This window comes from Besnoitia besnoiti, chromosome VIII, assembly GCF_002563875.1.
Source record: "Besnoitia besnoiti strain Bb-Ger1 chromosome VIII, whole genome shotgun sequence".
Classification (NCBI taxonomy): domain Eukaryota; phylum Apicomplexa; class Conoidasida; order Eucoccidiorida; family Sarcocystidae; genus Besnoitia; species Besnoitia besnoiti.
Genome location: NC_042363.1, coordinates 2,363,738 through 2,416,675, shown reverse-complemented (window position 1 = coordinate 2,416,675; position 52,938 = coordinate 2,363,738). Strand labels below are relative to the sequence as shown.

The 52,938-nt window shown below is 57.6% G+C and overlaps 8 protein-coding genes across 8 annotated transcripts in view; 3 read left to right on the top strand and 5 right to left on the bottom strand.

The window, feature by feature from the left end:
- Positions 1-781: 781 nt before the first annotated feature.
- Positions 782-7,048, bottom strand: BESB_084640 (putative eukaryotic initiation factor-2A; the record flags this gene model as incomplete). The annotated part of the gene is made up of 11 exons (XM_029366814.1): positions 782-931; positions 1,308-1,709; positions 2,157-2,252; positions 2,532-2,714; positions 3,039-3,155; positions 3,598-3,987; positions 4,428-4,633; positions 5,114-5,198; positions 5,803-6,163; positions 6,512-6,621; positions 7,004-7,048. 11 exons carry the CDS (start codon positions 7,046-7,048, stop codon positions 782-784), a joined length of 2,145 nt encoding a protein of 714 aa, XP_029217274.1.
- A 2,015-nt stretch (positions 7,049-9,063) lies between these two features.
- Positions 9,064-10,572, top strand: BESB_084630 (uncharacterized protein; the record flags this gene model as incomplete). Its single annotated transcript, XM_029366813.1, has 3 exons — positions 9,064-9,070; positions 9,568-9,813; positions 10,313-10,572. 3 exons carry the CDS (start codon positions 9,064-9,066, stop codon positions 10,570-10,572), a joined length of 513 nt encoding a protein of 170 aa, XP_029217273.1.
- Positions 10,573-13,231: 2,659 nt separating this feature from the next.
- Positions 13,232-14,839, bottom strand: BESB_084620 (uncharacterized protein; the record flags this gene model as incomplete). Its single annotated transcript, XM_029366812.1, has 1 exon — positions 13,232-14,839. One exon carries the CDS (start codon positions 14,837-14,839, stop codon positions 13,232-13,234), a length of 1,608 nt encoding a protein of 535 aa, XP_029217272.1.
- Positions 14,840-17,565: 2,726 nt separating this feature from the next.
- On the top strand, positions 17,566-18,450 carry BESB_084610 (putative Ubiquitin family protein; the record flags this gene model as incomplete). Its single annotated transcript, XM_029366811.1, has 2 exons — positions 17,566-17,671; positions 18,335-18,450. 2 exons carry the CDS (start codon positions 17,566-17,568, stop codon positions 18,448-18,450), a joined length of 222 nt encoding a protein of 73 aa, XP_029217271.1.
- Positions 18,451-20,215: 1,765 nt separating this feature from the next.
- On the bottom strand, positions 20,216-29,213 carry BESB_084600 (uncharacterized protein; the record flags this gene model as incomplete). Its single annotated transcript, XM_029366810.1, has 11 exons — positions 20,216-20,286; positions 20,772-20,890; positions 21,248-21,312; positions 21,620-21,735; positions 22,212-22,367; positions 22,656-24,323; positions 24,836-25,085; positions 25,253-25,344; positions 25,741-25,839; positions 26,033-26,112; positions 26,371-29,213. 11 exons carry the CDS (start codon positions 29,211-29,213, stop codon positions 20,216-20,218), a joined length of 5,559 nt encoding a protein of 1,852 aa, XP_029217270.1.
- A 5,939-nt stretch (positions 29,214-35,152) lies between these two features.
- Positions 35,153-41,486, bottom strand: BESB_084590 (transporter, major facilitator family protein; the record flags this gene model as incomplete). The annotated part of the gene is made up of 12 exons (XM_029366809.1): positions 35,153-35,233; positions 35,533-35,602; positions 36,036-36,152; positions 36,487-36,664; positions 36,764-36,855; positions 37,155-37,433; positions 37,812-37,915; positions 38,183-38,286; positions 38,567-38,666; positions 39,193-39,332; positions 39,609-40,148; positions 40,694-41,486. The coding sequence occupies 12 exons, from the start codon at positions 41,484-41,486 to the stop codon at positions 35,153-35,155; spliced, it is 2,598 nt and encodes an 865-aa protein (XP_029217269.1).
- Positions 41,487-44,487: 3,001 nt separating this feature from the next.
- On the bottom strand, positions 44,488-49,446 carry BESB_084580 (5-aminolevulinic acid synthase domain-containing protein; the record flags this gene model as incomplete). The annotated part of the gene is made up of 8 exons (XM_029366808.1): positions 44,488-45,012; positions 45,544-45,663; positions 46,045-46,207; positions 46,529-46,610; positions 46,898-46,981; positions 47,225-47,611; positions 48,058-48,199; positions 48,655-49,446. The coding sequence occupies 8 exons, from the start codon at positions 49,444-49,446 to the stop codon at positions 44,488-44,490; spliced, it is 2,295 nt and encodes a 764-aa protein (XP_029217268.1).
- A 2,382-nt stretch (positions 49,447-51,828) lies between these two features.
- BESB_084570 (TATA-box binding protein TBP2) overlaps positions 51,829-52,938 on the top strand; it is a gene marked incomplete at both ends in the record, with an annotated part of 2,816 nt that continues 1,706 nt past the window's right edge. Inside the window, one exon of the mRNA XM_029366807.1 lies at positions 51,829-52,924. Within this exon, the coding sequence (XP_029217267.1) occupies positions 51,829-52,924 (1,096 nt within the window). The remainder of the gene's footprint in view (positions 52,925-52,938) is intronic.

Sequence of the window (52,938 nt, the reverse complement as noted above, 5' to 3'; positions counted from 1 at the left end):
CTGTAGACAGGCTGGGCGGATGCTGCCCACAGCTCGCGGAGGCTGGGACTGCTTGCCGCGCTGCGTGACGCGTGAGTTCGCATGTGTTGAAATATCTGAGATAATAGCGTAGGTTTTGTCTCATAGCCGCCCTCGCGCGGCCAGGCTCAACGCCGCTGCACTTGTCATCTTTGCTGCATTCGCATGCACCACCTTCTCTGCATGCGCATGCGATCAAAATCTTCATTGGAGCGCGCAGAAGCCTGGCGCCGGGCTCGACCGCGACGCGAGAGGACGGTCAGAAAAAGGGCAAGCTGTGCTTCTCTAGGCGAGTCAGCGGTGAACAGCCATCTTCTCCCGCCTGGCTGGTTCATCTGATTCATCTTCGAAAACAAAAAAGTTATTTGTCTGGCATTAGTAGCTGGAACAAGCGAGAGGAGTTTGCTCTCGAAAGAGGGAAACGTATCTTGGTGCAACAAAACCCGCAGCGCCCTCTCCCTCGACAGGCACCCGCACAAATGACTCGAGAATGTCTGTCTCAGCTTCTAAGCTCCCCTAGTCGACTCTGAAGCGTCGCCTTTCCTCTCGACTCGTGCCCGCTTCGGCCCCACCCCCTCCCCTCCGCCTGTCTACGCTCTCCCCAGTCTTCAGACCTCTTTTTCTTCCTCGTCGCAGCCTGCTTCGCCCGCATCTGCCTTTCCTTCTCGTGGTTCCTCTCCTTCTCCCTGCTTCTTCCTGTTGTTCATCCTCGCATTCATCCCGCGGTCAATTCGCCTTCCCTTTGCGAGTTCCTTCGCTGCTTCTACTTCCGCTTCGATTTGGCTCCGCCGGCCTTCGCCGCCGCGCCAGGGGGCGAGTAGCCCGGGGGGAATTTCTGAGCCAAGCCGGGGATCGACGTTTGCGGCGCGGCAGAGGCTCGCGAGACTGAAGAAGCTGCGTTCGTCGAGTTCACCTGGAGAAACAGAAAAAAGCAGATAAAATACGCTAGAAAAGAACTTTGAAATACAAAATCCAGAGCATTCTACGCATTTCTGGCGGTCCGCGCGTCTCGGGGCTCGTCTCTCGCATGCGCGTTCGCCGCTGTTGCGTCAGCTCGTTCTTTTCTGCCCGGCTTTCTCCTTTTCTCATCACGTGTTTCCTTCGCTCGTCTTCGTGCCCTCCCTTCCCCTTGAGTCCTCCTTTTGTGGCTGGCGTCCCGCCACTTATCCCCCCTTTTTCATCGATACGTAAACCAAGAAGAAAGACGCCATATACATGCAAATTCAGGCTCATGCACACACACAGTTCTGGTGTCCTGCCTAGCCCTTTGCGGTTCGACTCCCCCCTACCGTTGCCTGCCGCTCGGCCCTGAGTCGCGCCGCGAGGGCTCCAGTCGACCCCGGGGGCCGGTAGACCCCGCGGGGCGCCCCGTCTCTCTGGCTCGCTGCGCCTGCGGCCCCGAGTGGGGACGCTCGGGCTTTGGGTGCGCCCGTGGAGCCCAACGCGGGTCGCGCGCCGTCGTCGGCGAAGCCGCGCCCGGCCGGCGAGCCCGCAGAAGAAGAGGCTGTGAGAGACAGCGAAGAGAAGTAGCGAGACAGGAAAAGCGTTGGGTCAGCGAGGAAGCTCTGAAGAAGCCGAGATTGCTTCTGCCCGAGAGTCGCCGCGACGGAAGGGGCGAGGGGGCGAATGAGCACGCGGTACAAAGCTGCGAAGTCCAGGCGGCAGAGTGCGTGTCCCGTGACGCTGTAGATCTGCAAAGGAGACCGGCAGGACGACGCGAGAGCGACGTGAGAGGCGCAGAGACAGCCGCGAGGCACCGCGCGAACACCCGAGGCGCTTCATAAACCAGTCGCAGTGCCTGGAGCTCAACCTCTTTTCCACACGATGAAATTTGATGTCGCGGCAGCCGCAGCACCACACAACGCTGGTGGCGCAGGCCGACAAGCTCCCCGTCAGACGCTAGACGACCAAGAGAAGAGGAGGAAGGAGATACGCAGCATCCAAAGTGCGGTCGTCGCGTAGCTTCCCACGCAGGCCCCAGATCGACGGCGAAGCGAACCGGCTGCGTGTGTGCGTCACAGCTGGCAGAAAAACCAAACAGCTGGTCGCTAGCATCCCTCGACTCGACGGAGAAGGAGATCCGAGCCCCCTCGCCGAAGGCAGATCGAGACGAGCAGACGAGAGAGACAGAAACTCACCGTGATCCGGTTGTCGACGCGGAGACGCGGCGACGTGGTCGCGGCCACAAAGTGCAGCCCGTCCGGCGTAAAGTCGCAAGTCACCGTGAAAGGCGCCTGCCGCAGAGAGCGACACAGGTCGCAAACGACGTTCAAAAAGACCGAAATCCAGGCCCTCCGCAGAGGGGCGACGACAGACGCCAAGCGAGGTGCCAGAGCCCCAGAAGCTCCGCCGCCTCGCGTCGAGAGTGCGTCTCTCGTGCTGTCGCCACTCCCTCGTCCCCCCCTGCTTCCCCCTCCCCCCCCTCCCCCCTCCTTCCCCCTCCCCCCTTTGTGGCGAGCTGCATTTTGTTCGCGTCTTTTCCGGGTGGAGGACGCAGCGGTCGCGGCGCTCACCTGCGCCTTCGCGATGACCTTCTTCTGCTGCTTATGCCAGATGTCCACGTCGCCAGCCAAGTTGCCGAATCCGCCGGCGACCAGCAGGCGCGCGAACGGATCCCAGCGGAGAGTGTTTCGCATCATGCGGCCGAACGAGAGCTTCGGCGCCGACGGCTTCTTGCTGCCGTCGTAGAGTAGCACCTAAACCGACCGACACACGCACATGCATGCGAATCGAAGTCCAGAGGGCGAGCGAGAGGCGCCGAGGCCCGCGGGCGCTGGAGCTGGCAAGGCTCCTCCCTCTCAGCCAGCACTGCTGAGCGACTGGCGACTCAAGACTGAAGAGACAGACAGAGAGTGAACACCTCGAAAGAGTAGAACAACAATTACAGAAAACAAACGAAAGCGGCAGAAACAAAAGAAACGCGGGACAGTTGAGTTCCCGGAATGAACACGCGCGCAAACACCGCCCCTAGTCCTTCTCGCTCCCCGTCGCGACTCAAGTTCCTGCCAGCTCTCTCTCACCTCAGGCGGCATCGGTCCTTTGCAGAGAACGAACTCGAGCGTCGAGGGACTCCACTGGACGTCGTGGATAGGCCCCTCCTCAGCCGCCATCAGCTGGCAGTCGTAGGTGCCGTCCGCCTGAAGAGAAAGAAGAACGCGCGAGACCAATCCGCGTCCACCCCTTTCACATTCCCTTCACACGTGTTTGCGGCTCTCTCTCCCTCCGCAGTCTTGCTTCGAGAGCGGAAACGCGCAATCTCCGTCGCCGCGCCGTTTTTCCACGCGCACAACATCGGCACTGAGACGCCTCCTCAGCTTCTAGAGTTCTTAGCACTCTCCGCCTCGCCGTCGCGTCCCGCACCTGGCCATTTTTATGCTGTCTTCCTCTCCCTATCTTCGTCTCTCGGCTCTCTCTCGCCCCTAGGCAGGCCCCTGCGCCTTGCAGAAATTGGCTCGTTCCCATTTCTCACCCTGACGCATGTATATATCTCTATGCGAATCTATCTGTATGTTTCTATATACCTCTCCACCTATCTATCTATCTGTGCAGGCCTCTGCAGAATGCATGCCAGTTTCTCACCCTGAGGAAGTAGAGTGCGTCGGAGCCGTAGTAGCTCTTTTCGCTTGCATCGGTGTGAACGAGCGCGAGGACTGCGCGGCCGTCGTAGCACCATTTGAACGCGGCTTCGTTGCCCTGGAAGAAGCTCTTTGTCGCGATGCATCTGTTGCCATCGTTCAAATCGAAGAGCTTCACCGAGGAAGGCGCGCCCTTCTTGCCGCCCACAAAGAGCGCGCAGGTCATCGGCGCCTCGTCTTTCTTCGCGCCGCTCGCCGCGTCCTCCTGCGCCGCGGCCGTTTTCTTCTTCTCGTTGCAGGGTGAGACGCATATGACGCCTTCGCAGCGAATCCGGTCGTGCGGGTGATTCAAATTGAATGCGTTGTCTTTGAAGATGTGAACTTCGTTCGTCACCTGGAAACGACGCGAGGCACGACGCAGGCAAAACATGGAAAGCTGTTTTTCAAGCACGCGAAGCAAAGTCACGGCCCGCAGCAGCCAGCGAGCGAGCGGCGCGGCACAGCGTGTCAATGCAGGCGCGCCGCCTACACAGTCAGGCTCGTTTCGCAGAATTCTGCTGCTACTCATATAAATACGTATATAAAAGTGCATACATACATATATATATATATATATATATATGCAAGTACATGAAGAGGGGGAGACCCTTGCATCGCAGACGCAGCGGCCAAGATAGGAACGGAAATGAAGATACGCTGTCGGCACGAGTATTTGAGGCGCCTGAGAAAGGCAGGAGAGTGTGTTGTGTGTTTGCGAAGATGCAGCCCCCTGTTGCGACGGAGAGAGCGGAAGGCGCAGAAAATGAGGAAAGAGTTCTGAGGGTTTCCGCCTACCGTGCGGCAACAGAAAGACTCCTGAGAAGTCCAACGAAGAGGCGGCCACGTGTTGGCATTGATTTGCTTCAGAGTGAAGCTGAGAACTTTCTCTCCATCGGACATGCGGTACAGACAAAAGTTCTCGTGCTGCGCGGCCTCGTGGCGGAAGCAAATGTATAAAAAGGTGCCTCGAGGTGACAAGTCGAACTTGACCACCGTGCTCGCTGAGACGCAGACAGCGCGCAACGAGAAAATCCAGGCACAAAGGGCTTAGTGAAACGCCGCAGATGCCGTCAGTGCCCTCCCGCCAGCCCCTACTCGAACTGACTGCGAAAAAAGGGAAGTCCTAAATCGCACCTCCTCCTTCTGGCGAGTTTATCCTACAGAGGGGGATACGAGTTGTCTCCGTGGGCGCGGCAAGCGCCTGCGCAGTCGAGCGAACCGCGAGAGAAAAGGAGATGTGGGAGGGGATAGGGCTCGCCAGCTCACTCGTCACGGATGCGCACGCCTGCAAAAGAGCGGCCTTGTTCATTAACATCGGCGCACACGCTCGTACTCGTACGTGCGCATGCATCTACCCATCCACATATATATATATATATATATATGGATGTGTAGCTGCGTCGCCTACAAGCGAAGAGAAGCCACGAAGATGTCGCTAGAGCGGAGGCAAAGAAACGAACGCAAAAAAATGGGCATCCTACCCCCTTCACAGGAGAACAAAGTCTTGTCTTCGTCAAGAGAAACGACGTCGACTCGGTTGGGCGCGTCCTTCCGAACCAGGACGACCTGAAGAAAGCGAAAGCCACGCGCAGCAGCAGGGTGCAGGGGGGTGGAGTCAGCCCTGGACTGGCGCCAAAAAAAGGATATTTCGCGACTTCTCCACGCACGGGAACACGACAACCCTCACTTCGGCCTCTCAAGCTTGGCGCGAGGCAAAGCAGTCGCGGACTCACTGTAGATGATAATGCATGCAACCAGAAACCAAGACAGCCAGACGGAGACAAAGGGGAGGAGAGAGCGATACACAGAGGCAGATCTGCCACAAGTGAGAGAGAGAGCGGCTGAAGAAGAAGTATTAGATTCGCTGCGCGGGCGCACACGAACGAACGCGTGCAGCCGCGCGCTATCAATAGAAAGGGAGCACGAAGAAAGCCCACAGAGTCCCCCCATATACTTTTTATATTTTTTATATAAAATACGTTTTATATGTATGTATGGGTGAAGACTGGACGGCAAACAGAGCAAGACACAGAAACAGCAGGAGATGGATAGAGCGAATCCTAAGCGAGATTCCGCGTGTAGAGGAGTTCTGTTCCAGGGAAAAGCGCAAGAGAGCGGAGGCGTAGCAGAAAAACGCTGCGGCTCTGGTCACGGTCTCGTTATCTCTTACATTTTTTCCGTCTTCAGTCCAAATGGCCTGTTCAACGCCTTCGATCGTTTTGAGCGGCCTCTTGATTTCTTCGAGAGACATGCCATCCTCGTAGCGATAGAGCTCCGCGCCGTCTTTGGTGAGCGCGAGGAACTCAATCGGGAGGAGCTTCTCTTTCTCCATCTTCGATGTGTCTTCAGCGCCCGTCGCCTCTGCAGGCCCGAAACCGTCGTCGCCACCCATTTGGCTGTCTAAAACTCTCTTTCTTGCTTTTCGCGACTCTGAGGCTGCCGCGAGGCCTGCTCTTGACCCGTCGCCGCGGAGAAGGAAAAGGAGAGAAGGATGGAGGCAGAAAGCGACGTGAGACGCAGAGGGGCGACGGCTGCCGGAGAAGGGCAGGGAGCGCGCAGCGCGTACCACGCGAAGGCGTGTGCCGCAGAGAGGAACCCCGAAAAGGAAAAAGATGAAATCAGCGAAGACACGGCTGGAGCGAGGCTCTGCGAGGGCCGCAGAGGGGCACAGAGAGGCGGAGGCGGAGTTCGCAGGAGCCGGCTTAGAGAACAGAGAGTTCGCGACCAAAGAGCATGCACAAAGTCCTAGGATAGAACAGAAGAGTGGGAGCGTAGCCAGAGACTCGTCTCCCGATTATCTGCGGCACGCCAGCCCCCCCACACAGACTAGAAGGTGACGGGAAGTCGTGCACTCTTCTGTTTGTCTGCCCTGAACGTACCCTCTGAAGTCGACCGTCCGCCGAGGGAAAAGAGAAGAAAGGCCGAACCGAAGTGAAGGCGCGTACCGCCCTTCTCCGCAAAGCGCGAAGACAGCGAGAAACGCGGGCAGCTACGCACGCGAAAAGCAAAGGCCAGCGACTCTGATGACGAGGGCGTCACAGGTCACTCAATCTCCACGATACCCTGTTCCAAGGCGGACAGTTTTCGGGGCAGAGGGAAGAGAATGCGAGGCCGAGGGAAACGGCGCAAAGGCACGGGGGCTAAGCTTCGCAGACTACTGGGTCATACAGAGTAAGAAGAGGCATGCATGCGTATCGCCACGGAAGAGAAGAAGTGAGGGAGGCGATTCCCTGCGCGCAACCCACGTCAAACGAATCGAGAGACTGTCCAGTTTTTTAACTGTGTTGAACGCGAACGCTTTCGCATAGTGAAAGGGGGGAGGGGGGGCTGGCAGCCTAGGATCTGTTAAAAAGTCACACTGCGGCGCTTACCTCCGCCTTGCCGCTCGGCTCGCGGTCGAGGGCCGCCGGCGCCATGGGCGTGTCGAGAAAGAGTCACAGGAAAATCCACAGATGTGTGCCAGACGCGCGCAGATGGACTTTGCGATTCCAGAGCTACATGTGATGGCTGGTAAACAGAGTCGCGTTACTCTCTCCTGCGAGAGGTTGAACCCCCTCTGGGTTCAGGCCTGTAAGGAACAGCTGCCCGGTAAAAGTGTAACGCGAGAGAGTTTTTTGAGCTTATTGGGGAAGCGAGAAGCTGATCAACAGCTGCATCCACCATTTGCTGAAGCGGCCTCTTCATTTAGTCCCTCGATTCGCCCCCGTGGCAATATCTCGGGACATTGGGGAAGGCAGTTACGCTTCCATTTCGTCTGTGCGAGGGCGTGTGCAAGGCGACCCTCAAACCGAAGCGTTTGTCGTTTCCGGTGGTTGTTATGCTCTCAACTCTGTATCTCAGACGAGGTCTTCGTGTCTCCTCCCGCTACGGAGAGGCTTCCTTTCCCCGTAAACGTTGGTCTCGACGACCCCTCTAAGCCCCCCCTTCTCCCCCACCCCCATGTACCGGGCGTTCTCCGGGAGGTGTCTCCCGCGTTTTAGCACCACGGACCTGGCTTGAGATCCAGTTTACTGTTCCTGAGTGAACATCAGGAGAAGGGGTGAGACTGGAAAGCTACGAAAGCCCATATCTGCCAGTATGCAGCCGATCTCCGGGGCCGGTGACATACTATGTTATGTGAAACGCCGGAAGGGAGGCGCGTCGCATACACCGATCCCTCGACAACAGAGTAGGCTGGCGGCGAGATAAAAGTTCGGCGGGAATCTGGCGCTCAGGCAAACAAGTTGCTTCCCTCTCTGAGATTCACACATACGCTTCATCTTCTTCCGTGCAAATTCACACCATGGGGGACGCAAACGGCCAGCCACAAATGTCTTTGAGCTGCAGAAGATGGGCCTTTCTGTAGACAGGTCCACCCCAGTGCAGATTTGCACTATGCCCTTAACGCAGCGCACAAGCTTTCTGGCGGCGTGACTTCCGGTATCTGTCATTAGTGCTGACAGAACGGTTATCTGCCAACTGAGCAAGCATGGGGCTTGTTCAGCTGCTGGCCATCCACGGTGTAGTCAGACTCTAACGCTGTCGAAGCAGTTACGCGCAGAGCACGGTAAACTTTCAAGCCGGATACGTCCAGCGTGTGCACTACATAGCGACCCCTGAGGGAGCGGAGCCGGCAGAAATGCGTTTGACGGTAGCCAGCACGTCGCTGATCGCCATCTACGCAGAAGAGCGCCGGAGATGCAAGACGAGGAACCGTCATTTGCGTGTGTCAGATGCCACTAGGAGCCCCCGATTTTGATGTCAGCAGCACCCACGGCACCCAAATATTTTGCGCCAGAAGCGACACTGGAACCCATCGGCGCTCTCCTCACATATGTATATCAGAGGAGAAACCGCTCTAAACGGACACGGCGAGAACAAGTCTGAAAGAGACTTGAGCTTCGCGAGGGTAACTGCGTTCCCCTGTTTCTGCGGATGCAGGGTGAAACTACGGCTGCCCGACAATCCATACTAGTACACATGTCGACGCAAGTGAGCTTGGACATTGGATGTCACCGTGTTTATGGTTGCAGTGCAAGTGTGGAAGGTGGTGCCGACTTCGGGATGTTCGTAGATCAGCATGCCGACGGCATTTGCTGCCACCAGAACAGGTAGGCGGCCGAGGGAGGAGTTGCGCAGACACAGTCGCTGACAGGATCTCCTTGTCAATTTTACGTTCTGTAAGTATGTAACCAGCTCTGGCACTCTACCGGAATTCCGTGTGCCAAATGGCAGGCGTTCCAGGAGGGTTCTCTTCATGGGCTGGTCTACAGAGGCCGTCAGCCGCGCAGTGCGACGTTCCCGCCGCGTCCTCCCGCAGGCGTTTTGCTGGTGTAAGATCCAGAGAAGATTTAGTGGTTTGCCGGGGGTACCGGTGGTTAGTTCACACAGATTGGTGTGCTTTACTCAATTATCTTCGCAGCTGCGTAGAGGGGCCCTCTGCCGGGCTTTTATGGGGGGTGAGGCGGGTGACCGATCTCATCAGCTGGAATGCATGTGGCTGGACAGCGAGACACCCGAAGTCGAGTGCATTCGTCGCACATGCTCGTCCGCAAGTCCCGCACCAGTTCACCACAGATTCGTTCTCGCATGATCGTTCGTCGCCTCTGAACCCGGTTAGACATTCGCAAGGTGGCTGCGAGTTGCTTTTCCCTCTCGTTGTTCAACTGAATCCTCCGTTTATCCAATGGCGGAAGCAAACGCAGACAAACCCTCGGGAAATGCAACTCCCGACAAAAGTACGTCCAGCCAGTCTAAGGAGGAATTTACATCTTTTCTTCGGTAATAAGAACGCGTGCAGCTTGTTTGTATCACCAGATAGTTTTTGCCGACAATCAGGCAAAATTGAGGGCAGCTATGGACCGTGCAAGACCAGAACCTGCTCTGCAGATTTTGCCCTTGCCACGTCCTCATGATCCCCTGGAAGGAAGCATCTCCCCTCTGCAATAATTTCTAGGCGTGCAACGTTTGTCTCGTACTATCGCGCTGTTTCCCCCGTTCATCCTGTTGAGTGTGTCCTGTTTGTGTTTTACGGTGTTTCCTGTGGTGCCTGCAGGCAAGGGCGGCTGCAACAGCGGTGTGTCTTGGTTCCTCATTTCCCTCGTGATTCTCCAAATCGGTTTTCTGGCCGCGCTCTACGTTCAAAATTTGCATATGGCTACGATTGGAGGGGAAAGAGCTGCCCAGATCCAAAGTCTCGAAGGTACGGAAGGAGGCCCCGTCACAGTATCGCCGTCGGGTCGCTCGCATGTCTGCGGGTGCTGCCAGTATCGCACGCCCCTTACGCAGCCGATAAATTTCACAGTCGAAAATAGGGGTCCGCCGGGAATGCCCACGTTCGCATGCTGCCGGATTACGAATCGGAACTTCTTGCAGGATTGGCTGACGCAATCGGTGGACTGCATCACGTCAGCTCCTCGAGCGTCGTGCTTCATTACCGATGCGTTGCCACAGCTCGATTTCGTTTGCCTCGGAAGATGGACAGGGAAGATGGAAAGGTGTGCCTTTATGGGGAATCGTGGATGCCAAGCGCATCATGGTGAGCGATGTCTTCTGTGCCACACGAAGCCCCTTCTCTGCATCAGGGGACGTCACAAGACACCCTGATGCCCTATGTGCTGTGAGTGGTTGTAGATTGGATTTCCACACAGTTATCGTCTTCTCGGCGCGATCGCAATGTGGCGGTGTGTGAGTCCTTTCAGAAAAAATAGCGGAGCTTCGCGCGGTTCGAGCGGCGTCGACGAAATCATCAGAGCCGGCTTGCCCGCCGTGCGAACTGCTCCATGAAAAGATGGAAAAGGCGCTCAAGGAGGTCCACGATGATTTCGAGAAAACCGCCGACAAGCTAGCGGATTCTGTCAACAGTCTGCAGTCCAAGGTCAACCAGTACGGGACAAAGTTTGACAATCTGCTTAAGAAAGTGCAGAATAACCCGTTGTTGAAACAATTCGGGGGCTTTTAGGGTTAGTGAACCGTAAGCCCCATCCCGTATATCTTGCGATGAGTACTTCTGTATTACGCTCACCGTTGCGGTATGTAATCAACAAAGCTGGTTGCAGGATCGTCCACACAATACGATAATCAGGTTGTGTGTCCAAGGAGAGTGGTGTCCCCTCCCGAATACGTGGTTCATCCCGATCGCAAAGGAGAGCCCTTCTGGTGTCCTATTTCGTGGGAAGTCTACGTCCTTTTACAGCTTGACTCACCAATATTCACCCGTGAAAAACTCGCGAGGCCAGAATATGCACACACCATCAGCGCTCCTACAGCCTCACCCCTCACGAGTGCGCATCGCATTTGCAGGTATTCCAGTGCCGTGCCTCCCCGCGTCTTGTCACACACAAGGGGTGAGTCACTGGTCTTACGATCCGGTCGTGCTTCCCTAGCTCACGAGGGTCTGGTCACAGGCAGTTGCCTGTCGTTGGGCGACGGCAGATATACGGGAAAGGCAAGAATCATTTATGCCTCTTAGACAGGGCGCCATCCGAGCACCACTTCGGGGTTGCCCCTTCTGCGCGTAGTGCGACGGTTCGCACACGCAACGCTCCGACTCTGCATGCCCACAAGCAGTGTCTGGTGAACTCCCGTCGAGGCTTGTAGCCATTCAGTGAATGTTTACTCGGCTTTAACCTTGAGATAAAACCTCTGCTGTTGTAGGTGGATCCGCGTGGGTACCCGGGTCTACCGGCTTGCCCAGATCACAAGGGGGGAAGCACGGCAGAACGTCAACCCGCTCGCCTCATTGCGATCAGGACAAAAAAGAGTACATCGTGCATTGAATTCGATGCGCGGTGCAAGAGGGGCACACTCAGAATCCCGCTGAGTCGCTTCAGCCAACGAGCGGCAGTGGCGCGTGCACTGTACTATGAATGGTTTCGTGTTAGAGAGCTGCAGTGGCGAGAGGCGGAAAGCTACTAGTCAGCAGGCCGGCCGAGCTCTTGACTAGTCTAGCTGGGGAAGGAAATCGGGACTGCTATCCCAGCTCATCCAGAATTCGTTAGTCTCTGGTCACCCAAACTCACGCGGCAAGATACGCGTCGATCATTCCTCGAGGAAAATACCTTAGGAATAAAGTATGGTGCTGCCTGACCGAGGTCTCGCTATCCACCCGAACAGGTCAACTCACCATACTGCACGCGCGAATACGAGCGCCTAATAGCATGCGAGTCTGTTTCGAACACAGTACTATCACTGAATTGACGTCTTACGTTGGTTAGCGCAAGAGAACGAGCTTCGGCGTCGTATCACAGCCTTTGAAGGCGGCGGTGCATTAGAGCGCGACAAGTGCATTCTAAGAGCGGCATTGTTGAAAGGACAAGAAAAAACGTTAGATCCAAAAAACTTCATTCATTGCGCATAACGGATTCCCCAAAACAAGCTCCCACAAACGCTCGAAAACGGTGCACCACTTGCACCAAACGAACATCGGTGCGCCGGCTGCACGAGCTCAGGAGCAAAAGTGCAACGATGCTCTACGCGACGCTTATACGCCGTAGACTCTGGATCCATGTGGGATGTCTTTAAAGAAAGCGTGAATTAAACTTACCTGGCAGGCGCTCGGGGTGGCTCATGCATCACCCTGTCGTAGTTCGGAGCAGGGCACTGCACTCTGCTGCTGTGATGGGCTATGGGCTCCCAATCGGGGGTGCCAACTGCAGAATTTCTGGTAGCGGCGGGTTGCGTTCGCGCACCCGCCATCAAAACTTGCTCGCCCTTTCCAGCTTTAGATCAGTCAGAGACCGCACTGGAAGGCCAAGCTTCCAACGCCTTTTCGTTTCTCCCCCTTTTGCTGACTAGCTCTCTAAATTGGCCCAAATCATCTGTGCATACTCTATGCACACGACAGTAAGTTGCCGCCAAGGTCTTTCTCTTACCTGTCAAAAGCACAGCGTTTCTGCGGTATACCATGTGAAGTTCCTGCAGATTTACTTGCGACAAATCGCGCTTCAGTGGACGCACAGAACATACACTCCACTCAGGTCACTCTCCTCGCAGTTGCATTCCCCCATAGAAAGAAACAGTTTGAATAATTTTAAAAGTGACAGCTGGCCCCAGTGGTCGTTTTCGACGCGGCAAAGCTCTGTGTCAATAGGGATGGCGGGTATTGTAGCCGAATATACAGCGCCCGTTACCAACGGGTGCTGTATGCTGGTCTACACTCTTGCCGTCGCAGTGTTCCCCGCCACTCCATTATTCGCGGCACTCAGGCGACTGCCGTTACTGTCTCAGCCGTTTACCACACAGTCGCATACACGCCTCCCCACTGAATTGATAACCAGCTTCTTTGACAGTCACCGCAGATGCGGATCGGCTACTCCCCCCCCTCCCCAACGCAGCTAATCGTGCAGTAAGCAATCCACCAATGCTACAGGCAGACGGCATGTCTCACAGGCGTGTCTGCAGGGAAACCCCGAGAATGAGACGACTACCTGCTGATGAAGCATCGTTCACCCGAATAGTCAGAGCTAGCGCCCTCTGACCAGAGGTAGTCCAGTAGTCCATGTCGTAGCTTGCATTCGTGAGGCTCACTACGTTGACACAGTTGTGGCCTGTGAGTCTTTGAACGTCAAACGCCATTGTGAGCGAAGAAAAATGCCGGCTGCGTCGGGGACGAACGTCTACTAGCGGAGCATAAAAAACGTTTCAAGAGCTTGCCGCGGAAGAAGACGCGTTCCTGCGTCATAATCCAGAAAGCGCAGAACGAGGCTTTTGACATCGTCAAACTCTGTTTGTACTGCTTCTGGGCATCGGTCAAACGATATGGGCGCCTCGGCTCTGGAAGCCTCAATCACGGTATCGGGCAATTCCGAGGAGCGGTCAGTTTCCATGCCGATCGGCCATGCGTTGCACATCATCAAATAGATCGAAACACCTAGTGCCCATGCGTCCCGCGCTTCTGTGCAATCAATAGACTTTTCCCCCGCGTGACCCCCGTAGCCGAAGGTTGCCTCCATTGTCTGGGGGTCTAAGTACCGTGTCGTGCCCAGCATTTGGCAGCCTCTGCCATTTTCCGACCGCACTGCATTGCCGAAGTCGGATAACAGGATATCGCCGCCGCGACTGACAAGGAAATTTTGTAGCTTGATATCTCCGTGGACGACGCCTAAGGAATGGAGTCCGGCAACACGCTGAACCATCCGTCCTACCGCCCAGACAAGAGCATCAAGTGGCACTGTCACCTCTCTCACCATTTTGTTCATGTCACACAGCGCCAGCGGATACGCCAGCGCAACGGTGTAGAGCAGGCGAAGCTCGTCTGAAGGAAATGCAACTGTGGGAACATCGACGCTGCCAACTTTGTATAGGCGCCCTGAGTACTTAGGAAGAACGAGGCCATAGCACTCGAACAACGCTTCCGTGGACAAACTCGTGTCGAATAGAGTGAGAACTCTCAATTCTGCAGCTTCCACTGCATCCGCCATATACTCCGCCGGCGTGCCTGAGTCCCCATGACTGTCTGCGCGCAAAATTTTCATCGCAACATCGGGCTTCGTCTCTTGGGCTGCCTCAAAAACGATTGAGAATCCTCCATAACCCAGAATGATGCCCCTTTTAAAGTGTATGACCTGGGACGACGGCCACGAGACCTTCACTGAAAATTCGTGCCCCTCAGGCAGCAGTTCGTCTAGAGCGCCAGTAAGAGACGGGTGGAAGTACCGGGTTGTAGCGTCTGTATCCACAAGGCGCGCCGCCGCAGCCAGAGTTTCCATTGACCGCTCGTTCGGCCGCAGATCCACCATCCTCAGTGCGTTGCCACGATTTTGTCCCCTAACATTCGTAGTTCGTTCTGTCGCGGTGCTCGCGCCAACCGTACCCTCATCTCCGTCATCCTCGTGTGACGGGCCTAGGGGCGATGTTTCAGCGTAGTCCTTCAAACATGTGAGAAGTGACTTTCCCATGTCTGACGCCAGGGGCCTCTGTATTGTGTCCTGGGAGCTTCTGCGCGAGTGTTTCACACCTGAGGAAGCCACGAAACGCAGAGCGTGCCTAGCCTTCTCCCTCACATGCTGTCCGAGTACCAGTAATGTTCCCGGAAAGGAGATGGAGCTGCGAGGCACTATCGGAGTCCCAGCTAGGGGCCTCTCTTTGCCACAGCAGGAGGCTGTCTCTTTGTAAGAGCGTGCATCAATTGTAACGCTTGGATGCTCGCTGGGCACGAGCTCGGGTCGAGCGGGCGGCGCCGCTTCAATCAAACCGGAGACGCTGGAACAGGGTACTTTCAGAGTCATGCCCGACGACTCGGCGGGGACATCCAGTGGCAGCGGCAAGCCAGCAGACAGTACAGTGACGCTTTGGTATTGAGAAGTTACATTGGGCCCGCAGCTAGCGTTGTGGGCATGCACGGGGCGACAGGGATGCAAATAGACCCGCGCCTCTGACGCCGTCTCGGACGGCACACCGGCGAAAAACCCTGGTGCTGGACTGCAGCTAGGAAACTGCAGGAAAGCATATAGCCAGGATAAAAGTACGGCGCTTGCCCAGATCATCGTTCACCAGCATCGATGCCACGACACTACAGCACACACTTTCGGGGTAGTCTCCGACTCGTCTTCACCTGCTGCAGCGCGAAGGCAGTTGAAAGAGGTTCTGATGGCCGCGGGAAAGCCGAAGGCTCGTTGCATCCGCATCCGCATGGCCGTAGCCATGCACAGAAGGCCTTTGCACGAGCCCAGGTTGCCGCGGCGATGAAAAACTGGACCCTCTGCTCCTCTAGGAAATTCGCGTACGTTCGATCGTCTGTACCTAAGACACGAGGAAAAAGTTTTCCGTCGTGGACGCGGCGGTACGACGCGTCGGGCCGTGGACGAGGAGAGAGCCACGGTAGCATGTGTGCCGATCACTCTTCCTGTGTGCAGCCAGACTCATGGAGAGGCGCCGGAAGACGGGCGGCTGAAACATGGTGGCCTTCTATTCGCCCTGAAGCTTCCTTGGGGAATTGCCTCTTAGCTTCTGCGTCCTTCTGGTGCACTCCAACTACCGTCTCACCTCGTACCCTGCGCCCTTTGTTGGGAGTCCGCGTAGACAGGCACTTGTCTACTACTGCACAGCGACGACACCGCTGGACGCGGCTTTCCCGTTCCTAATCCCACCGATACCAAAACAGTCGGGGCTGTCCGGTGGACCCCATAGAAAATATGTTCGTCCCTTTTGCGACTTACCCAAATGCACGTACAACGTGAGCACTGCTAACATCTACGGAACCTCGATGCAGAACTGGCAACGAACGCCTCCCGGCGGTGCTGCGCAAGACACGGGCCCCGCCAAATCGACAGATAGGCGCTGGAAATGGTTCTGATCACAATGGGAACGCACCTTGTTTGGGATCTGACGAGTTTCACTGTCGGATGACTCGACCAAGTATACTCCGGGAGCGTAATGAAGACCCATCATACATGCCTGCAGCCGGCATTACAATGTTCGTCGGGTGACACGAGAGAGCAGAACTTGCTTTGCATCAAAGGCATGCGAAATTCCCTTTACTTAGCATAGTTTCAACGGAAGCGTACTACAACCAGGTGTAGCGCGTCAGGGTGTCAATCAGCGCCTCCCGCAGTCACCGAGAGACTTCCAGTGCCTTAGCAGAGAGAGCTTCTTTGATAGCTCTGCGAGGCACGCGTGTGGACTTTTCGCATCGTTTTCAATTTAAACGATCTGGGCATTAGGATGAAGGGTAAGGCAGTCTGCACAGATCAAGGAAGGGCGCCACCGGAGTGTTCCCCGGCTTCTTAGGGGAACAATAGGGCACTAATGTCTACAGACAGCCATCTGCCTGTCTCGGAACGCTCTGACTCGCCGCAGAAGCCACTGAGAAAGAGATTCTGGCCCCAGCCCCTATGGCATGGGGCCGCCGCCAGCTCCTCCTCACGAAACGTGAGCCACACCAGTATTTCTCGACTTCCACATTCTCTGATGGTGAAAAGGCTCCGTGTGCGAGAGACCGGGCGTCCAGCGCTCAAGCGTGTTGACAGCATAAGTCACGTGTGCCTCTCTAGTACTCTGGGCTACGTTGATGTGGTACTTATTTCTGTTCAGCGCTGGAATACAAATTCCCATGACGTGGCGTTCAACCCCATGCAGGCACCACGAACCTCTGCGTCCTACTAACGGCAAATACCGGACAGAGAGGCGGACTCTTGCGTCTGCCTGGAAACGTTTCCTCTCCTGTCTCCATCGTGGAACTGAGCAACCGTGGAAATCCGTAGCGATAAGCATGAGCCTCGATGTTGCAGACTCCAGAATACGACGTAGATAGCGACGTATTCGCACTCGTTCGCCCCTACAACTATTTTCCGCCGCAGCTGGACTTCAGTGCTTTTCTTCGATAGGATTAGGAGAACGAACACAAGCCATTCAGATGGACTGCAACTCGATCTGCGAATAACACACTCTATGCTGTGTGTCCCGCTCCACGACAATTCAAGGGCTTCCGCGAGCGCCCTCATTCAAGCACAGTTTCATGCCAGCGCGCACGTCTTTATTCCCTTCCTCCTGCCATACACTAGCCAAGGCGAGAACTGAAAGTTCTGCAAGCTGCGAGGAAGCGCCAGTTTCGTAACGAAGCGTTTGTCTTCGAGTCTCTCGCTGTGTTGCGCGGTTGCATGCATGCCTCCTGTTTTCGACGCTCGATGCCGAAACGTTGTCCGAAGTAAGAAAACACAACCTCGTCCCCTTTCTTTCCACTTTGCTTCTGCGACTGTTGATATCTTTGTTACTGTTCATTAGCGAGCCGCCTTCCAGGGCCGCACTTCGGTGGAGTGTTCGTCGCTGGCTGAAAATTTTTCGCGTCGTTCGCGCGGTATGCTACAAGGCCCTGTCGTTTACCATACTCCTTACAGTTCCAGCTCTTTTACAAGACATACAGTTTCCGCCTCGCGTTGTTCTGTCCGCTGCTAGCGAGTTATTTCTCCGGGTATCCGCTGATTTCGAAGACTCCGCTTTCCTGCTCGTCGCCACAATGATTGAGGTGATTCTGAACGATCGTCTCGGCCGGAAAATCCGAGTAAAATGCAATCCGGACGACACCATCGGTGACTTGAAGAAGCTTGTCGCTGCACAGTGTGGTGAGTTCTTCGCTGGTGGACAGAAAAACCGGAGTCTCGCCGGAAACACAAACGATTTTCAAATTCGCCGTCGTCGGGCTCCACTATCGCGGGCTCTCGTATACATCTATGAGATAACTCAACGATATAACGCAAACGATGACATCGGGTGTCGCACTCTTCTTTTTTCCTCGCTGGCCTATCTCTACTTCTCTTCTTCGGGAGGTGACTCCAGCGGGGCAGACTTGTGGTCGTTTCTAGACAGGCGAATAATCGACGTGTAGCCTCTCCAACACGTTCTACGCTCGTTCACGCTTCTCTTCGTTGCTCCTGTCGTCCTTCAAAGCGTCGCACCCATGCGTTCGCCTACCTCTCCACTGACACCGGCAACGCGCTCATATGCTGGCTCTCTCAATATGTGCAGCTAGACATTTGCGCATACATATATGTCTAGATGTACATATTTATATCTGTCTATCTGTGCCTACCTATCTATCTGTTTATGATCTATCTATCTATATGTATATATATCCCCAAGTATACTTTCCTTGGACACTGTGAGTGTGGACATTGTAGCCTACGAACAGAGAAACCAGATGACTATCTTCACTCGCAGACGTCGTAAGCGTTTCGATGTGTATATCTGAGTGTATGGGCGACGTGTGCTGCGGCGTGCTTGCGCAGGAACTCGAGCGGACAAGATCCGCATTCAGAAGTGGTACACAATTTACAAAGATCACATCACCTTGGAGGACTACGAAATCCATGACGGAATGGGGCTGGAGCTGTACTACAACTGAGCTCTCCCCTACAGGATGCAGCCGCCGCTTCCCGCCGGCTCTACTCGCTGTCTGCTTCGCCTTTGCCTTCTTGCGCAGGCCCCGCCATAGAGACTGCCTTGTTCTGAAAGGCTGCGCAGCGAAAAAAAGTCGACTGGTGCCTTTTAGTGTCAAGGAAACGTTTGTGTGGCGTTCAACCAAGGTCGTTTCTCTCTTTTCGGGTGCCGTTGTTGCGTGCTGCACCTCAGCGCCTCTTTGGTCTTCAGCGCGAGAACGAACGTTTTGGCTTTCGCGTGGCTTCTTTCTGCGTTCTGCTCACCTTACTCGCCATCGGCAACCCTTCTGAGGCCTTCCTGTTTTTTCAGTCGATCCTTTTACTCGTCCAGTTTTGTCTGTGTGGCGCGTAGATCTGCTTGAAGCCCGCCGCGCCTGTGTCTCTCGCGGGATAGACAGCGTTTCTCCGCGTGATTCCTCACCATACACGCGCTCACGCACAACAGCTGAGACCTACACGCGAAGAGGCACGCGACAAGGTCAGTGACTGCAGCGACAGTCTCAAACACGGGAAAAATGAGGGAGTTGCTTTGCTGGCGAGGCGCATCTCCTGTCTACTTGTCGCATCCCAGACACACGTTCACTCAGCCGCAGATTCCTGACAGTGTTTTTCGATCTTCTTAGGCGTTGAGAGAAGCCACGCACATGCATTGCTGCTGTAGTGACTCGAGTGAGTGCAAATGGGTATTTAATAATTAATCTTAGAATCGCTGTCATAGTTCAGAGGCACGCGAGACTTCCCCACTGGAGGTACGTCACGCGGACCTCTGATTGAACCTGCGCCGCTCTGCGCGCTCCAACACAAGCTAGGAATTTTCAAATGCAGACGCGTGTCGTGGGAGGCCGTCTGGCCTTTGATCGCACTCGCGGCAGGGCGATCTGTGTCACCCGAACTCCACTTCTCTGAACGTCTTTCTCTGTCAGACAGTGTAAATCGCGAAGTCCTTTCCGTGCCAATCCCAAGGCTGTCCCCCCCCTCACTCCTCTCTCTAGCTAGAGCCTTCGCATATGAAAAGAGACTCGGGGCGCGGAGACTGCGGCACTGTGTGCTTCTTAAAAGTTCAGGATGCGCCTTGCGCTGACTGCCAAATACCGGCTTGAAAACAGGGTCTCAAGAAGCACATGGACACACGCGTATACACGCATATAAATATATATGTATATATTTTATGTGTGAATATATATATATATATATATTTATACATATGTATATCGGCATGAATCGGCTCCGTCGGAGTGAACCAGTCGCGGATCCACGGATTCACGCGCGCGACGGGGGACTCCACCGGCTTGTGCGCCGCATCGACGAATTGACAAGAGAAAAACACAAGGTGCGCAGTTGACGCGGGACTTTTTTCCTGCGGAAAACGCCGGGGAAGGGTCCGAGAGGCTCGATCTCGCTTGTTGCATGCACGAAATGGACGCATGCATGCACGGGCACCCTGAACTCGACACAGGTCTACATCGCCTCTGCGCTGCAACAGCAACCACTGCAAAGGACATCCTTGACAAGACTGCGGACGCGGAGGGCCGCTTTGAAAGGAAAACGAATTCCACGTCTTCTCTGGCGTTCCGTCTGCTTCTCGCTCTTCTCATCCGCTACCTCCTCCCTCTTCTCCATACGCCTCCACTTCTGTCGTTCCTCTGCATTTAGCTTCGACTCGCTGCATTTCTACTGGCCGCCTGACCAAGCGCCTAGCGCCTTCTCTTCGGCTGAGACGGAGAGGCGCAGTCACGAGGGCGGGCCGATCACCGCGCTTGCGGACTCTGGTGCACTCGAGGGCAGTTTGAGCTGCTGGGCTCCTGAAAGAAGGCAGAAAGGAAACGACACAGAAAGCGGATGGAAGCTAAGCTGGCGCCCACCTCGCTGAGCAAGTGAGAGGGGAGAGAAGACCAGAAAAACACGATACACCGGGACTGGGGAAAAGGGCAAGGAAAGACGATGTGAGCCTCTCAACACGAAAAGAGATGCGCGACGAGAGACTCGGCGCGAAAAAGCGAGAAAGAGAAAGAGTGACACTGACCAGCACAGACATTCAACTCGATCTTCTGTTTCGTTGCGAAGAAACCGTGGCGACGGCAGGCTGGAAATGAACTGTCAGAAAGAGGAAGGAAAGAATCCAAGAGAGGCTGTCTCTCCACCGCAACGCGATCCTATGCAGTGACAGCTTTTCACAGTTTCCTACTGGCGACTAGCCAGTCCCGACAGGGCTGCGGCGCTCTCGGCGGAGGCGCCTGGTGCATGTTGTGGCAGAAGATCCTTGGGTGTTTCAGCGGTTTCTACTAACCATCAGGAAAAGTGATCTCTTCGATGCCGTTCGTGAAAATCTCCTTGCGAACTCCGTTGGCAAAGAGAATCTGAACATGGCCGTCGGGGAACTGGAGCTCGCGCTGACCGTCAGCAAATCTGAAAGAAAGAAGGGCAACTAACATGCCTTTCAAGAACGAGAGCGAGGGAGAGTGACTCAAAAAGCCCAAGAGACGAACAGAAAACGAAGGACTGAGACACTCGCAGGATGGGGGGGGAGATGACATCCTCGTCCGTGACTGCTCAGCCGTACATGAGTTCAAACGACTTGCATCGACACTTGCACCCTACACATATATACATACATATATTCCAAATATTCACATAGCTTTATACATATTTATATATATTGAGTGCAACTGGAACCCACGGAAAAAGGTCGCGTTTTTAAACCCTTGCATCTTGGTTGATAGATACTCAGACTCTCGGCGGTTTAACAGCGCGAACTGCCCTCACCTGTTGTATTTCTTTCCGTCGGGCAGCGTATACTGCAGAATGCTTTGCTCGGCGAAGTGGTATAACTGTGGGAGAAAACAGGAAGCCAAGGGAACAGGCGCGCTGGCGCATCGCGCGAATAAGAAAGAAGCGAAACGCAGAACGAAAACCAAGCTCCCACGGGATTAAACTCTGAGCTCCCAGACATCTCGGTCGCTCGAGAGTGCATGCGAACTTGTTAGGGACGCAGGACCAGCGCGGAGATGCCGCAGCTGCGCCGGCGAGACGATCACAGCGAGACGAAGACGCGCGAGAAAGGAGACAATCCTCGGAATGCCACTCTATCTCTCTGCAAACTGGCGCCGTGGAAGACAACAACGAAAAAACGCATACGTGCGCGTCGTCATGAGTCGAAATCCGCAGATCTCCGTTGGTGAACAGAACAAACATCCAGCCGTTGGTGGCCTGAACCTTCTGCAACCCGCTATCGTAGAGCAACCGACGGAGACCTGCAGGAAAATACCAAAAAATAAAAAAAGTAAAATTACTACCACGGCACATAGATATATACAGTGCACGGGCATGATGCGGAGAGAAACACATTCGCGCGTTATCTTCTTCCCTTCGTATCATATGCAGGAGAAAAACAAGGCAAACTAAATGCAAGGCACAGACACACCAATTTGTATCCGTACGTAATAAATAATATGTAGCTATATATACATATATATATAGTAGTTGTATACCTGATCGTTGTGAATGTATGACATCCCAAGGCGGAGTTCATCTAGTTGGGGGATACCTGGGTCTTATTGTCTTGCCCGATTGTCGTGTTTTCGAATTCTTGAAATGCGTCTTTCTCCGATTTCAAAAGAGTTGGCTGTCAGAGCTGCGGCGGCTCAGCGAGGATAACGGGTGTGCGCATATTCCAGCTTCAGATTTACGCTCCTTTTCTTAACCGTGCTGAAATTCGGCGAACTCTCACCTGACTGGTATATGAGTTCCTTCTTTCCCGTCCTCTCGCGCTCTTGCGCGATGTCTCCCGGGTTCTTCAGCAACTGAAACAGAACCTCGCGGCTGCGCTGGAAAGGGCCCTCGAAGTCGAACTGGAAAAGCTCCGTCATGCTGCGCCGATGCGGCTCTGCGACAGAAAGCAGAAACACGTTCAGAGCGTAAGAGATGAGGGCTCGAGAAGGACTATGGAGATAAAACTAGGCAATAGGGAACGAGCGAGAAGCCCCGTGAGGGGACGAGCCTGCAGCATCTAGGCGACCCACAGAGCAGCATGCGGAGGGGGCAGAATAGACACCTCCGACAGAAAAAGAGAAGAGAGAGCGAGCGTGCGAACAGCCCGGACGCCAAGCGGTACTCCCCCCCCCCCCCCCCCCGCCCCCCCGTTTTAAGCGATATACAGTCCGGCCCCGCTTACTCGGGTCGAAAGGAGCAACGCCCTTGGGCTGGGTCTCGGCTGCTGCCCTTGCGTGGGGGTCGCGGCCTGGGGGCCCTCCGACTCCGACCCCGACCGGGCCACCGTTGGGTTCCAGGCCATGGTGTCTCCGTTTTCCGACTGGGTCCCGGATCGAGTCTGTTGCGCCGAGTCCCTCCGCTGCGGGTTTCCGTGAGTCTGCCTCTTGGCCCCTTGCATCCCCCTCCGGCTCGCCTGCGAACTCCCCCAGTCTCCCCTCTCGTCCCGCCCGGGAGAAGAACTGCGGGCTCGGCGCCACCGGCAGCGCCGCCGCAGCGCAGGGTGTGGGCGAGGGGGCACAGTACGAAGGGGTTTGAAGCACGGCGTTGTTGTGAGTCCTCGCCGGGTCGTTGCCTGCGGGTAAGGCGCGACCCGCCCCGCCACCCTCGCCGTTCGAAGCCTTGTCCCCTGGGCGGTAGCTTTGGGCGTCGTGAAGCCGCTGCGGAGCCCCGAGCTCGCCCTGCGGGAGGTCGCTGGGTCGGCGTGCGTCTGCTTGCACAAGTAGAGAGCAGGGTTCGTAGACCGCGGCGTGGCGGGTCGGGTGCGGCGAGCGCGGCGGCTCCCCCGCCTCAGGCTCTTCGCGTCGTCGCTCGTGGGGGTCCGAAGGAGTCCCCTCGGGCGCGTGGAGCTGGGCGTGCCCGGACTGCGAATGGAGTGAGGAGAGCTTCATGGGCGCCGACTCGCGCACACTGGCGCCGAACTCCGCGTCTCTCGCCTCGAGGGCTGCGTCGCCTTCGCCCCGCTTCAGAGGGGCGTGCGCCTGGCGGTAGGCGAGGGGAAAGCCCTTCTCCGCCCCGCCCCCCGCGAACGGCGAGGCCGCGGCGGGCGACACGCGGCACGACGCGGCGCTCAGGTCCGAGACCGCGCGCATCTCCGCCTGCTCCGCGGTGGGGCGCGCCGCCTCGTCGAGTCTGCTGGCGCCGAGTAGCCGCTGCTGACGGTCAAGCTCGAGTTGCTGCGCGCAAATGCGCTCCTCCTGGAGTCTCAGCTGAGCCTCGTACTCGCGGAGACGAGCTTCAAGGCCAGGCGCGGCGGGCGGCGGCTGGGCAGAAAGACCCGTCCGCGGTGACTCGCGCAGAGGCTCTCGCGGGGGGGCTGCGGCGGCGCCCGGCGACGCGGGACGGGCGTGACTCTCCGCTTGGCCACGGAGCAGCGGAGAGAGCGCCGAAGCATGCAGACTGGTTTCCACAGCTTCTTCCCACTCCGAAAGCGAGAGCGGAGCCGCCACGGCATTCGCGAGGGCGTCCTGCGGGATGCCTTCGAGGTCGAGGGACGCCGCTCCGGGCTCTCGGTCGCACGCGTCGTTCACGGGATACCTCGCGGGCGCAACCAACGTCCTGTCGTCCTCGCCCCGGCCGCCATCGGAGCGCATCCGCAGCGCCAGCAGAGGTCCCCTGGCCTTCGCCATGAGCCGGCGCGCCTCCGCTGCTGCTGCGCCGCTGGGTGAATGCGGGCGAGAGGGGGGGACGTTGGGAAGAGATACCTGCCGCCCGTTGCCCCGCGGGCCTCCGGCGCAAGGAGAGAGGGCCACCGCGGCGTCTCGCTCGTCGTCTCCCTCGGAGCCCCTAAACTCGTCGGGCTGCAGCACCCGCTGCGCGCCGTCGCTTGGACTTCCGCGCGGTGTGCGCATGCCTGAGACAGGCACGAGAGACAGGGAGAGCGAGCGTCACGGCTGGTACAGAAAGTCACAGCGGCGCCAGCAAAGGCCCCTCTGAAGAATTGCCGCGGTGCACGGCATCACGTGAGGAAAGCCAAGAAGGCACGCAGGTGAAGGCGACTGAAGGAAATCGACGCAGACACAAGCGGAACAGGCAGGAAGAACCAAACGACCCACCGGCGTCACATATACAAATACGAAAGCTAGAATATACATATATATAAATATATATGGTTGTATATGAAAACAGCGATAGATAGACAGACAGAGGACCAGCAGTCAAGTCATCAGGTCGCTGGGACCACGCGGATACAAGCGAATGGAAACACATAGGCATATACATTTATGTGTGCAGACGTTGTAGACACACATACATCTATGCGTACATACCCATCTATATTACATATATCTATATATGTGGACTGAGTTGTGCAAAATCTCCACAGATGTGCATTCGATTTCGTTTCTCTCGAAACTGCAGCCGTACTTTGTCTTGGCGAAGCTCGATCCGAGGGACGCCGGTCTCGCGCCGGTCCTCCTGTTTTTGCCGCGCCGTTTCTGTTTGTGTCGGCTCGAAATCTTCCGTTTCTCTGCATTTTTGTCGCTTCGCAAAACTGCTGCTCGGCGAGCGAGAGTTCTTCCTTCAGCGCCGAGTTTTCTTCCTGCAGCACGGCCTTCTCTCGGCGGAGCCGCTCCACTGTCGTGCGCCACTTCTGCCTCGAGGTGCGAAGCTCCTCCTGAGAAAAAAGGGACACGTCCGCACCGTTCAAGCACCCGCTTCGTCATTGCGAGTTGGATGCAGCTACCCTTCCGCCATGCGCCTATTTTGAGTCTTCTCTGCTCTTCGGCGCATTCGTGCCTCGCACGGCTGCCTGCCTTGCTTCCCCCAGGCGCTTTCGTTTACCTGCAGATTGTCCACGCGCTGCTGAAGTGCCCGCTGACGCTCCTGCTGCTCCTGGTGCTGCTGCAGAGTCTCTCGCAGGCGTTCCCTCTCTCCTGAGCATCAGAGAAAACCAAAGATCAAATCCGCGGATTCAGAGACATTTCAGCTTTCTGCCTCCCCGCGCACGGGTTTGAGGCACTGCACGAAAACAGCGCCCCGGGCCGCTGATGGACAGAAGCGCCTTCGATCGGCGTCCCGCGAGACTGCGCGCGTGCATCTCCTCTCACGACAGACGACGGAATTTCGAGGGAAGACGGGCATCCGCTCCGTGGCAGGCACGGATTGATGCCGGTCATCATATGCGAGTTAGGAGCAGTTGTGTAGTGCAGAAAAGTCCAAAAAAAGCGTCACTAAACGACCAAGGAATCGCAGGCGGAAGCTTGCAGCTCCGCGCCTCCAGGGCAGGGACAAAAAACGCAGGCGCAAGAACACAGTTTGTTTTTCCGTACTCTCGACTCGCCGCTTTTCCTTCAGGAGCTGTTGGCGCGCAGCTTCGACTTCTCTCCACGCCAGCCGCCGATCTTCTTCTACGTCGGTCCTCATCGTTTCTGAAAAGCAAAAAAAAAACAGCTACTTCCTCGCGTGTGTCTCCATCAAAATAAAGTTTTTTCTCTGGAACAGCACGCGCGATCTGCGGAAAAATCGCCTTGAGAGCTGCTCCCTCGGCGAGAGGCTGGATTCATCTATTGCTAGAAGAGAAAGAGACTTTAAGCAGGAAAACAAACGGGAGAGCAAACTTACCTCGCTCAAACGCAATCTCTTCCCGCTGTCTTTGAAGCTCCGCGGAAATCCTTCGAAGTCGCGCTTCGCCGTCGCGCAGTCTGGGAAAAAAATCCAGGACGAAGTTTCCTCTCCTCGTGTGTGACGCTGGCGAGTGACCCGACCACAAGGCATTTGAGCTCGACGGGAGACGCGTACTTGCAAAAACTTTATATGAGACGCGCATGTATGCGTGTATGGAAATTAAACAACTGCGTCCATTGCAGATGATGGATATACACCGTCTGTCATGAGCGCGTTTTCCACCCGCTCCCTTGCCCGTGTGTTGCTCTCCTCTTCCCTAGTCGCCGCCAGCTCACCTCTGCAGCTGCAGCCTCAGGAGCTCCAGCTTGCTTTCCAGGATCCCTGGCGAAGAGACGGCGAGCTCGTCTCCAAGTTCGTCTTCTAGCCCGCGAAGGGGCTGCGAGGGACTCCGCGGGCCGCGCCGCCGAGGTGCGTCGCCGTTCCTGTTGAGCCTCGCTTCCTGTCCTACGGACTGCGCGTGAAAGTCCCGCTCGTCAGGGTTGGCGAGGCGCCCTGTATTCCCACTATCGTCCTCTCGGCCGCCAGGCTTCCGCAGCGAAGAGGGGCGTCGCGTGGCAGGCTGCCAGCGACTCTCTTCCGGGAGGGTCGCAGCGTAGAAGTGCGCGCGGACGAGATCTGAGATCGGAGCTTCGCGCGCGCCGTCGTCTCGCTCGGCGTCTTCTCGCTCGCGCGGCATCGACTCCTCGCCTGCGCCGCGGGGAGACCTGAGCAGGTCTGCGTGCGCCGCCTCGCGCTTCTCTCGAGGGCGGCTCGAGGCCGCCGAGGCGACACTGTGGAGAGGCCCTGGAGGCCGCGGCGACAGGGGGGACCAAGCGGCAGCGAGCGCGCGGTTGTCTCTCCCCTCGGCGTGGGGATTTGCGCGCTCGTCAAACTCCGACGTGAGCAGGGAGAAGGTTTTGGAGAGCATTCCCGTCTGCATGGAGCTCGACGACGTATACTCAGTGGCGCACTCGGCCGTGGAGAAGCTCGCGTTACTTCCCGTCGCAGCGCGGCGCACAGCACTGGGGCTGACCAGCTTCTCCCCGCCGCAGCCTCCTCGCTCGTCACTGCCTGTCTGCGGCGTGCCGTCTGCCTGCTTCTGGCGTCTGTCTGCGTCGTCGCGGCACCCCTCCTCGCTCTCGCCTCTCAGCGCCGCCGGGGTCCGCGCGCGCCGGTTTTCCCTGCTTTCTGTCTCGACTTCGCCCGCCTGCGCGTAGTCGTTCAGCGAGGCGAAAAGCGGCATATCTCGGCTCTCTGCTGGTATCGATGTCTCGTCCCTCTGGCGGCGGGCGTCATCGCCTCGCGGCCTCGATCCGGAGGTATCTCGACTCCGCGGCAAGATCTCCGTCGCGCGCCATCTCCCTCCGCCGTCGCCCAGCGGACTCAGCCGCCCGGCGTCGCGCCGACTTCCCGCCGCGCCTTCCCCACGTATCGTCGCCTCCCCGAAGCTGTGAGCGAGGGCCTCGTCGCGGTTGCGGAGGCGGAAGGCGTCCGCGAAGGGCGCCGCGTGCGCGGGCGCCTCTCGCGCCGCGGCGGCGTCGTCACCGTCGGTTTCCAGGGCGGAGAAGCAGCTTTGACTGCGGAGCTCATCGTCCTCGCGCAGAGGCACCGAGCGCCAGCTCGCGCGACTCGTGCCGTCGAGTCCTCTGTCTGCCGGCGGGGTCTTCTCATCTTCCGGATTCTCCGTCCATGCAAGCGAGACGTCGTCGCGGCCTGCATCGCTTTCATCGCTCCCCGCGCGCGCGCCGCTCTCGAAACTCGGTCGCCGCAGTCGGCGCCTCTCATCTTCGCGGCCTCTCCCCGCAGAGGCGTCTCTTCTTCTCGCGCCGCTGGGGCCGCTGGCGCGCGGGCTCCAGGGCGGAGGCGCCCGCGCACACGGGAGAGACGACGCCGAGGCGCTTGCGCCCTTTCTTGCCGCCTTCGCGTCCACGGAGGTCGACACCTGCCGAGGCGACTTCTGAGAGCGAGACGCGAAGGCAGCTTGCAGGCCTCCGCGCTTCCTGAGGAAGGGGCGCGGGCTCACGTCGCGCATTTCCTTGGAGTCCGCCCGCATCGTCGATCCGTGGAAAGCGAGGCCCAGCGCCGCAGAAAACGAAGAGGGCGCCGCGTGCGAGTCGACTCCCTCGTCTCCGCCTCCGCCTCCACGCCCCGCGTTTCGGCCCTCGGGGGGCGGGCGTCTGGGCGGGCGCGACGATGAGGCCTCTCTCTCCCTTTCCAGTGCCTTCTCGAGGAGGCGCTCAAAGTCGCCGTCGCTGTGGAGGCCGACAGGCACTTCGTCCAGGTTCACTGGAGACTTCCGCGGACTCTCGCGGGCGTTCTCGGCGAAGAGCAGATCAGGCGGCGCGCGCAGCGGAGGCGACGGCGGCACAGCGCGCGGCGGCGGATACTCGCGCCACCAGTCCAGCGGTGTCGGCGAGGCGGGGTAGTGCGAGGATGAAGAAGACGAGTGAGAAGCCGCGTCTCTGTGAGCCGTTTTGCAAGAGGGCGCATGTTTCACACTCGCTGGTCCGCTCACGGCGCGCGCATCGTCCTCGGGTTGGGCTTCGCGGCGAACGGCAGCGGAGACTCGCGGCGCCGAAGCATCTCCTTTTTCTTCCTCTCGAGAAAGGCGCGCCCGCTCGGTACACCCTCCTTGCGGACTCCTCACCCTCTGCTCGTCGCCCTTGCCGCGACGCGGAGCCTGAGAGGCGTCGCCGCGCACACAACCGCGCACACAACTCGCGCCGCCGCTTCTTCGTCTCCTCGCGACCTCGCTGGAGGAAGACTCTGCGGCGTCGGGCGAGAGCGGCGGCGACGGGGGCCGCTCGCCCGCAGAAGACGCCGAGGCGTTGAGGGCTGGACGGTGGTGGCGGTACGAGGACCCAATGGAGCGATAGGAGGCGCGGAGAGACGCTTCGTCTGCACTCGCATGCAAAGAAAGCTTCGGCTCTCTCCGTCCGCCTTTCGCCTCGCCCATGCTCTCTCCACGCGTCGTCGCAGGCTGGGATTTTTTCCGCTCCCGCGCGGCCTGAACGCGGCCGAGAAGGTTCCCTGTGCTGTCTCCAGTGCGACGACGACTCTTCTCTCGCGCTGCAGCGCGAAACGGGTTTTTATCCTGAGCGATGGCCGCGTTTCTGCCGTGGTGCAGCGGCTTTGACATACTCGCCCGCAGCCTCGTTCGTCCACGCTCTGCGCCGCGCCCTGCCTACACGGACACAAACCAGTGCTTCGATAAGGAGGACTCACTCTCAAACTCTGAAGTCTGCGGATCACCATGCAGCGAGGAATTGCTTAAAATCACGCGCTACAGAAGATCCTTTGAAGGCACACGGCCGAGGCGCTCAGGCGGGCTCCGCGAGAAAGCCTCCAGCACTCCTCAGGCTCAGAATGATGAACAGAAAGTAAAAAAAAAGCAATTGAGATACGAGAAGGTTTCTCTAGGGCTACGGTTGCGGGGCGGGTGTCGCCAGCAACGTGGGCAGGAAACTCAAAGACGAGGGAGAACAAAAACAGGCTGTGAGGCCTCCTGAGGAGGCGGTCACCAGCAGAAAAGCAGAAAAAGAAGAGACCGCCGCGCGCGGCGGAGGCGACAAAGTCGAGCGGAAGACCTGGGCGATGAGGAGGGGCGATGCAGCTACTCAAGCGTGAAGAGAAAACGAACGGGAGTGGAACGCGCGCCCGTGTGCCTCTGAAACCCTGCTCGAAAAGGCGGAAACCACGCAAGGAGAGATCGGTAGTTCTCCAGCGAGACACCCGGAAGTCCGCTGGGGGTGACGCGCAGAAGGCCGGCGAGGGAAAAGCGCGTTCGGATTTCTGCGTGGGAAAACGTTTCGCGGGAAAAAGTGCCGGAGGCGGGAAGGCATGCGCGCGAAGGAAGCGCCGAGGGAGGAGAGGAGAACAAAGAGCCACATGCGCGTCACACACGACTTGCAGTTGCATGGATGGAGAGATCTCTCCACACACGCGCCGAGACGTATATACACTTATACATGCACACCCGCGAAGAAAAGAAGGGGAGGAAAAAACACCAGAGGACCGAGGATATCCATGACAAAGAAGAAGACAAAGCCAGAAGTGGGAGACTCGTCAGTCGCACCGAGAAAAGAAGAAACGGCGAAAGGGGGGTGGTGTGGTCGCGAGAAAAAACGCTTTTCTGTCGCCTGCGAACTGTCGTCCTCGCGGAAAAAACACTCACGGTTGTTGCCCCGCTGCATATCTCTGCTCGTCACCACTTTTTCTGTAATCTCGCGCTCCGGAGTAGAGGAAAAAGATAAGGCACGTTCTGTGCTGAAAACGGTTTTTGCCTGCGGAGAAAAAGGGAACCTGGATCCCGTCGGCGGCAGCGCTTCGCTGACTCAATCGCCACTGTACACGCCTCACAAGCCCCGTTTCAGTTTGATTTCTGGTCTCTCTCTGCGCTTTTTAGAAAAGAACACGACACGGCGAAATTGTCGTTTCTTCCTCCTCTCTGGCTTCGCCCTCGCGGCTCTCTTTTCCCGTCGTCTTCGCCCGCCACGTCCCCTCTGTCTCTCGTTTGCGCATGACGCCCTCCTGTAGGGTGCTGGGTTTCTCCCGCGAGGCAATAGGAAGGCATTCAGCAGCTTTCATCTTTCGCGTTTTCTTCCTTCGGGGCGTCTGTGTGCATCATTTCATGTTATGGGTGCGGTGCCTCTCCTTTGCAGAGAACGCGCATCTCGACCGCAGTGCGACTTTGCCTAATCGGACTGTTTCAATGTCGCTCTCGGGCTCGCGATGCTGCCTTTGCGGGAGGATCTAGATACACTTCGAAGGCTGAAGCTGAAAACACTGTTCGCGCTTGGTAACTATGGAACTCGGGAGAAAGTCGCAGGAAAAGCAGAGATGAAGCAGTGGGCGCTGCATCTGGGCGTCCTGGGGGAGAAGAGAGCGGAAACCGAGAGAAAAACAACGAAAGAAGGAAGTTTCCTAAGCAACGAGCAATCGAAAGGCTCACGTCCCATCGCAAATGTGCACGCGATCTCTTCACCTTCTAGGCTCAGCTCTTCCTTTCGCGCGTTTTCGGCTTCTTGAGAGACAACACCTACCACACTCGCACGCAGTAAATGGCGAGATCGCAAGTATGGCATCCACTATTGCCCTGTATTCGTAGGGATTTTTATCCCCTCTCTCTCGCTCACGTTTCATAGTGATTTCTTCGGCACCCTCGACCCGCCTTGTGACCGCCGCCGACGCCAGATTCCTGCGTGCGATGAGAGACGCGGGAGGGCGGAAAACAATCTCTAAGGACGCAGACAGAGAAGATGTGTGTCTCACGCGATCTGTAGCTCCTCTCCTTTCCATCTAGCTCTCTTGCCACTAAACTCTGAACACGCTTTCCAGTGTTTACTGCTTTTTTCGGTCTCCGGCGCACGCGAGATACCCCTCTCTCCAGCTGGCCTCACCTTGCCCACGCCAATTTCTCCGCAGTCTCCTCGCCGCACACGGCTGAGCCGTGGACTCGTTTAAATGCATCCTTTCCACTCCAGATGCGATCGCGACCGCCCACGAGTTTCTAAATTGGAGCGTCTCTCGAACTGGCAAAATGAGTCACTTTGCCCGCTGCCGTCGATCGGCGTGCCGCGCGGCGTGTCCGCACGCGCCTCCTCACGCGGCTCATCCCCAGCCGCGGGCGAGCAGGCGGCCTCCGCGCGCCTCTTCTCACTGCTCTGCGAGGGAGACCTCGAGTTTCCATAGCTGCTGCGCACCGCCTCGCCTCGCGTCAGTTGCCGCCGCATTCTCACGTCCGACATCTGCGGAGGACGCACGCGCATCATCCAGGGAGCGCGGCGGGTCGAGGCGGCTCTTTCCCAGGGGTGTGTCTGGGCTGTTCTTTGCCTGCGTGCGAGCAAGAGAGGCTTTTTCTGCCGCCTCCCGTCCCGCCACTCCCGCCCCTGTGTGTGCAGCGGAGTGACGACGCGTGTGCGGCGCAGGCCTCAGGAGCACCCCCAGGCTCGCTTCATCAGGTTGTCAGAATCAACGTTGCCGGCGACTCAGATGACGAGGATAGCTGGGACTGGGCGGGGAGGAGAAGAAAGGGATCCCAGGCCTCTCCTGCGTACGCGGATGCGTTCCTTTCAGCCGCGCCCCACTTTTCAGAGAGTCCCTGCGGAAACATGTTCGCGTCCGCTTGGGACGCATGCCGCGGAGGCAGCGCGCACGCCGCCGCGCGTCACTGTGCCCACGGCCGAATCGACAAACACGGAATTTATGCGGCCTCTCCAGGCTGCGCAGAGGCGGGCGGGAGGTGCTGCTAGCAAGCAAGCGCGAGAAAACGCGCCGCAGCCATCTGCTGGTGCTTGACAAACATTTTTAAGGCAGAGAGAGCGCGGGCCGCCAAGTCGCACGCAAAACGGCGTCGTGCCTCCACGAGGCGAGAGACAGCCCTGCGTGGATAGACGCATCACAAAAAAGATGGAGAAGGGAAATATAGATTACAACAGCCTAAATTGCATCGAAGGCATCTCTTCTTGCTGAGAAGCGCGTAGGATGCTGAACTAATTGACGCTGCGCAAGTCTTCTTCCATCAGTCTGCAGAATGCATCACACAGGCGGACAATGCAGAGGCGTTCAAGTGCCCTGCAGTTGGGCGCGTGAAGAACGCATAAGTAACACGATGACGCATAAGTAACACGATACAGAAAAAAGGGAGCGATAGCTTTCTGCGGAGAGACAAACAAACGTGGGATCCACGGAGGATGGAAGGATGATCTAAAACAATGAGGCACAAAAGTTTGTAGCCTAACGAGGCCTGCAAGAGTGTCATACCGCCTGCCCTATACAAACATACGAATGTAAACATGATTATACTTATATTTATGTCTGTGCCGGTACGTATTTTCATGCTTATTCGCACAGTGACAGTTAGTCTGTTTCAAGCAAAGACTTGGCTTGTTAACAGCGCTGTGAGGCTGTGTGTTGTCATCTCCACATCCAACTGTCCTGTCGTCGCCGAGCAAACAGCTCACATCGCGCGCGCGGCGGATAAGACAGAGTGAAAATAAAAGACTTGCCACGGAATCACTCGGACGCCGTACTTTGACGAAGCCGCGGAGAATCGTAGAGCCTAGAAGCCTGCGTTGGGTCGGCGTGGCTCTCTTTAGGGTACAAGCACCTCGCTAGGTGTGGAGAGCACAAAGCGACAGACATGTGCTTAACATGTGGGGAACGGTATCACCCCAGATCCCTCTCGCCCCGCCGCGATTGGAGGCAATGCTTCACTCGTTTTTTTAGCGCCTGCTAAAGTTGCGGCGCAGTCGGCGCTGGACAGGCGACGCGCTTGATCACACGCCTTGTCCCAATCCCCTTCACTCGTGGCTGTGTGGCAGCCGCTCGCAGAACTCCCCAGGTCTAAGCATCCCACACATTCTTTGATTTGCACTTCACACTCTGAACACTAGAGCCAGGAGTTTGAAGCAATCCTCTGGGAGAGCATGTAGTAAGCTCTCGCGGGTCACTCGTTGCCTCGAGACTTGGAATTGCGCCGGCATGACATGCGAACCTGAGACACAAGTAACAAGCTTGACGGAGAGCTGAAAATCGGGACCCGCGCTCCAGCGGCCATCGCTCTTGCGCCTTGGGGCGCTTGGTGCAAACAGATCTCCTTTGCTCTGCGTTGTATGCTGAAAACCGCCAACCGTGCTCCACGGCTCCTTCCAGGTGCGCCTTTCTCTCTTCTTTGCGTCTAAGGTCTTTGTATCTAAGCACCAGACACTGCAACTGATCTCTCTCGCTCTCGTTGCGTTCGACGGAAAAGACAGCCGATCCTCGTTCTCTAAGCGACTGAGGCTAGCGCCCGAGGCGTCACGTTTCCCGCGGAACACAGCTAGCTGCACTCTCCCTGTTGTCGCATGGCAAGGTGTTCTTTCGGAGTGGCGTCAGCAATGCCGGGAACTCCAAGAGCCAGAGGGAACCGCGCCGAGCCACGGTTTGTGTAAAAATTCATTTTCGCCTCAGTTTGCACGGAAATATCGTTTCTAGAGAAAGTCTCGCCAAGCATGGCAACCCTCAGAAACAGAGAGCCGAAAGATCCTAGTTGCGAGAGAAAATACGGGATCCTAGACAAAGAGAATACACTCAGAGAAGCAACGTCCCGTACCCAGCCACCGCGTTATCCTCGGGTATTTCCCTACTCAAAACAAGGTGTTTCGGGAGTTGTCGCCTCAAAAAATCCCTCGAAAGCGCCATTAACTCCCACATTCGCGTGCTGTACTATAACGCAGTTGGGTGCGCAGATACGCGCGCAAATGCACGCATCTGGGTATGTGTACACACATCTACCTGTATACACGTATATATACATATATTTATATATGAATATATATACATATACATATATATGTGCACATGTACATGCTACGCGTATGAATTCGTGCATAAATTCCATAAAAGGCGCGTGATTTTTCGGAGGAAATGCAGCATTCTGTCACCCTTCGTGCTCCCAAGCGACAACGCCCCTGCCTCTCACGCATTGCCCACTCGAAAGTCAAAAACGGCAGCCGCGAGAGCCCGTTCTGCGTCCTCTCGTCTTCCCCACTCCAAATATTAACTCGCCCGCAAAACCCCGGTCTCTGCTCCCTTCTTCCTTAGCTACGCCGCCGTTACCCCGCGAAAGATTCTCAGCGAGGGAAAGCTAAATATATATAGATAGAGATACAGTCTCGCATGCACGAAGCCGCCCATTGACCGGTTAACGCGGTGTACGAAAATTAGATTGTAAGTTTCTGCGTAGATTTCGCTTTGCCAGTGCCGTGCGTCCCTTCAGCGCGCGACTGGCGAGCCCAATCGCCCGCTCTCGAAAGAGGCCTCCATGCAGCCGAGTTCGCTGCGCCGGCTGGCTCGGCAACAGTCGCGAAAAGATCTACCTAGACAAGAAAGCCAAAACGTGCGCAAGAGAGCTGCCCCGCTCTACACTATCCCTCAGTACTGCGTCCCAATGCGGTCATAATGATGGGATGCGCATCCCAACACTGTTGCAAACGCCAAAACACAGGCGTAATGTACAGGAAATGTACAGGAATAGACCTAATTGCCCCCCCCCCTTTCGCGCCTCAAAATTCGCCAAAAATCCAAAACTCGCTGGATTTAGAAGGAGAGAGTCGGAAGGCGACTCCGGGCCAACTGCAGCTCCACTTCTTCCTTCTCAATCTTCTCAGAGGGCAGAGTCTGAAAGACACAGTCGAGAGGAAAAACGCGATGTGGAACGAAAAGTCGAATGAGCCCAGCAGCAGCCCCAGCAGCTTATCCTCACATGCACAGAGACACGCCCACACCGGTACGGAATTCCTGTTTCTGCATACGCATGGAAAAAAAAGCGCGTTCCACTACACAATATATATAAGCTCACATACATGAGTATAAATATATATATGGAAGCGGATGTTTGGGAGCAGGTTGATGTAAAAGAACTGCGCTCCCGAGGCAGTGGGACAGCCGTCGAAGAGAAAAGCAAGATGGCAACTTACCAGCAGATTCGCGGTCGCAAAGAATCCAAAGCCGAGAACGCTCACGCATAAGATCATCGAGAAACCGACCCTGAACACAAAACAGAAGCGAAGCAGGCGAAAATCCGCATGCATACCGGCGTCCCTTGACACCGAAAACAATAGCCCGGCGCAAGATACACTTCGACACACAAACGAGACGCATCATACATACATATACATATATATACACAAATGTATGTATATACACATATATGTATGGATAGCCGTTTATAGAGACAGGAAGCCGCGAACGCAGATCAGCACCTCACGTGAAAGTGCGTATCTGCGAATCCTGGCATGCGAGAAGAGAGGCCGTGAGATAGACGCAGCGCGAAACGCGAAGCGGAGAGAATGAAGATGTCAAATAAAGCGTAGATACGCAGGCGCCGCAGAATGTGCCGCCCCACAATAAGTTTGACACGTGAACGGAGCCTACAACACAAATCAGTGTGCAGCAGCGAGGCACGCGGGTTTTTTCTTACGCCAGCGGCAGCTCCTTCGAGGCCTGGAAGGCTGCATGGTGCATTTGCCAGGTATCGACAATGTCCATTACAGCGCCGCTCGCAAGGGGCGCGGCGAACCAGCCAAAGACATGATACCTGCGCGGAAGAAAAGACACAAAAGACACACGCCCACGCTTCCCCTTCAAGCCGAAACAGACTTTCTGTGAACAGGGCATGCGGTGGCGACTTTGCCGCAACCACAGCCCAGGCGAGCGAGTTGCGAGTCACGCCTCTCTGCTTTACCCACGCGCCAGTCACTCCTTCCCCCATGGGTGTGGAGGGCAGCAGCCCACGGACGCGGGTTGAGGAACCCTTCTCGCTTTCGAAAAACATGCAAGCGATCATCTCCGCGGCTTCGGCTGCGTGGCCGGCGGGATCTCTGGCGGGTTCGTGCGAGGTTTTTTCGATTGGCGGAGACTGTTCTCCTTACGCGAACTGAGAGACGGCGGAAGAGAGGCTGCGCTGATGGACCGGCACAGAGGAGAGAAGCATGCCGACGGCGACCGGCACTAGCGCGGCGCCGAAGAAGAGCGATCCCCACAGCAGGAAGGCGAAGAGGGCGATGTTCACCACGTATACGCACGCCACCGCCAGCAGTGCCGCGACGCCTGAGAAGGCACACAGAGGCATGCAGACGCTAATGGGAGGCTGCAAACGAACAAGACGCGCCCGCAAGACGCCTGCCTGACCTCTCGAGTCTCACTCACCCGCAAAGACCGTCGCCACGCGAACAGCTGTGCGCTGCTGCCCGCCGCGGTACCCTCCGCAGAGATCGCAAACGTAGCCGCCGCACCACACTCTGAAGGCAAAAGAAAAAAAAAGAGATTTCTAAGTAACCTGAGGGAGATTTTCGCACGGCGTGAACCAAGCAGGCTGCCCGCCTCTGACTCGGAGTCAACCGCACGAGTGCTTGCAACCTCTAAGTACGAACATATATATATATATATATGCATACACACTGATACACATACATACTTATATGCGTGCATACATATATATCTGTAAGTGTGGCCTTGGGTGAGTGTTTTCGCTCGTCTGGCGAGGAGAAAACGCCCTCGCGCGCGTCTCGAAAACTTCCTTTCCCGTGCGTCAGCTTACCCAGAAGTGGGCGCAGTCAGGAAACAGAGCGTGGAGAGAACGACGACGGTGATTTTGTTGAATTTCAGGACGACGATCATGTACTCTGTCACCCAGAACTGGATGCCCGTGACGACAAAGTATAGCGTGCTCATGCCGAGGGTGATGATGACATAGAGCGGATTCTTCAAGAGACTCCGCACGCCCTTCAGCGACGCTTCAAGCACGCGCCAGATGGACTGCACCGGTGATGACCCTTCGCCTGCCTCTGGATCCACTTCGGCGATCGAGCTCAAGCCTCTGCAAACACGCCGCCGCGCCAAAGGAACTCTCCGCACAGTTGAGACAGGCTTTCCCGCTCACAAACGAAACTCATCGCAGCCCGCAGACAAGCCAAATGCAGTGAACCTCCCCAAGAACGCTCAGGTCAAAAACAAACGCAGACAGGTGATCTGCCAGCGAGCGAAGCAGAACGCAGATCGAAGAATTAGCACAGTCACGCTCACGCCGGGACTCCAGAAGAGGAGCCCAACCCTCCTCGAGGACGCTGCTCTGGCTCTCAAAGAAGAAATCTCCACGCAGACACGCTGTAAGGGACGACGGCTGAACCCCAATTGACACGCCTACACTAAGGCCGCATTTCCTCTGAGTTCTCCATACTTCTCTTATTTTCCTTACGCTTCACGCTCCGGATCAGGGTGCGCGTAGCTGGAGGGCGGCAGGTTGACGGTCTTGGCGGAGAGGCACGTGAGGGCGCAGAGCAGCGGCAGCAAGGCGATGGCCTGTTCGCAGAAAGAGAAAGCAAATCAGTCATCCTTACCATTCCCACAACCCGAAGAAGAGGAAACGAGACACAAGGAGACGCCGAAACACGCAGGACACCGCGCCACGCGCGGTGTCGCAGAGCCCGTGGAGAACAGCCTAGTCCCCCTACCGCCGCCCCCGCCCCCCAAGCGGACGCTGAGAAGAATGGGGTCACGCCCTCACTCGTTTTCAGATCTTCGATGAAGAGGGGGCGTGAGCGAGAATCTGGGAGCTGCCCATTTTACCTGAATCGTGAACGGCGTCCGCCAGGAAGTGGCCGCGAGGCCGAAGATGTTCGCCCCGTGGAACCTCGAAAGCACACCGCCGAGGAAGTAGCCGAGGACCGTCCCTGAAGCGAAAAAAAATCCAGACCGAAACGCCGGATAGACGTCCTCTCCGCGCCGCATCTGCTGAAGAAAAACTCGCCTGTCGGCACGCACGCACCGCGTCCACAGTCGAAGTCTCGCATGTGCATAGTCAAACGCAGCATACATGGCGCAAGAGACAGACAGCCAAGGTCTAAACATGTATGAGTGTACGCTCCGCCCTCTACATACCGCTTCAGTCCTTGAAATGTTGACTATCACGTTGACCCTCCGACTTTTTTATTTTCCGTTTAAAAAACGAACCTCCAATGCCTCCAAGCTGCGTAAACGCCATCCAGCGCGTGACTTGACCTTCGGGCGCGAAGGCGTCAACCCAAACCGGGATGTAGACTACAGGCAGGGCCTGAGAGAAAAGCGCAGGACTCTCGCGTCTGTGGAAACACGCGCCTCTCGAAACCGAGGCATGCACCTCTGCAAGCGCATGAGCATGCATGCAAGTCGACATTTGCGTCTACAAAAAATATAACTATATATATATATATATAGTAATGTATATATGTATGAAGGTCGCCCGACTCGTTCGTCCTACTATTACACATAGCCACAGCGGCAGGCGACGGGCACGGGCGACGCGTGAGCGCCTCTCCGCGTTTGTATGCGAGGGAGAAAGTCAAGATCGCGTAAAGTGAAACCTTGGGGAAAACAACAGACTAGATACTTCACAACCCCTGATGCACATAAGAACGCGGCGCGTACGGCGCCAGAAAGCGCCAGGCTTGATCTCTCTGGGATGACTACAGAAGTGGCGTTGCTCGGCTGCGACTGCGTTCAGCTTGTCGCGATTCAAACGGGACAAGAGGCCAAGTCTGCCCGCAGGGAGCTCTTTCCGCCCTCTCTCTTTCGCCTCGAGGGGCGCGCAAGCCGCTTACTTGGCAGAGGCCGATGCAGAAACGCATGACATACATCACCGCGAGACTCGACGAAGATGCAAACAGATAGAGGCACGCGCTGAGGCAAGTCAGCGAGGCGACCAGCAGCCACTTCGCCCCCAGATGTTGGTATGACACGCCTGCAAAGAGAGCGAAGGAAACTCAGACACACACACGCCAACACACGCGATTGCGAGGCGACCCTGAGAGATCAAAGCGAACGCCACGCCCCTGCAGAAGCAAAACTCGAAACGCAGACTCGCGAGGAGGCGCCCGGCGAATTCCCCCGAGGCCCTGCCTCTACGCGTCTCAGGCGGCAACGGCACCGCTTTCCCCCTCCCTCCCCCATTGAGATGCCTCTGGCGCCCAGCGCCGGCAGTTTTCTTCGGCGACTCTCTCTCTGTTCTGCCGCCTACCTGCAAACAAGGTGCCGACGATGAGGCCGAAGTAGACGAGCGAGCCGAGGAGACTCTGCTCGACGAACCCCATCTGCGTGAAGTGTTCCTGGATGTCGCCGAGGACGGCGGGGATCACGCCGTGATCGAAGTTGCACATGATCGACATGAAAAGCATGCACACCAGTGGCAGATACCCTACAGTCCCCGCGGAGGGAGAGAGGCTGTCTCCTGCCGCGCGGCGCGCCCCGAGCGCCGTGCGCTGCGTCCGCTCGCTGTCGCCTTGCAGCAGCGCCGTCAGCTGCTGCGAGTTGTCTCCAGCAGAGGACGTGCTGAAGAGACTACGGCGCGGCTCCTCGGCTGCGGCTCCGCTTCCGCGCGGGAGCCCTCGCACGCCGCTCGCCGCCGACGCGCTCTGCGACTCCTTGGCGTGGGCGAAGGGACACGCTGGCGCCGGCGCGGAGTAAAAGGCAGGACGCGCGCCTTCGCCGGCCGCCATCGGCTCCCCCTGCAAGGGCGCGTACGCGCAGGACGGCGAGTAGGGCTGCACAGGCATCGAGTCTGAAAACACGTCCGCAGAGACACAACCCACAGACATCATTGTGCGTATTTACGTGCTCAAGCTGGACCGACATGCGTGCGCGCGATGATGAAAAGATGTTGACGGATATATGCATACATATACGTCCATCTCGATTCATACACACATATTGTTTTTATGCAGATAAAACGCTCCTGTGGAGACAAGGCCGCCTCACGCCGGTTGGACGGTCATCTTGTGCCCGCAGCCGCGGGGGGTGCCGCGCAGCCCCCCAGCCACACCGCTATCTGTATCGTTTGCATGTGCGGGGTTGAATCTGCGTTTAGACTGTGCAGCGGCTGCCGCGCGCGATGGATCCCAGCTTCTGCTGATGTATTTTCGAATATACACTCGCACGCTGCGCGCGCATGCCCCAGTTCTTGAGGTGCAAGCTGCACATCTTTGCCTACGCGCACGAAGGTGCCTGCTTACGCACACGAGTGCACGATCCCTTCAGGCGCGCTACACACAGCTGGCTCGCGCCTTGCAGGCTTGCGATCTGCTTTTTTTCTCGAGCTTCGCTTACATCCAGTGGGAAGCGGTTGGTATCCGGCAGGCTGGGGAACGACGCGGACGAGGTGCTGGGGGAACGAGAGAGGAGCCCAGGAGCCGCTGTTCCTGCGGGAAGAAGGCAGCGAGTTGGAAGGCGCGGAGGCGGCCGTAGTCGTCTGCGCGTTGCGCGCAAAGCAGGCGGAACTCTGACCCGACTTGAACATTGCACCAGCTGCTGCGCTGGAGCCCTCGCAGTGTGCGTAGAAGCCAGATTCAGGCGTCGGCGGGCAGCAGGGCGGCGGAGGCGTAGCGGTCGAGTAGAAACCAGGCTCAGCAGTCTGCGGCGAGTGCGCAGAGGCGGCGGAGTCTGCAGGAAGACGCGTCGCTGCGTGGTGGCTGAGCGCCGCGTGCTGCTGAAGCATCGTCGCGCGGCGGGCGTCCGTCACCACCGGCTGAGACATCGCGGGCGTCGAGCTTTCCCCCACGGGGTGTCGCGGGACTGCGTAAAACGGCGTGGCGTGACTGCTTGGGTCGTACTTCGCCTCTGAGAAACAGTCGCGCGCGAAGTCCCCCGCACCGGCGTCGTGGGTCGCCTGAAGAGAGACTGGCGCGAGCGTCGTGGCCTTGGGCGCGATCACCGGAGAGGCGGATGGATACAGGACGAGATGCGTCGCACTCTTGCGCGCCTCGCACTTGTCTGACCGAGCCGAGGGGTAGTACTCCGCAGCGGCGAATGCGGCGGCGGAAGACGCGTACGCAGGAAGCGCAGAGGGGAGTGAAGAAGCGGGCTGCGGCGGGAGACTCAGTGCGACGCGAGACGTTCCCATGGTCGCCAGGAGAGATAAGGGCGGGAAAGCCACTGAAACGGGCTGCGCAGAACGAGTAAAAGCAGAAAGTGCCCTCCCGAGAATTCAGAGAGAGCGAGTTTGACAGAGAAGGAGAGGACGAAGAGCGAGAGATCTCGCGAAGCCCCAGACGGACGACAACGATTACGAGACGCAGGTACAGACGAGGAGTGAAGAATTCAGACAGTAAGCGACTGTATTCTCCACCATTTTTAGTCAGGCGATCCTGCTGCCCTGGTGAAACGGAGACCCGTCTATGAAGACAGCAAAGAAATAAGCACCCGCTCCGGACGAGCGAGGAGTGAGTGCGCAGAACGACAGGCAGAGTTTGAGCTACCCGATGATCTCAGAACTACTCTAGAAACCAAGGAGAAGCGGGAGAAAGACACACGGCTGTTGAGGGGGGGAAGGATGTCGAGTTGAGAAAAAAAAGGAAAAATCCGTAAGCGCCAAACAGCTAGCTCGATGAGGATTCCCTCTCCATCAGGCTGGCGGATACACCCGAGGACGTGAGGTTTTATAAGCAGCAGTGGCAAGTTGTTTGTTATTTTGGTTCTGCGTCCGGCAAGGGATAGGGTGATACTTGCAGAGAAATGACGGAATGTCTGTTCAGAGGCAGATAACTTCCACCTCCTTGTCGAGCAAGCTCGTCGCTCGTCGGCAGCGCAGAGCCCGGGCCAGCGACAGACAGATGTCTAGCTCAGTCCGTGTGCAGGCGGAAAGAAGGCGCCCAGAAAAGAGACAAAGGGTGGCCTTCGGATTCTGCGCTTCGAAATTTTGAGAAAGACAGCGGCAAAAATTCGAGCGAGAATGAGAGACTCGGCGCAGAGTGGACGTAGTCCGCCAGCGAAACCAGAGAGAAAGCGAGGTGAAAAACTGCAGAGATGAGGCCACGAGCGAAACGAAGGGCACGAGTAAAACGGTGAAAAAACAATGGCAAACGAAGGAAGCTGGAGGCCAGATGCACATTTATTTTTTGAGCAGGTTTTTGTTGTCTTGAGGGTTGTAGAAAAGAGGCTGGACGGGGCGGCGCGACAGCAGAGGGTCCGCGCGCCAGCCAGAGAAAACCAGAGGAGTTCCTCGTTTCTTTCCGGAGCGAAAGGAAGGCACGGAAGCAGACCTCTCCTGCGTGAAAGAAATGCAAAGCCCCGACGCACGAACAAGATAAAAGGCTGTAAAGAAGGGAGGACGGAGAAAGAGCTCGCCTCTCGCTGGCCCTCGCGACTCTCCCTCGCGCGCTTGCGCTGTATGTACACCGCCCTCTCCACAAGACACCTCAGTCTCCGTCTGCTGCGCCAAGGAGCAGGCGCGAATGAGCGGCGAATCACGAAAAAAGAAGAGTGTGGGCTTCAGGCTTCGCAAGGGAGGCGAAACGTTTCAGAGACTACGAAATAAAGGGAGGAAATGAGAAAAGACGGGTACGTTTGACGCGAAAAGATATCGAAGTGCTTCGGTCCGCCGGTGAAAGACTCGGGGAGCGCGCGACTCGCACAAATGGAAAGCAACCGAATTCCTCAGCGAATCGAGCGGCTGGCCGGCTCCCGAGGCAGTTGCGCACGATATTTCCGGCTTTTGAGGGAGTCTTCAGACCGGAACCTGACCCCAAGAACAAACAAACAGGCCGGCGCGCAGCAAAGTCGCCGCAAATGCCTCGCAAGCGTGAAGGCAAGGCAAGAAGCAAGCCTGGAGGGAGATGTACGGCTGGCAAGGAAAGCACAAGTGCGAGGGGGAGAGCGAAGGAGAAAAAACAGGTTCTTTGAGCGTTCAGGTTTCCCCAGTCCAGCGCAGCATCCGAGAGAGGAGTGGCTTCTTCAAATCACCCTGTGTATAACGATTTCGAGAGCCACCGAAGGGAAATTCTTTAGCACTCTGGGGTCCTAGCTCTACGTGTCGTACCTGCGCCACTATCCGGCTGCGACCGCCAATGAATGCTTTGGCGTGGAGGCCACTTCCGCCTTCTCTATGCGCGGAGACGTTTGGGCCGTCGTGGGGGTTGCCGCGCATCCTCACTTCGTTGAAGTCGTTTTCCCAAGAACCAACGCGATCTCCTAATTTCTAGTACCATCAGTGAACTCCTTTGGTCCTAAGTGCGCAGTGAGCTAACTAGATACAACGAACTTGACAAGCATTAAAAGGTTTATATAGAGGACAAAGACATAAGTCTACCGGAGTTTATATACAGGGTTGAATTGTGGGCTAGCTTCAATGCCCTCGCTCCGGTGTTGTGTCGTAAGCATTGCCTCCACGCCTTTCACATCACTATGTGTGTAGGTTACGACTCTCTACACGCCGTATTTGAGTATTCAGACATAGGCCTGCGTGCTGCATACCGCTGCATTCCTCGGTTTTTGGACAGAAACAAGTCAAAAGAGTGCTCAACGCGCGAAGCACTCTCCTCTTGTGCAGCGCTGTCAGGATGATGGATGTCGCTGTAACGCGGGAGGGGTAAAAACGGCCACCGAGCAAACGCCTCTCAAAGACTGGAGGGGTTGAGAAGATGGAGGAACTCAGAAAAGCATCGCGTTCTCGGTAACTCGGCAACCAAGTCAAGAAAGAGGATCTAGAGTGGGGACTCCCGACACTTGTAGAGGGCAGGTTCCGGCTCCCCGAGACGACGTCGCGCACGTGCCTCTCCCGTTTCCGGCAAAAAACAGGAGAAAAAAAAGCAGGCACAAGAGACATCTTGCGGCTTCGGAGGGAGCATGGGGTCGCGTCAGGGAATCCGGAGAAAAGTTCAAAATATGCTGAGCGACTCGACAGACCCTATACACAGGTTGCGCCCGCGGAGGCGGACAGTAGCTGCCGCGAGTGTGGCAGAAAAAAAATTAAATCGGGACGCGGGTTCAGCCACTGAGGCGGTTTTTTTCTTTCCTCTTGTTTCTTGAACAAGAGGTACGATAAAAGCTGGTTGACTGCGGCGATTCGCGACTTCAAGACAACCGCGAACGCGGCTCCTCAAGGGGGCCCCCTGCGCAAATCAGTCTCAAGCCCTCACTTCAATGCGCCGCTCACGTGCCGCCTGCTCCCGCGAGGGCGCGTCCGCTTCCATTTCGGCCGCATCTCTGTTGACGCACTCGCCCAGACTCAGCGAGGCCTGCGACAGCAACAGGTCTTCTTCGCGTGCGTCCCCTCCGCGGGCGAGGAAGCGGCTGCGGCGCCGCAGCGCGAACGAGGGCGACAGCGCGAAGGAGGACTGCATAGGTTCGTCCTGCGCTCTGAGTCGGTCGACAGAGTGCAGTTCTTGCACGCGCGGCTGGCGCTGCGAGAAGAAAAACTGAGCCTTCAGCATCTCCTCGAGCAGGTGCGCCGCGCGGCGATTGCTCTTCTGACGACATTCTTCCACGGCCTGCCGCATCACGACTTGCTCCTCTTGGCGCTCCAGCGCCGCTGCAGAGGGCGCGAGCTCAGCAGCCTCCTCACGCAGGCGCGCCACCGCGTGGGGGCCCACGAGCAGCCCACGCGACGCCTTGAACTCCGTCGCACGCACCAGGCCCAACGCATTCCAGACCTGAAAAAAAAGTTTCTACAAGAAACTCGAGCGTGAAACACGTCATTCTTGACTGCAGGTGCAAATCCACATGCACTCCAGTTGCGAGTGACGCAAGAACGCCGCGGATGCGATACACAGCACCTCTCCCTTGCGGGCGGCAACCTTTCGCAGTTGCCACGATGAACGATGTACATGTATGCCGGTAAATACAGAGAGACAAAGACAGATAATAGATAGACAGAAAGAAATGCACCTGTAACACGTATGGCCATGCACGCGTACGTCTACACGCCCGCAGAAACATGGTCAGAGCTCGGCGTCTGTCTGTCGCCACATGCCCCCGAATAAATAAAAAAGTTCAAAATGAATAAAAAATTTCTACGTATATATATATATATATATATATATATATATATATATATATATATATATATATATATATATGCATACACGCAGATGCCGTGTGAGGCGCTGCATTCAAACTCGTCCCAAACACTCCTCTCAAAATTAACAGATATATAGATATAAGGATGGGGTAGGTCTGCACACCTGGTCTAGGGCGTCGGTGAGTCGCAGAAGGTCATCGTAGTCGTGGAGAGGCCCTGGTGTGATTCGTAGGCGCTCGGTGCCTCTGGGAACAGTCGGATAGTTGATCGGCTGGATGTATAGCTGGCACACAGAAAGCAGGCAAACAGAGGGGACGACAGGGTCGGCATCTGAAGACCTTCGTCCCCACGAAGAGAGAGGAGACGCGCGCGCCACCTCGGTAAAAGAGGCTTCTTATGTAGACACACAAGAAGACTATTTTACCCTCCGCACGTGTTGGCGTTTTATCTTCTGCAAACGCCGTGTAGGATCTAGGGCGCTCCCCACGCAGCTGTCAGTCCACCTCTCCTCAGACAGTTTCACTCGTTGAGCATGAGGTTTTCGCGCTCTTTCCCGCTAGCGGCGGCGGAGACCGCGGCTTTTTTCAGCGGAGGGGGGCCGAAAAAGCGCGCAGGATTCGCGGCGAGAGTCTCAACGGCGGAAAGGACTCTGCTCTCTTCTTACCTTGTGCTCGTGGAGCAGGAGATCAGACGCGCGTTTGCACGCAATAGGGCACCCGACGAGGACCGGCACGATGTGGCTTGGATTAATCAAAACTGGGAAGTCGCGCGAGATGAGCAGAGTCTTCAGCTGGGCGGCCCGCACCTGCTGCAGGTAGCGTTCTTCGCTGAAGAAAAGCGAAGAAAACGCGCAGAGACGAGTGAGACAGGCGAACACAGAAACCGCACACCGCGCAAGAGGGGGGGGTGATCTCGACCGAGACAAGCGCGGCAAACGCGGAAAGAAAGCGAGCAAGGGCGACACCGGGAAGCAGCTGAACTCCGGGGAGAAGACGAGCTCCCACGAGAGAGAGACACGCAGGCTAGAGAACCTGCGCGAGACAAGCGAAGGCCTCACGACGGCATGCGCGACCGAGACAGCTTGCGCATGTTCATGAGAAAAAAGATAAAGCGACGAACAGCGAACACGCCACTGAGTGACTACTTACGAAGAGCGACGCAGATAGCGCACTGAAGCCGTCGCAGCGGCCGCGACGGCCGGCGGCACCGACGAGGTGAAGATGAATCCCGCTGGACACAGAACAGAAGAAAAAGGAGAGGCGTAGCCTATGCGCGAGACGGACGGTCGACAGACGCGTTTTAGCTAGCTGGGCATCAGCTGTAGTCCCGCCATTCCCAGGGAAGCATCCGATGCCATGAGAGCTACGTGGAGCTGCCTCAAAGGCGAGGCCGAGATCTCCGGCAGACACGCAGAGCAAGGGACAGTGCACGCGAACTCGCGAGCGAAGGCGTCTCCATTTGGAGCCTAAGCCCTTCTTGCTTTTCCACAGTTGATCCTCTGCGGCGCGAGCTCTTACCGGCGTAGGAGCGAATGCAGTCGACCAACGTGGCTTTGCCCGCGACGTAGCCGCCAAAAACGCCGATCGCCTTCGCCAGAGTGCCTGCAGGCAGGCAGGACATCCGACAGCCACGCAGGTGAGAGGCCCGCAGCGCCACGCTCAGGCACAAGAGACAGGCGAGGAAACGGGCGCGGAGATCGCAGAGTGAGGGCGCAGCGAGGTTTAGGGTTTGGGGGGGGGGGGGGGTGAGAGTGCAGGGAGGTGAGAGTGAGACAGCAAAAAGGTGAGATGGCGGGCGCAACACACGCGCACAGAGGCGACGAAACGGGCGCAGAGAGAACTAACCGTTGATGAGGTCAACGCGCAGCTGCTGCCCAGTTTGCTCGGTTACGCCGCCGCCCGTGCGGCCATACATGCCGACGGAGTGAACTTCGTCGATGTAGGTGAGCGAGTTGTATTTCTCCGCGAGGTCGCAGATCTCTTTGACTGGCGAGACGCTGCCGTCCATGCTGTAGATGCTCTCGAAGACAATCAGTTTGGGCACGTCCGCAGGCGCCTCCGCCAGGAGACTCTCGAGGTGAATCAAGTCGTTGTGCCGAAAGATCTTCTTGGTGCAGCGCGCGCCGCGAATCCCCGCGATAATCGATGCGTGATTCTTCTCATCAGAGAAGATGTGCAGATTCGGAAGCAGCTTGCCCAGCGTCGACAGCGTCGCCTCGTTCGCCACGTAGCCTGCGCGGACGCGACGCAAAGCCGCAGCGATCCATATCTGAGCACCTGGATGGGCGCCTTAAATACCGTATCATTAATCTTCAACCCCATGCACGCCCTACACGCCGACGGGACCGCCGGGGCGACAGCCAGACAGACAGCAGCCGGGAAGCAGCGCCCGGACGCCCCGTCACGGCGCCACACGAGTTCGGCGACGTAGCTACCGCTGCAAAAAAGCGAGAGAGAGAGAGAGAGAAAAAGAGAGAGAAAGAAAAAGAGAGAAAAAGGAAAAGAGAGAAAAAGAAAAGGGAGAGAGAAAACTCCTCTGGTTCCCTTTTGTGGAACCGTCGAAAGTGGAGTTTCTTCACTCCAGCCGAGCCCCGTTGCTCTGTCGGTCTAACGGACGCGGCTGCGTTTTGCGAGAGACTAGCCAGAGACTAGACTCCCCGGGGTTCTCCGCAGCTTACCGGACGTGAAGAGAAGCCCCGCTTCCTTGCCGTGGAGCGCAGCCAACTCGCGCTCGAGTTCGAGATGATACGTGCAGTTCCCGCTGATGTTGCGCGTCCCCCCTGCGCCGGCACCCGCCGCTTCTAGAGCCTCATGCGCCGCCTGAAAACGAAGCAAGCTCTTCAGCACGTTTGGGGTTGGGGACGAGGGGCGAGGCTCGCCAAGACCGGACAAGAGACGCGCGGAGGCCCTTCGGGCGGAAGCCGGACCTGCGTCGGCAGCATGAGCTGAGTCGAGAGCGAAGCCCACGCACACTCGAGGGCTCCCTGCGCACGCCTGGGCGAAGCAAAGGAAGACTGGCGCGCTGCGCTTGGCGCTCCGTCTCGCGACATCTACGCGTCTCTTCCTCAGCGCAGCTGGCTTCGCCTCCCTCGTCTGCGCCTCTGTTCGCATGTGCCGCTGCGTCGTTGTGCGGCGCGCGCGCGAGACGCATCACGCCAGGGCGTCGCGTCTTTCTCTCTTCTCGGCAGTGTCTGCAGCCGCGCGCCGCGCGACCTCCCCCCTCCCCTCCGCATCTGTTCCCTCCGCTCCCTCAGCGTCGGCGCCGCCTGTCTCACCTTGATGACGAGGGGATTCTGTCCCATGCCCAAGTAGTCGTTGGAGCACCAGAGCTGGACTTCTCCCTGCACGAGCTCCTTCGCGACGTCCGCGACGGCGCGCGCCGCCGAGAGCCCTGCGGTCGCGACGCCCCCCGACTCCTCTTGCGCATTTGCTCTCGCCATCCACTCTTCGCCGTCCCTGTTGGCAGCCTCCGGCTGGACCCCCTCAGGTCGCGCCGCGACTCCAGTCTGCTCGCGCTGTCCCTCCCAGCCGCTGTTTCGGTCGAAGAAGATGGAGGCGTTGGGGAACGAGCCGCGCTTCCGCTGCAGCTGCGCAAACACGCGGTACCGGCCTTCCGCGTGAAGCTCGTTGATCGCCTCTGAGAAGCGCCTCTCGTAGTAGAACGGCGACAGCGCCTCCGCGCTCGCCTCAGCCTGCGCCGGGGCCTTCAGCGCACACTCGCTGGCGGCCGCGGCGTCGGACCGCGCCGCCGCGCAGAGCCCGCTGGGTTTCGGCTCCGTCGCCTTGGAGCCCAACGCGCCCGCAGCCGCGCTGCCCGCGAGCGCGCCCGCGAGCGCGGCGGAGGGCGAGGAGGACAAGTGCGGAAACAGCTGGTGCTTCATCGTAGTCGCGCGCATGACTGCGGGGAGCGTCGCCGAGTCGAACTTGGAGGCCACTGGACAAAAGGCGCGGAAGGGAAAGAGCGAAGAGAGAGACTCGTTCGTGTGACGCGAGAGAAAGGGACACGCGTGGCTCGAGGCCGAGGCCTTGGCGCAGGGCGCCGAGCGACGAGGGGCGAAGCGCGACATCTCGGCTGCTGAGAAGGCGCGCAAAAAACACGGCAGAACTGAACGCCGAGGATGCCGCGCAAGCAACTCGCGGCGGCGCGACTCACGCAAACACACGCAGCCGCGGAGGCCTCGGACACGCGGAAAAATCCCTAGACGTCTGGGAGACGAAGATGCGCGGGGCGGATGTACGTAACGCTCGCCCCTACTCCCACTTTCTTCGCGGAGCCCTGTTTCCCGAGGCTCCGCTGGAAGGTGTGTTTGACGCAGAAAAAACGCGAAAACCGATTCTCCAGTGTCTGCGTGCGCTGCCCGTCACTCATGCCAAAACGCCGAAAGTCGAGGGACCAGTTCGCTCGTGTGGAGAAACGAGGCGCTGCGTCGAGTCTGCCTCACGCGGAAGGCTTGCCCGCAAACAGACGCTGATGCAGGCAGCAGCGCGTACATCTACCTAAATATTTGCCTACAACGGCAATGCGGGGTTCGCAAGCGACAGTCGATTCGCGGAAGAAGGAGCGGAATGTGTCTTTGAAAAGCGGACGCCCCTCTCGAGAGGCTGCATTGAACAAGTCTCGGCAAATCGGCGATGGAAGCGGAAGCTCGAGGCGTCCCTTCGCTGGCTCGTCACATAGAAAAAAACAAGAAGACTGCGTATGCTTACTCAGAGCGTACATATACATGCACAAGTCAATTTCTGGGCACGCGCACTACGATGTGCGTAGACATTCGTAGGCGACGGCGACTCGAGAGACTTGCAAACACGCGAATCTGACAGCTCAGCACAGGGACGACTTCATTGACGGGGGTGCCCGTTTCGACGCGGAGGACAGACGGTTGGTTAGGACGCGCATATATGCGAACCGAAAAAGGAATGGCGCTTGCTTGCAGAGTGACGAAGGGAGGAAGAAGAGAAAGCCGGACAGAGCGAAAAAGACGGGGAAGAGAGCTCGCTGCACCGAGCCAGCAAAAACGAGTCCGATCGGCGACCCGACGACGCCCCGCACAGAGACGACGCGTTGTGAAAGAAAAAGGCGAAACAACCTCGCTAGCGAAGCTGTGGGTGTCAGCTGAGCTCGATGGAAGCTATACACGCAGAGATCTACGCTGACGACTTGTGCGCAGGTGTGTCGGCTGGGTGGGTCCGCGGCGCCGAGGCCTCTGCCGGAGCGAGAGAGAAAACGACTCTCTCTCGGGCAGCGGGAACTCCGGGTGAGAACGACATGCGGCCGCGAGCAAGTTCTGCTTCCTCTCTCTTTCTCTCTTTCTCTCTCTTTCTCTCTTTCTCTCTCTCCTCTCTCTCTCCCCTCTCTCCTTCTCTCTCCTTCTCTCTCGGCTCTCCTTTAGGAAACAAAACGGCAGAAACGAATGCAAACAACTCGAGGGCGGGAGCCACGCGGGCGACTGTGCGCAGCTGCCAGAAACAGAGACAACGAAGGGCGCGTGTGTCGCAGAGGGGGACTGCGGAGGAGAGCGAGCGCGGCGGCGGGTCGTCGTCGGGAAGAGCGGCGGAACGAGCAAGCGGAGAAAACAGGCAACTCTTCTCTGTTTCGAGAAAGACGAGTCGCTAGTTTTCGCGGCAGCCGACGCTGTACAAGCGTCACGTGGAGCTTGTCGCTGCTGGCCTGTCTCCGGCGCAGGCCTTTTGACTTCTTGGCTCGCGGAGTTTAAGCCGCGCCGAGCCAAAAGTCGCAGAGCAAAGAAACGCGAACAGATGACACGCTTGCCTCCAGGGACGACGACGCAGACTCTCCTCCTGTCTTGCATGAGGAAAGAGACGCTTGCGGAAATTCGCCTCTCTTTTCTACTCTCTCTTCTCGTCTTCTCTCGTCTTCTCCCGTCTTCTGTCTCTTTTTCGCCCTCCTGCTTCCTGCCTGTCTGTCGCTCCTTTGTGTCTCTACGACGCCCCCTGCTCGCCTAGGCCACTTCTCCCTTCTTTTCTCTGCCTGGGGTTCGCCTGCTTTTGTTCGTTTCTCTTTTCTTTCGCCTGGTCTCTCCGCATCTTCTTCTCCCTTCTTTCGCCCCGACTCGAGAGACCGGCTTCCTTCTTCCCGCTCTCCGTGTGGCTCCTCTGCTCGGGGGTGTAGCTTGTCGCGTTTTTCTCGCAGAAAGCGATTCGCGGCGAGACTCGCGCTCTCGCGCCGCGCCGGCTCACGCCTCGCCGACGCCTGCCGGCGCCCATCGCCTCAAGACATGTTCGCGCCCAGCGGCCGCCGCATGCGCCTCGCGTAGGCTCTCCGCGTCACTCCGCTCCTCGCCTCTCTTCGCCCGCGACTCTGCAGCGGCGCGCGGCGGACTCGCGAAGCGCCTCTCCCTCTTCACACCCCTTCAGAAGTGCCTCACGCCTCACGCGCATCCACCGCCCCCCCCTCTCCGCGTGGAGGTCTCGGAGGCTGTCCCTACAGCATGGAGGAGGGTGCGCGGCGTGAGGAGGCGGGCGGCGCAGGGCGGGAGAAGCGCCGTCGCTCGTCGTCTGCGTTTTCCTTCATGCTCGAGGCCGAAGGCGACGACTTTTCTCCGAAGCGGCAACGAGGCTCTGTCTGCCGCAACGGGGACGACGCCTCCACCTTCCCCACGTCTGCGCCTGCATCCGGCGGAGGCACAGACTTGCTTGGCGTGTCGCCCTCCGCCTCTTCGTCCGCGGCGCCTGCGGCGCACGCCTCTTCTTCCTCTCTTTCGCCTCGTGAGGAGCGCGAGAGCGAAGAGAAGGGGGGCTGCGACGAAGGATTCCTCACGAGGCGCGTGGTGGGGAAGGAAGAGCACGAAGAGGAGGGCCTGCTGCTGCTCGGCTCATGTCTGTCCGACGTGAATCAAGATTTCTCTGGATTCACCTTCGAAACCGACGCGGCGCTCATCGAGTCTCTCCTCGCGCCCTCCACGGCGGGCGCCGACGGCGAGGGCGGCGACCCGCTGCCGAGCTCCGCGGCTCAAGACGCGGTCGCCTCCTTCGATGTGGCTGCAGCGTCGTTCCCTTCCCTCGGCGGTCAGGAAGATGCGTCTTCCGCGTCCTCCCCTCCCTCGCCTGCGTCCGCGCGGCTCTCGGTGCTGGGCCAGCAGGGGGCCTGTTCACCGTCTGGGCTGCCGGCGCCCTCGCCTCTCTCTTCTTTTCCCCCCCCGTCCGGCGCGGCGTCTTCTGTCTCGCTCTCGGCGGAGAGCTTGCTGGCGCTCGCGCCCGCGCACGCGAGTCAGATCAAAGAGACGCAGGGGGGAGAGAGTGTTTTGTCTCTGAAAAAACAGGATATCCTCGCTGCAGCGCCGCCGCTCTTTTCGCCGCCGACTGTGCCGGAAGTACAGAACGTCGTGGCTTCGGGCCGCGTCGCGTGGAAGACGCTGCAAGAGGAAGACGGCGCTTGCGCCTGGACGACCGACAACGAAGAGGTCAAACTCGATCTGCGCCACCTCGCGATCAGCTGCAGATTCGCGGAGTACAACCCGCGAAAAATCAACGCATGCATCATCCGACTCAGAAACCCGAAGTGTACCGTCCTCGTGTTCAGATCTGGTGAGCGCTCTCCG